The sequence below is a fragment of the Pinus tabuliformis genome, chromosome 3_2 (genome assembly GCF_031772625.1).
Source record: "Pinus tabuliformis cultivar Carrire ecotype Pingquan chromosome 3_2, CPIR1, whole genome shotgun sequence".
Taxonomy (NCBI): Eukaryota; Viridiplantae; Streptophyta; class Pinopsida; order Pinales; family Pinaceae; genus Pinus; species Pinus tabuliformis.
The window spans coordinates 843,278,362-843,350,450 of NC_142302.1; the positions used below are offsets into that span (position 1 = coordinate 843,278,362).

General features: G+C 37.9%; 2 pseudogenes; both read right to left on the bottom strand.

Moving 5' to 3' along the window:
• Nucleotides 1-11,780: 11,780 nt before the first annotated feature.
• Nucleotides 11,781-12,359, bottom strand: LOC149183299 (adenosylhomocysteinase 2 pseudogene; annotated as a pseudogene).
• A 13,475-nt stretch (nt 12,360-25,834) lies between these two features.
• Nucleotides 25,835-26,698, bottom strand: LOC149183300 (adenosylhomocysteinase 2 pseudogene; annotated as a pseudogene).
• Between the last annotated feature and the right edge of the window lie 45,391 nt (nt 26,699-72,089).

Here is a 72,089-nt window from a genome sequence, read left to right on the forward strand (position 1 = left end):
TTTTTGAACCTCCCAATCTTTAATTCTTTTCTCAGAAATATGATTGTGGCTAGCTTATCGTTCAATCCCACATATGGTTAGCCTCAACCTAGGTGCCCCCACACTTCGTCGCCCAAATTATATTTAATTCACTATTATTATACAAGGTCTTATATAACTAGAGATTACAGAGAAGTGCAATTATTAGATATATTATGATTTCTTTTCTCCAGTCATGGTTTCATGTTTTTCCTCTCGTGTACCTTAGTCTTATCAACATTGATTATTTCCAATTCCTCAATCTCAACGTTGCGTATTTGGAAACAACTAGCTTCATGAGCACTGTGTGATCTCTTCCTCAAGATTTGACAGTCTTGGCTAAAAGTGGCAGTTGTGTAACTACTCTTCCTACCTCGAAATCGCAAAGGGTTTCATTCTTCTAATGGTTTTTTCTCTCTAGTTGCTCTTCAACTCTCATGGTGGACTCAGGAATTCAACTTACATGAAGGGCATTCCTTTTGGTATTTAACCAATAGTTAGCTACTTAAGCTCTTACATTCAACGTAATAGATTAAAGATGGACTAACTTTATCAAGGTTGCCTCTTGTTGATACATGTGACCTCCAACACTGTGGAGAATATGACCATTCATCAAGTTTGGAAGGTGTTGAGCCTCAATAAGCATCTCTTCTCATACTCACAAGATGATAAATCTGAGAGATGTTATAACTTGAACTTGGTTTTTGTGACAAGGTTATCGGATGTCCCATCTTTATTTGCAGGCTTCTTGTCCATGCTTTCTCGGCAGTGTTTTTCTGTTGGTACACTATGAGGGTAAGAATGAGGGTTGTATTATAATTCTTCTCTCTTACCACCTTATTGTTTCATACAAGTATGATCGTCTTTTGTGATGTTTCTTACAGGTTTTCTTCATTTGGTTCGAACCGAAATTGTTCCTACAAATCTCATGTAATCATTCAAACTTTAATCCTCTTTTGGTTGAATAGTTTTCTTGAGGTATGCCACTGTTAATTTTTTAGTCACTTATTACTTCCATCATGGGAAATTATCCACTACTTGTTATGATTATGCTAAATTAATAATCATGCAATCCTTAATTATCTAGATACACAATTATATCCTTTGATTTCATAATTGAATCTGGTGCTCATCACTTCATCAAAATCTTTTGCTGATTTGTACTACATTTTCTTTCAAAATATAGTTTCGGTGCTCTAATATGATTTTACCAATCTTTGCTATGCTACCAATGTTAGCCCCTTTTCACCAAATTATCTTAAACCTCCTTTTCGTTGTTACCTTTTTAAGACTACCTTTCATGTTCTTCACTGTTTATAGCATTTTCATATGATGATAGGTTTAACCTGATGAACCCCTAGCACAAATCTGGAGGATGACCCATTGCTTCATTTGAGTCATTCAATCAATCATTCTCTTTGCCATGAAAAAATCTCATTCCATTAAGTCTTAGCATCATATGCTTGAGGGGTCAAGACAAAGGACTTGTCACTTCTCAATTTATCACACCTTCCTTTACAAATAAAATTACTTCATGGTGCTACTTTGTTGTTAACATACAATGTTGGAACAATTCTCGTTCCCCACCTCCATCTCGCGGGATCTCAACTACACTGCACCCTTTCACAATAGCTAGTGGTTCAAACTTCTATTCTATCATTGGTGTCATGAAAATTATTTACCTCATAGCTCCTATGGACAAAGGGACCACACTAGCCAAACACTTTCTCCAAACATTGTTTCTCGGGTTTGATGAATTAGCACTATTGCATATGCCCCTGCATGTTGGCTCCAATATTTGTGCAAGGGTGTCTGTCCAAGTTATAATTTTTCTTTATGTATGTTTAAATAAAAAAAATTAAAAAAAAAATTTAAAAAATAAAATAAAATACCTATACAGAACGTTTAAATAATGTGGTTTCATAAAAGCCCAAGTGGATGTGTAAGGGTGTCTGTCCAAGTTGAAACTTTACTCATGTCTCTCCAAGTAAAATTTTTAAAAAATTCTAAAAAATAGTAAATAAGTATACAAAACATTTAAATAATATTGGATGATAAAGAAAATTGCATGTGTAGAAATTGGATCTCTAGGATCATGCTACATCTCTATTTAAAATGAATCTATGTTGGTAAATAACTTAATCGAATGTTCATTTTAGAAAGTGATCTTGCATAATTTGGGATGCCATGCTAAATCTCCATTTAAATTTATATCTAATACACATTGTAATTCATTTCGACTATTTGTTCATCGGATTTTTCAACAATTTGTAGGCATCAACAGTGTGATATATTACAGACCCAAAATAGTGCAATTGGATGGATTTTCATGGTACTCAACTTCTCATTTATTTTCCATGATAACTTATGGATTCAACTTGCTCCAATTATCATGGAAAATAAGATAGAAGTTGAGTTTCATGCAAATCCAATCAATTGCACTATTATGGGAATATAATACATGACCATGCTCAATGCCTGCATATTGTTGACATATCTGCTCAAGAAATAGCCAAATGAATTATCATGTGTATGAGATACAAATTTATGCCATTATTGTATGAAAGGTCACTTTTTGAACCGAACATTGAATTAAGATATTTATGAGCACAAATCCATTTTAAAAAAGGATATTTGAGAGAGGTATCTAATTTCTAGCTTACAATAAATGCAAACCAAATTTCTTTCTTATTCCATAGATTCCAACTGCGATATCAGAAAAAATATATCACTTTAGGCCAACACGCTAACACTTCGCAAGCCCCAACTATATAGTATAAGAAAATTGTAGGTATCCCAAAGGCATGAAGAGGATCTAATGGAAAGAAGTGTCCATAGTCAGAAGCCTTGCAATCAATATATAAATATATAAATGTAGATTTATTATAATTTTTAATTAGGAATCTTCAGTTAAATAATAAAATTTAAGTACATCTTTCACATTCTAAATTTCTTATTAGCATAATTCACTACCATCATACGTTTTTCATTCTTTAACTAAGAATACCAAAGAAGATGAAAGGTGGTACAAACCATCATATTTTTCAAACAACTAATCCAATATCAATACCTTATAAATTTTTCATGAACATATCATATTTACAAACATTTGAAAAATGGTTTGCAAGATTAATAGGAAAATTTATATCCAACAATGGGAAATATGGGTAGCCACGATCTCCACTATGCGAGTGTGCTCCGGAAAAAGTGAGAAAAACCAATATTAATGGAGATATTGGTATTTTTTACTAAATTTTTTGAAGAACCATTCACCTCAAGATGTTTTTTACAATATAATTTACTAAGCCTATTTAATATTTTCATTATCATAAAGACCAACCTATATCCATATTAAGTCCACATCTACCAAGGTCTTAAATGGATCAAGTCTATTTATCACTCTCAACACTTGGTAGATCCACAGTTAAGATGGATATAAGCTAATATAATTTCACCCTTTAAATAGTCTATGCTCACATGAATACCATCGTATTACCATGGGTCAATACCATGAGTTATCATAACACTGGAGCTTAAAAACTACTAGTAGTAATTTATAAAAATTAATAAAATTAATAATTGATATAATTCATTTTTAACCGAGTTAAAAAGTTTATGTGACATTAATTTACAAGATCCATCTTTACTCTTGATCTACCAAGCACCCAAAGGGATCAAATATTTTTTAGTAGTAATTTATAAAAACTAATAAAAATAATAATTGATATATATATTTTTTTAACCGAGTTAAAATGTTTATGTGACATTAAATTACAAGATCCATCTTTGGTGCACAAAGGGATCAAATATTTTTTAGATAAATATATATATATATATATATATATATATATATATATATATATAATCGAGTTAAAATGTTTACCTAACATTAAATTACAAAATCCATCTTTACTCTTGATCTTCTAAGCGCCCAAAACTCTATGCTAGTTTCCATATCACGATATTTGATCTCTCTCCGGGCTAGGTACATCCAGAGTAAAAATGGATCTATTCTCGTTTAATTCCCCCCTTTAAATAGGCTACATTCCACGTGAATACCATGGGTCAATACCATGTTCCATGTTTATTTTTATGAATACTAATATTAGAGTTAATAATGTTTTTTTGCATGGTATTAATAATAATTTGGCCCATGGTATTTGGGCCATACGCTTCACCTAAATAAAACATTTTTTTGAGTGTACTTAAATATAAGGTGACTTATGGAGTAAATATAAAAAATATTTTATTTTATTTACCCTAACTCTCATTTATTGATATTTTTATTAATTTATCATACCTCTTTTATAAATATGGTATTTGGCCCATCGGCTTCACCTAAATAAATGTCTTTTTTGAGCCTTCCTAAATAGAAAGAGGTTTCTCTACTAAATATAAAAAGGAATTTTATTTATTTACCATACCTCTACTTTATTTTTATTTTTATTTTTTTACCATACTTCTAGTTTATTCATATTTCTATATATTTACCATACCTTTGGAGGACATATAAATTTTTATTTATTTATTTACCATACATCCACTTTATTTATATTTTTATTTATTTAGCATACATATTTTTTGGGTGTTCGTAAACCTCTTTATATTTTAAATTTATATTATGTTTATACATATTAATAATTATTTACGTTTATGTTCACATTTATGTTTAGGTTTACATTTACATGTAGACATTTCTATGTGAGATCTAACCCCATATACAACATCTCTACCATATTTTTGTGTACAGCACATCTAGTGGCAAACCCATCAGCCACTAAACCATCAATGTTGATCTAAATTATCATCAAAAAATAGTGTCTCCATATAAATTAAACAGTTGGTTAGATAGACATGTATCCATGATAATCATCAAAATACTCACCCCATGATATATCTCACATTCTTGCCATGAAGATTCTTAACTTCTAAATTTTTTTTGTTATAATATCACAGGCCAATACCATGGCTTATGAAAACCACATGCCCAATATGACATGTGATATGACTTATCCTTAAATTAATTAATTCGAGATAAACTAATGAAATCACCATAACTAAATTGGTGATAAAATTCAACCCTTGAGTTGTGAATACTATTCAATAGTTCGTGGAACCAACAATGTTGACCATAATACAATGATTAATTTACCTATTCAAAGTTAATGTAACTTTATCATATTTAAACGTGATTTGGAGTAGCTTTATAATATTTAAATGTAATTTGGAGTAAATATTAGTCTGTCTTACTCAAAATTTTAGTCATTAACTTATTATTATTATTAAATAAAAATTAATTAATATATTAGTTCAATAGATATACATTTAAAAAACCATGTAATAAAATCCTTAACCATGGATATGTTTGAAACTTGAATCAAAATTAATATTAAATTCGCAGTTATTGCCAAATTTATAATTTAATTTTACTTGAAAACCATTTATGTAAACAACCAACAACATGTTATCTAAGAAACAATGCAAATCAACACATATTGTATAGGAAATCATTCCACAAGAAAAGGAAAAAAAATGGCTGGATGATCATGTACATATAATGTAGCTACTCTAGTTGCATCATGTTACATCAATTTTCGTTAATACGCACTCACAAGAAGCACCAACTCCTTACATTGTTTTTCTAGCACCAATAAGAAAGAAGCACCAACTCCCTTATGTGTTTTGCTAGAACTCACTAGTAAGAAACATCAACTCCCTTTGTGAAGGCACCTAAACAACTAATTATAAGAAGCACCAACTCAACATCAACTCCCTTTCTGAAAACACCTAAACAAATTATAAGAATTACCAACTCCTTGAGCAAGCACCCAATTACCTGAGGCACCCACTTCCAAATTTTACATCATACACTCACTATGATGGAATCAATGACTACCTATTATGCAAGAACTAACTTATTGTCCATAAGGAACTTGTTGTGTTTTGTTATGGATGTCACTCATCGCGATGCACAACTCGAATAAGCTCAAATTATTTTTCGTCTAAACAACCTTTCCTCTACATAGCCCATGCAACTCTTCTACTTTCAACCTTCTTCAAGAATCTTACAGAAATAAGCTTGGTGTGCTCTTATAACCTATAGATTAGCAACATGTAACGTTTACTAACCATAAAAAAAATTATTTCATACACAAGCCTAATTAATTTATTGCAATGAATACTTTATCATTATAACATAGATTTCTTCTTTAGATTACCTATGCTAATATTCATATTGTTTGACATTATTTCAAAACTATTACACTTTTTGAACCTCCCAATCTTTACTTGTTTTCTTGGAAATATGATTGTGGCTAGGTTATCGTTCGATCCCACGTATGGTTAGCCTCACCCTAGGTGCCCCCACACTTCGTCATCCAAATTATATTTAATTCACTCTTATTATACAGGGTCTTTTATAACAAAAGATTACAGAGAAGTGTAATTATTGGATATATTACGATTTATTTTCTCCACCCATGGTTTCGTATTTGTCTTCTCCTGTACCTTAGTCTTATCAACATTGATTATTTCCCATTCCTGAATCTCAACACTGCGTATCTAGAAACAACTGGCTTCATGAGCACCATGCGATATCTTACCCAATATCAGACAGTCTTGGCTGAAAGTAGCAGTTGTGTAACTATTCCTCCTACCTCGAAATCGCAAAGGGTTTCATTTTTTCGATGGTATTTTCTCTCTGGTTGCTTTGCAACTCTCATGGTGGACTCAGGAATTTAACTTACATGAAGGGCGTTCCTTTAGATATTTAACTGATAATTACCTAATTAAGCTCTTACATTCACCGTAATAGGATAAAGATGGACTAACTTTATTAAGGTTTCCTCTTGCTAATATAGGTGACCTCCAAAACTGTGGAGAATGAATCGATTCATCAAGTTTGGATGGTGTTGAGCCTCGATAAACCTCTCTTCTCATACTCACGATACGATAAATATGAGAGAGGTTATAACTTGAACTTGGTTTTTGCGAGAAGGGTATTGGATGTCCCATCTTTATTTTCAGGCTTCTTGTCCATGCTTTCTTGGCAACGTTTTTCTGTTGGTACACTGCTAGGTTAAGAATGAGGGTTGTATTATAATTCTTCTCTCTTACCGCGTTACTGTTTCATACAAGTATGACTATTAATTGTGTAGTCACTTATTACTTCAATCATGGGAAATTATCCATTTCTTTTTATGATTAGGCTAAATTAATAATCATGCAAGCCTCAACTCTCAAGCTACATAATTATATCCTTTTATTTCATAATTGAATTTGGAGCTCATCACTTCATCAAAATATTTTGTTGATTTGTCCTACATTTTCTTTCAACTATAGTTTCGTGCTCTAATATGATTTTACCAATCTTGGCTATGCTTCAATTTTTAGTCCCTTTTCACACAAATTACATTAAGCCTCCTTTTTGTTAATACCTTTATAAGCCTACCTTTCATGTGCTTCACTCTTTATAGCATTTTCATATGCTAATAGGTTAACCTAATGCACCCCTAGCACAAACCTGGAGGATGACCCATCGGTTCATTTGAGTCATTCAATCAATCATTCTCTTTCCCATACCAAGCTCTCATTCCCTTAAGTCTTAGAATCATATGCCCGAGGGGCCAAGATGAAGGACTTGCCACGTCCCAATTTATCACACCTTCCTTTACAAATAAAATTACTTCAAGGTGCTACTTTGTTGTTAACATACAATGTTGCAACAATTCTCGTTCCCCACCTCAATCTCGCAGGACCTCAACTACATTGCACCCTTTCACAACATCTCAGGGTTCAAACTTCTAGTCTATCATTAGTGTCATGAAATTTCTTTACCTCATAGCTCCTATCGACAAAGGAACCACACTAGCCAAACACTTTCTCCAAACATTGTTTCTCGGGTTTGATGTATTAGCACTATTGCATATGCCCAATACCCGTATTAATATAAGATTCGTTGGCATTTCGACACAGCCGCATGGAAGGGACTCTGACGTAACCTCCTTTACCGAGCTCACAACACCTTTATAAAATGGTAATCGGAAACTTCTAAATTATTTTTAGGGGAACCAAAAAAAATTATAACATTTGAAACCCTACATGTCATTCCACACCGATAGGAACTACTGAACAAAGTATAACCTTGGGAATAAGGGAGTAGAATTATAACGTAACTATATAATCTAAGTTAATTTATTTACAGTAAATATATACAACCATATGTGAAATAAGAAAGTAATTTGATTTGTTCTTATTGCAATTGTTGGGTTATGTTCATTTTATAGCCTAGTATGATGTGCAAGGGTGTGTGTCCAAATCTTAATTTTCTTTATGAATGTTTAAATAAAAAATTTGAAAAAAATAATAACTATACAAAACGTTTAAATAATGTGGTTTTATAAAAACTCAAGTGGATGTGTAAGGGTGTTTGTCCAAGTTGAAATTGTTCTCATGTCTCTCCATGTAAATTTTTTAGAAAATCTATAAAAAAAAAAGTAAGTATACAAAACATTTAAATAATATTGGATCATAAGAAAAATTGTAAGTGTAGAAATTGGATCTCTCGGATCATGCTAAATCTCTATCTAAAATGAATCAATGCTGGTAAATAACTTAATCCAATGTTCATTTCAAAAAGTGATCTTGCATAATTTGGGATGCCATAAATTTATATCTAATGAACATTGTAATTCATTCCAAATCTCTGTTTAAAATGAATCTATGCTGGTAAATAACTTAATCCAATGTTCATTTCAAAAAGTGATCCTGCATAATTTGGGATGCCATAAATTTATACCTAATGAACATTGTAATTCATTCCGACTATTTCTTCATGCTATTTTCCATGATAACTTATGGATTCAACTTGCTCCAATTATCATGGAAAATAAGACAAAAGTTGAGTTCCATTCAAATCCAACCAATTGCACTATTGTGAGAATGTAATACATGACATGCTCAATTCCTACAGATTGTTTACATATCTGCTCAAGAAATAGCTATAATGAATTATCATGTGTATGAGATACAAATTTAGGTATTATTGTATGCAAGATCACTTTTTCAAAGGAACATTGAATTAAAATATTTACCAGCATAGATCCATTTTAAATAATAATATGCCAGAGAGGTATCTAATTTCTGGCTTACAATAAATGCAAATCAAATTGATTTCTTATTCCATAGAGTGCAACTGCGAGATCAGAAAAAATACATCACTTTACGAAATACATCACTTTACCCCAATACACTAACACTTAGCAAGCCCCAACTATATAATATAAGAAAGTAGTACGTATTGAAAGGCGTGAAGGGGATCTAATGAAAAGGAGTTCCCATAGTCACAAAGCTTCCAATAAATATATAAATGTAGATTTATTATAATTTTTAATTGGAAATCTTCAATTAAATAATATAATTTAAGTACATCTCTCCCAATCTAAATTGGTTGTTAGCATAATTCACTACCATCATATGTTTTGCATTCTTTAATTAATAATATGAGAGAAGATGAAAGGTGGTACAAACTAACATATTTTTCAAACAACTAATCCAACATCAGTACCTTATAACTTTTTCATGAACATATCATATTTAGAAACATTTGAAAAATGGTTTGCAAGATTAATAGGAAAATCTATATCCAACAATGTTATGTTTGAATTTCTTGTGTTAAATAAAAAAAAACAATATGAATGGAGATATTGGTAATTTTTACTAAATTTTGTGAAGTGAGTAAAAGTAGCTTTAGCAATTCACCTCAAGATGTTTTTTACAACATAATTTCCTAAGTCTATTTAATATCTTCATTATCATAAACACCAACCAATATCCATCTTAAATCCACATCTACCAAACTCTTAAAGGGACCAAGTCTATTTATCACTCTGAGCACTTGGTAGATCCACACTTAAGATGGATCTAAGCTAATAGAATGACCCCCTTTAAATAGTCTATGCTCACATGAATACCATGGCTTAAAAACTACTAGTAGTAATTTATAAAAAAATAATAAAATTAATAATTGATTTTTTTAAACCGAGTTAAAATGTTTACGTGACATTAAATTACAAGATCCATCTTTACTCTTGATCTACCAAGGGCCCAAAGGGATCAAATATTTTTCACTCTATGATATTTGATCCCTCCCGGGGCTAAGTAGATTCATACTAAGGATAGACCTATTCTCGTTTAATTCTCCCATTTAAATAGGCTACATTCCACATAAATACCATGGGTCATACAATTGTTTCTCAATACCACAGTTCAATACCATGTTCCATCTTTATTTTTATTAATACTAATATTAGAGTTAATTATGTTTTTTTGCATGGTATTAATAATAATTTGACCCATGGTATTTGGGCCATATGCTTCACCTAAATAAAACCTCTTTTTTTAGTGTACTTAAATATAAGGTGACTTATGGAGTAAATGTTATAAAATGTTTTATTTATTTACCATACCTCTCATTTGTTTATATTTTTATTAATTTATCATACCTCTTTTATAATTATGGTATTTAATCCATAAACTTCATCTAAATAAATCTTTTTTTTGAGTCTTCCTAAATAGAAAGAGGTTTATGGACTAAATATAAAAAAATATTTTATTTGTTTACTATACCTCTAGTTTATTTATATTTTTATTTATTTACCATACCTTTGGAGTACATATAAAAAGAGGTTTTATTTATTTGCCATACATCCACTTTATTTATATTTTTATTTATTTAGCATACATATTTTTTTGGGTGTTCCTAAACCTCTTTATATTTTAAATTTATATTATGTTTATATATATACTAATAATTAGATTGATTTTTAGAAAGAGCGGACATGCAAGATAAGTATACCAAAAGCATAATGATGTGATCTCAATGACACTGAAGAGTCAAGGCAACTAACAAGAGCAATGCAACTCATAACATCAAGAATGAGACCAAAATGCCCCCAAGGCCATATCAAATCCAACATAGGAAGCTGGTATTGCATGATTAAGATTAGAATTAAGATTAAGATGCTTCCTAATGCTCTAAACAGATATAAGATAATACTGTCGAAAATGATAAATAGTGGTCTGAAATTTACCATATTATGCTATAAATTTGTATAATAGTTTGATGTTGAGATCCTAACTACTTTAAAACAACCACAAAACTCATTGCTAGAATAAAAAACACAACAACTAATCAAGATTCCACATCTCAAACACCCTGTAACATCTAAACAACAACAAACACACCAGAAAAGTTTAAGTTGAAAAGAAATGAGAACAAATTTCAAATCTAAACCACAACACCTAGACAAGATCCTACTTCAAAGCACCCTGACCAGATCTCAAAAATCACACATCTACCTAAAAAAATCTATTAAAAAACAACAAGTGACAAAGAAATGAGGCAAGAATCCAAATCCAAATCACAACATATAAGAAATATCCCATTTCAAAAACTCTAGACGAGATCTCAACATCCCCACCACGCCCACTTGAAAACATCTATTAAAAAACATCATAATGTTTATGAAAAAGCACAGAGAGCATGGTTATGACACTAAATGGTGAAATTGGACACTCCTATGACATGCATGACCCACTCCACCATATGTTGCATGAGGTTTAATGTAACGGGGCTAGGTACCAGGAATGGGGATTTCTGGAAAATAGAAATGGATCATACAAAACAATATAATCAAGGGATTAGTATGCCTGAGAAATCTAGTATGTACAAGAAATGGTTATAGGGCATTATAAATATTTACCTAGTTTGTAAAGAAGCAAGACATGACAAAACTTGGGTGGCCAGTTGCACAACCCAAGTTCATAACACGTCCCGTTGCAAAAACAATGATGCCATTATTGGTTTCAGGGAACACCCACCTATCAATCTAAGGCTTGATGGTAATCTTCTTAACACCAAAGAAAGTTTCAAGGCCTTGCATATCAATCTCATTGTCAAAGTGACCGATGTTACAAATAATGGCATTGTTCTTCATTTTCTTCATGTGATCTACCATGATGATGTCCTTGTTGCCAGTGGTTGTCACAAAGATATCAACAGTGCTAACTACATCCTCAAGGGTGAGAACATGAAGGCCTTCCATAAGCACTTGCAGGGCATAGATAGGATCAATCTCTGTAACAATGACCCTAGCTCCAACAACTTTGAAGGCTGCAACACAACCCTTTCCAACATCTCCAAACCCACAAACAACAACAACCATACCAGCAATCATGACATCTGTGGCTCTCATAAGACCATCTGGGAGAGAGTACCTACATCCATACAAGTTTTCAAAATGAAAAAGAAGAAAGAGAATCAAAATCAACACAAACTGCATCTCAAATAGAAAATTTTTGAAGAAGTAAAAGATCTGAGAAATCTGGCCCTGGATCTATAATTCACAATAATTCAAAACATCGATACAAGTCCAATTAGCTTTCAAAACCTTAGCTAATATTAACCCATAATAACCAGATAATTGAATATATGTAAAGGTCCTTGATTTTAAATATGAAGATGCTTCTACACCGACCAAGAACTCACATTGATTCAGCACCCAAAAAATTGATTATTTTTAATGTAGTGGAAACTAGTGAATCCTAAAATGTAATGCAATGCAAGCTAACTATACCAAAATCATCATGATGTGATCTCAATGACACAAAAGAATCAAGGAAACTAACAAGAACAATGCAATTCATAACATCATGAAGTAAACCAAAATTCCCCCAAGGCCATATCAGATCCAAAATCGGGAAGCTTGTATCACATGATTAATATTATCAATGAGATCCTAACTGCTTTAAAACAACCACAAAACTCATTGCTAGAACCAAAAACACAACAGCTAAAAATATTCCACATGTAACAACCCCAAAATTAAAACATGCAACTAATTAGATTAATCATGCGATTTATAATCAACGCGCAATTTATCAACTATTTAACATTGAATTTCTAAAATATGAGCAGTGACAACTTACCTATGGCGATGATATTCCTCACTTGTGATTTCAAAGTTGAATGCTATTTGAATCATGCTAACCGCAACAAAGTTTTGGGGATGACTCTCCACCCAACCATAGGCTCAGTTGCACAAAATATTTCTACAACTGGCCACCCTCGAGCCCTCAATCAATGTACTACTGCCATGGAATCCTTTGTCTCACAACACTTTTCTCCCAAGAGAATGGATGATGGAATCATGGAATGATCTCTCATCTTCCTCATTGTCTATTAAATAGAGCAAACATTGGAAGGGGAACCGCATGCACACATTCCATATGTCAACATGCAGCTTTTATTTCTTTATTTTAAGTTTAAATTAATTTAGTAATTCTCTTAATATAGTTCTTTCTTATTTTATTCGTTTTTACTTTTTGATAACTTTACTTATTTTTACTACTTTTATAGTTCTCTTAATTTAACTCTTTCTTGTTTTATTTTACTTTTTGTTAACTTTACTATTTTCATAGTTTATTTTTATTTATATCTATTTAGAACTGTAGTATTGTTATTTACTATTTTATTTATTGATTATATTTTCTTCATTATTTATTATTTATATATTATTATTGTATTTTCTTTATTGTTTATCAATTGTTTTCTTATATTTTAATATTATATTATTTATTTATTATTTTTATTATTATTAGGGGACATTACATACTCCCCCTCTTTATGGAACTTCGTCCCAAAGTTAAGTTGAAATATTTAGCATTTTATTTATTTAGTTATTTATTACTTCATGTTTACCCTACACCCTCTGCTGAACTAGTATAATTAACATGCATTGAAAGTTTTCACAATACCCTGGAAAATCTCAAGTAATCTATGTCCTTTATCCCCCTTCCAAAACCAGAAATAAGCCTCCTTGGCCTGTATCCTAGTCCAAGGCTAGCCCCAAGGCTCGTGCCCGACTCAGACCTCATCTTCCCCAAGGCAGGCATCTGGTACGGTACTCAATGACTTCGGGCATCTCGCAAGGTTGGCCCACTCGCTCCACAACTACTAAGGCACACAACCCCATGCATTAAATTCCTTACACCCCCACCAGACTTCAGCATCGCAATCCAATACTAGGCACCTAGCCTACAATATCAGGCACTTGGCCTCCTCAAGATGGTCCCATAGCCCCTCAAGAGCTATCCATCAAGAGCTATACAAGACAAAGGAACCACTAGCATATGTAGTGTTGATTGAGTATATCCGCAACCCATATGGTGTTACATATTCTCCCTTGCAAGTATGGGCTCCCACGAGATCATCAAATAAACTGGCTCTCTCGGCCCATTTGTGGAGTTCCTGTCAATCACCACATCCAAACATGCAACCACTGCATTAGTTATAATCATAGTATCATAGAAAATAATCGACATGCCAACTCTTGCATGTCATCATGATAACATAATGTTGAAAAGTGTGCAACAAGAAATTCTTGTTGAGAGTGCAACAAGATGATGGAGCTTAGTGAAAAGAGTCGCCTTCACTAAGTGGGCCGGCAGGCAATTTTTGGCGCAAGTCTATTTTTAGACATATGGATCATGTCTATGGATTGCAGGTTGTTGTTTATGGATGATTGGTCAAGTTGGGAAAAATAGATGGACTTCTATTTTTGATCAAAGTGTGAGTGATCAAAGTCTATTTTTAGACTGGCTGTCAAAAATAGAAAAGTCAGATATTATTGTCTCAAAATAATATTTGGACTATAAACTTGATCTTATTCTCTTGGAGAACTTCAGTTTGAGCTACAGAGGTGGCACATGCAGCTGTCAGAAGGAAATACGCTTTTCTTATGAGTTAGTTGAGTTGTTGCATGCATGACTTCAGTTAGAACTCAAGTGAGTTGAGTTTAGTGGCTGGAGGTATAATTGATGGAGTTGTGTTCAGTTTAGCTTTGTTAAACTAGTTGTATTTAGTCTAACTGATCAATAGACTAGAGATGAGTTGGGTGAATTAGTTATTAATTTATTCACAAGTTATTAACTCATAATGCAACTATAGAATACATCACTTAACTCAGCTGCATGTCAGTGCATGTTCAGTTCAACAGGGACAGGTGGTAGAGAATCAGATTGCTATCAGTTGTGACTATAGTTGTGCACCAGATCTTGCACAATCAAGGGATTGAGTATGCCAATGAGTTTGCTCACGTATTTGCCCAGTATTGTAGCCTTTGCTCACGTCCAAAAAAGTGTGAGTGATTATTTTGAGGTGAAATACGAGTTTTGGAAGTCATTCTCATCAGTTCTTGAGCAGGTATTGAGCAGTGGAGGCAGGCAAGCAGTGGAATAGATTTGGAGATCAGATCTAAGCTGTATTGTGTGTAACAGGTGGAGCTGGTACTGGATTGCTTGTGATAAGCATTGTACTTTGTAATGTTACATGATTCAATCAATATAATATACAGATAGTTGGGGTTTTTAGCGAGATGCTTTCCCCGGGATACATACTATGTTGATATGTGTGATTGATGCTTCTATGTGCGCCTGTGAATGTTTCTGATTTTGTAAATTGATGATCAACGTAGAGGAGATTATGTATTATACATGTTCTGCTTATAATTGTATGATCAGGATAATCTCTGTGAATATGTGTTAAATTATTCAAAATTTCTACATGGTATCAGATCTGCTTGATTTGTAGAAGAGATTTTTACAGGATATCAAGCGAGGATTGATCATCGGATCTATTATTCAGAAAGTGTTTACATTTTATTTCTTCAGGCAGAGTTTGTAATCGGGCCAGGTAGCCTCTGGATTCATCCTTCTTTTGGAAGCGGTTGAGTTTTGAGCTGGTGGAATTCGTTTATTCCAAAGCAAGAGCAAAACTCAGAAACATTCAGTGTGAGAATGGAGACAGTATGCCCCAGTATCTCACGAAGTTCACCAATGCCGGGATGAGATGGGAAGTGTGGGGGTGACTGTTGGATGAGGATGGTGAGTCTAGCACTCCTTGACCTTCCTAAGAGTTGGCATAGCTACCAGGACTCTGTGAATGGAAGGGAGAAACTGCCAAATTGGGAAAGACCATAGTTGGATTTGATGCAGGAGGAGATTAGACAGTGCACCAGAGACAGTTCTTCATCTACGCATGATGAGGAGAACTGTGCCTTAGCGAGTAAGGCGAAGAAGGGAAAGAAGAAGGTTTCTCTTTCTGAATCTTGTTCTTCCAGTGATGGGAAGAAGGTTGACAAGTCGAAGGTGAGATGCTTTCGTTGTCATGAGATTGGTTCAAGGGTCAGGAACCTGTATGCTCTTGAGGTTCAAGATGCATGCAAAGCCTTGAGCAGCGAGGCAACTGATGGAGACTTGGTGGTTGAGAGGGAGCTTATATTACCTATCAACATGCAGAGCCAGAAGAAGTCTCAGACGATTATGGAGGAGCCACGATTGGTGCAGCAGCTTCAGGAGGTTGTGGAGGAGCCACAACAGGGGAAGCTGAGAGGAGATAGAGTAGAGACATCTACTCATCCAGAGACCTCCAATAGGGGGAAACTTCGAGCCAGATGGGCTGAAGGATCGCATGCAGGCATACCTCCAGGTAGGAGGTGGGGTGATGTGGATTGATTGTCCTAAGGAGAAGGGGCAGGATCCTTGAGGTACCCAACCTCTTGGATGAGACCTTGCTACGGGTGCCCCGATGTGTAGTAGCAGGAACTGACTGATTGGGTAGAGACAGATGCGGATGGAGCGGCAGAGAGAGCGACAGTGCAGGGAATCCCAGGACAACGCATAGCTAGCAGGCTGTAGCAATGTGAGAGGCACAAGTGTTTTGAATAGTGCTAGGTGGCATAGAGAGGTGTGCAATGGTGCGAGATGCATGGAGATGTTGCAGTAGTGCAGATGTCAGAGAGGGAGCACTTGTCAGTAGCAGGTAGAGCTTCAGCATCAGAGGATGTTTCTATCCCAATAGGGAGGTCAGTTGGGAGGTGCAGTGCGGATGCAATGCTGGGAGATAGAACCAGCAACAGCACGGATGCAGTCAGAGATTAAAGTGACAGAGGCTAGAGTAGTTAGATACTGAAGAGCACAGAGATGCAGAGTTTCAGTCGACAGAGGCAATAGCAGTCAGAGACTTTGATGACAGAGCAAGTGGACCGGCCAAATGTGTTGCATGGAGAACATTCCAGAGTTATAGGATCGGGTTTGAGAGGAAGCCTTTCTTGTTGAGAGGGAGTGTTGAAAAGTGTGCAACAAGAAATGCTTGTTGAGAGTGCAACAAGATGATGGAGCTTAGTGAAAAGAGTCGCCTTCACTAAGTGGGCCCGCAGGCTATTTTTGGCGCAAGTCTATTTTTAGACTATGTCTATTTTTAGACATATGGATCATGTCTATGGATTGCAGGTTGCTGTTTATGGATGATTGGTCAAGTTGGGAAAAATAGATGGACTTCTATTTTTGATCAAAGTGTGAGTGATCACACTGTGAGTGATCAAAGTCTATTTTTAGAGTGGCTGTCAAAAATAGAAAAGTCAAATATTATTGTCTCATAATAATATTTGGACTATAAACTTGATCTTATTCTCTTGGAGCACTTCAGTTTGAGCTACAGAGGTGGCACATGCAGCTGTCAGAAGGAAATACACTTTTCTTATGAGTCAGTTGAGTTGTTGCATGCATGACTTCAGTTAGAACTCAAGTGAGTTGAGTTCAGTGGCTGGAGGTATAGTTGATGGAGTTGTGTTCAGTTTAGCTTTGTTAAACTAGTTGTATTTAGTCTAACTGATCAATAGACTAGAGATGAGTTGGGTGAATTAGTTATTAATTAATTCACAAGTTATTAACTCATAATGCAACTATAGAATACATCAGTTAACTCAGTTGCATGTCAGTGCATGTTCAGTTCAACAGGGACAGGTGGTAGAGAATCAGATTGCTATCAGTTGTGACTATAGTTGTGCACCAAATCTTGCACAATCAAGGGATTGAGTATGCCAATGAGTTTGCTCACGTATTTTCCCAGTATTGTAGCCTTTGCTCACGTCCAACAAAGTGTGAGTGATTATTTTGAGGTGAAATACGAGTTTGGGAAGTCATTCTCATCAGTTCTTGAGCAAGTATTGAGCAGTGGAGGCAGGCAATCAGTGGAATAGATTTGGAGATCAGATTTGAGCTGTATTGTGTGTGACAGGTGGAGCTGGCACTAGATTGCTTGTGATAAGAATTGTACTTTGTAATGTTACATGATTCAATCAATATAATATACAGATAGTTGGGGTTTTTAGCGAGATGCTTTCCCCGGGATACATACTGTGTTGATATGTGTGATTGATGCTTCTATGTGCGCCTGTGAATGTTTCTGCTTCTTTAAATTGATGATCAACGTAGAGGAGATTATGTATTATACATGTTCCGCTTATAATTGTATGATCAGGATAATCTCTGTGAATATGTGTTAAATTATTCAAAATTTCTACACATAACACCATTGTTAACCACCACATTCTAAATAGTAAAAAAAAATTGCATACTCTTGTGTGTCATAAAATTTGCATGCAGTTACCACATGCTTCACCTTATGAAATACCATCATAAGTTATAACATCAACATGTATGTATCAAAGATATATCATGACATCACATAATATATGAACCAAATGTCAATATACATTTTATTGTAACATCATAATACCTATGCATATCATATATGTCATGAACATACAACATCATTATCATATCAAACTAAATGAATAAGAACCACACGTGCATCATTATCCTCATACCATCATATCCTGAAACATCATCAATATGAGAATCATCTCAATACTTATCAAATATATATCAATACACTATAAACATTCTTATCATGATTCATCAGAAAAACGAATTTCATTTGCTTGTATAAACATTGAATACCAACTATGAACCAAGATTATTCAACATCCATCTAGGGTCTATGTTATCTCATCATCACTATTAGTTTCATGTTTTCATCTAGATACCAATCACTTTTCAGTAATCGTTTCTTGTTCTTTCTATTAGTAAGTTAACCATTTACACCATAGGTATACTCATATAAGTACATCGTTAAATTCCAAATGAGCCTCATCATCTTGAGCCTTAACCTCTCGTCATATATTCTTCCTTCTCCAAAGAAATTTTAGTGAAATTCGTTGTTAAGATATTACCGTTTGTACAATCATTTAAATCATCAATATCAAGTTAAAATTCCATGAACACTATACATAGTTTTCTTATCCAAATAGCACACATACCCTTGGTCATCCTTATTTAATTCTTATGTCATTCTTAATCCACCTACCCAAGGGTTTGTTGTCCCCTGGTGATCTATCCATCACTCACATAATTGTCATTGTTCATCCTAAAAGATTTTCTTATCTCATCAAGTTCCCTCTTGATCTCTTTTATTGTAGATTCACTCATCTTCAAGTTGGACTAGGGATTTTTCCATTTTAATTATAACTTGTTAAATCTTTAGTTTAGAATTTTCTAAATCTTTAGTTTATAATTTGAAATGATTGGAACCACTACCACCATTAGCATCCATGAAAGATTTGGTATGCCTGCTGTATTTGGAAATAACTTCTTCCAATACTAATGTTACACTAATAAGTTATTTTATATGAAGTAATAAATAGATCATCATTCCACTTGGAGTGACATCTATTCAAGTACACCCTTTATTAGTTGATTCTCACTTCTTTTGTCAATTTATGTGTAATCCTTCTCAAATCCTCATTATAGGATTTCTAGCTATAATTCTTCCCGGGCTTCATGCTCAGTGTTTTCTCATTAGTCTACATACCGTATTTCTTTTTTTTTCAAAAGTTAAAAAATTGTTATCCTTGAAAAATTTTCCTATTTTATCACTTATCATTTGTTACCAAATAAAAGTGCTCACAACTTCATACCTCAATACTTCTAAATTATATAGCTCATCACTTTGATCGTTAGCAATCATGTTCATAAATCCACTCATCTGTATCCTTAAGATAACTTTCTTCTTGAAAGAGTCACTCCTTCACTTCCTCATGCCGAATATTCATAGATATATTTTTATTTTCTCCAATAATCTTAATTTCCTAATGCTCCATGTCTACTAGCTTCAAAGATGGAAATATCATTATGACACTTGGAAATGTTGTTACAACTCCTCTGCTCACATAATTTATCTTCCTCCAACTGATCAATTTTATTGTGGATTTACTTATTTAATCCAATGTTGTCATACATTTGAGGGCCCTTGTAAATTCAATTTCATTAGTTGATTGTCGATGTTTCTTCCTTATATGCATCATCCTTAAATCAAAATTATAGTGATTCTCATCATGTTCTTATATAGAAATAATTATATGATTCCACAACCATTTGCTACCAAGTTTTTTTCCTTTGAAGAATACATTTAGATTACCAAGTTATGACTTCCAAAATATTCCATTATGTTCTAAAAAGGGCTACCCATTCTTATTGATTTCTTACCCTTGTTGTGACACTTTCACTCAGCCACCTTAAGTATCTATCAATAACTATTTTTTTTTTCACCTCATTAGTCTAAGTTGGCCATTGTTATGGGGGTTAACATTCATTATCATTTATTTATTTTTTTGTAGATTCCTCCTTATTCTTCCCATAAACTTCATAGTGCATGCCCATAACATAAGTCAAGTCTGTTCTTGATTTATGAATACCAAAACATTATATAAAGTGCATCAAATGGTGATATCACCCCCCTTCCAGGCAAATTATAAGTTGCCCCTACCTCTTCCCCATCTTTATTTTTCAAGATTATATTGTGACTGTGAGTTTAATTTATCCTCCTCCTTCTGAGTTGGTTGTGGTTACAAGGATATCATTCATTATTCTCATTAGAAAATGTGCAAATTCCTCCTCTTTCCTTCCTCCATGCTGCTAATGTTGGAAATCAAACATAGAAACCTTCCTTTCTTTCTTAAGATTGTTGTCTATTTATATATATTTTTCCACCATATTATTGTAATAATAGGTTTACTATTCTCCCAAATCTAGTTTCTTGCTATCTTAGGTTTATACTCATTACTTCCATGAAATTGCACCCTTATTTCCTCACATATTCGCCAAATAGCTATTGTCTCTTTAATTCCCATATGATCAAAACTGGTTTTGCATGTTCATATCAAGATTTTAGTTTTACATTATTAAGAACATGATAGGCATGTCGATTTCTTCATGGATTCATCAATACATGTCTAGTACCATAATTTCATTATCACCTTTATGAAAATCGTTATGTTATAGGGAGCATATAAAAGGGTGCATTTTTTTCTTTTTCTTCTTTTGTTTTGGACATATCATTATATCCCTACGTTTTACAATAGGTGTGCACTAACCTCAACCACCTATCCAATTCAATAATGACCTAATGTTTAATATCATATTATCAAGTTAATATATATTGAACTATATCATTTAAATTTTTATAATTTTCCCATATAATAAAATCAAATTTATTTAGTATTTTTTCTTAAATATATACATTCATATCAAGCACATGAAAATATTTCTCATCAATTTTCCTAATACATAAACCACATGCATATACATATATATTATAAATCATAAATTTCATTTCTTTCCATATTTTTCCTACATATAAATCACACATATAAATTTAAATTTAAAATAACAAACATATAAAGTATTCTAATTATAATAATATATGCATGCATCCTATGAAATTTTAAATTAGTTAATATGACTCAAAATTCATATAAATTATGAATCCACCTCATAAAAGTAACTATTTATAGGATATTAATTCCAACTTAAAATTTGTTTCACCAACCCAACTCTTCACAATCAATGAATAACCACTACTGTTTATTTTATTGTTCTAAAATTAATATAACCTCTTCTTCTTTTTTATATTTCTAATTTAATAGTAAGGGAAGGATATATTTATGAGTAATTATATTTACCTGTATTAGAACATCTATCCATACTTGTAACTCTTAGATTGATAAGCCGATTTTCTATATAAAACATGTCGTAATATTTGCGCAATAATAATTTTATATCGAGAAAGTTTAACTATTCCTACTCATAAGCATAAGTAGATATATAATAGATTATTATTTTGTTAATCACTTAAAATAAAAACATATCACCATTACCTTGAATTGTGCTTTCAACTAAAAGAATTTCTAATGATCAAAACAACTTTATTTTTATCCAAATAATAGAATGCTTAATTTTTGTCGGTTTTAATGGTAGGATTTTAAAAAACAATTATAATATATTTAAAATATAGTTTATTTTTAATATAATTCTTATAAGACTAGATTCAAAATTATAATATATTTAAAATATAGTTTATTTTTAATATAATCCTTATAAGAATAGATTCAAAATGACACAGGTATATAATTACACATAAATAAGAAGTATCCAAAGTTTACAATAGTATATTTAACATTACTCATTTATACCATTACATGCAAACAAGAAGTGACCAAAGGTTTATATTTATTGATTTAAATAAAGAAAGTTTATCTATTGTATTAAAAGTAATCATATTTATTCAATAATTTATATATAATAATTATTGTAAAAAAATAGAAATGGTATTTATTTCTCAAACTTATAGTGATTAAATTTCTTTTTATTATTGCAATCAAATTATTGATGAATTGATTTTGAGGTAAATTGGGCGCGGAAGATGAACCCTACATGCAGAGCCGCCGCCTCCTCGCCTTCGGCCGCCGTGTGGCCTTTGGAAGGCTCTGTTGATGCAGGCGAAATGCGATCTTTTCATGGACGTCCGCTCCAGTGCACTGCTGATACGCCGGGTCTCCATTACATTCTGAAAGCAACCCTCCCTCTCCTCTGCTTCGCCTTCGGCCCTGAAGATGCCAGATCTGGAACTTTTACTGCCGCATCTCGTGCCAGCTGCCTCCTAAAGAATGCAGATGCGGCGGCTGAGAAAGAGGACGCAGATCTTTCTCTTGTTTCTCCTCAGACCTCTGTAGAATTCATGAACACTGTACATCCAATGGACGAGCCCGCGTACACAGAAGGCAGCCTGCCTAAAGAAGCCAATGCTGTTTCAGAAATTTCATATTCTGAAACCCTTCATAGTGCGAACCTGAAAACGAGATCTCTGTCAGAATCTCCGGCACGAAAGAATTCCTTTGCAGCGGATCTGGGCTGGAGTGAAAGCTACCATCGGCAGAAGCCTTTTTCTCCCCCTCTGCCTCCAGTGCGTCAAGAGATAGGAGACCCTACAGCCTCTGGCCCTGTGCTGCTTCAGAATGTTTCTGGAAAAAATTTCTCTGCCCCCTTTCAGGTTCAAATCACACAGATCTCAGGCAAAACCATTATGCAATGGGTACACCCTTCAAATCTGGTGCAGAACCTCAAAGCAAATCTGGAGTACAGACTTGGGATCCCCTCATCCCTACAGAGACTTATTTTCCAAGGTAAACAGCTCGACGATCCTCTTCCTCTCTCTTTTTACAGCATAAAAAACAACAGTTCTTTAGTGTTTTCCTTCCGCTTGAGAGGTGGAGCTGCAGGGCAATCCTCTTCTGCTCCTCCATTCTCCTACAAAGCTGCAGTCCGCTCTGAGATACCCGCAACCCTGGAACCTCCCAAACCCAAGCCTTTTTTGGTTGACAAACTGGAGGAGGTTCCGTCTGTTGAGATCTCCTACTCTGATCTTGCAAACGACACCCAAAAATTTGCTGAAAGGGCCATCATCTGCAGATTCAATGGGCTCTGGCCACGCTCAAAGGATCTTTATGACTGGATCAATGACAACTGGACTGACCGTTGCAAGGTTTATTTCTGTGCAAAGGGATATTTTATAGTGCTGTTCGATAACCCCGAGCATTACGAAAAGGCCTTAGAAGAAGGCCCTTGGTTCATAGGTTCAGCAGGCCTCTTCTTAACTCCATGGTTCCCAGACTTTGACCCAGCTTCTGCAGTCATCACTAAAGCCCCTGTATGGATCAGACTTCCGAATCTCCCAATACACCTGTGGCGCACAGAAGTATACAGGGAAATAGGCAACACCTTGGGCTGCTTTTTAATGGGAGATTACCAAAGGGAACAACTAGGTCTCTATACATATGCTAGAGTATGTGTGGAGCTAGATTTAAGCAAGGGATTGCCAGAGCAAATCAATCTCAAGATCAATGACTCTGTTTGGACCCAGTTTCTAGACTACGAAAACACTGCCTTCCGATGCTGCCATTGTCACCTAACAGGGGACCTGTAGAACTCCTGCCCATCGCTGACAGCAAGAACGAAAAAGGGCATCTTCGCAAAATCCAAACCCAAGCGTTGGGCTCCCTGTCCACCGCCGCGAGCTGGGAGCTCTAGCTCCCCAAGTACGGAGGATGAGGAAAGCGATTCAGAACCGGACCAGGCGCCTCAGCCGATGGTTCCGCCCACGGATACTGAGGGGTACACCCATGTCACAACAATCTCCCAGAAACGCGCCCATGAGACTTCCTCCTCTGAATCTGAAAAGGAGTTCCCGAAGATAGAGAATTCCAATCTTCAAGTTGTTCTAGCTCATTCTCCCCATGATGGCTGGACAAAAGTCAACAAAAAGAAAGGGAAAAAACACTGTGTTGTAGTTTCTGCCCCTGTGGGGTAAAAGTCAGTTAGTCAGTCTTTGCTCTCAAATTATTTGATGTAGCTGTGAGATTGAATCTTTCCTCCGGGACCGAGGTTGATGGATCCATCATTTCCGGTCTGCCGGTCTCTTGCTTCTCTTGATTGTACTATATTTTACTTAATAGAATTAGTCTTTATCGAGAAAAAAAAAATTATTGATGAATTTAAGTAAGCATTTTTCTCGAACTTTTATCTAGAGATCACAAAGTCAAAACCTGCTCTAATACCATATGTAACAACCACAAAATTAAAACATGCAACTAATTATATTAATCATGCGTTTATAATCAACACACAATTTATCAACTATTTAACGTCGAATTTCGGAAATATGAGCAGAGACAACTTACTTGTGGCGATGATATTCCTTACTTTTGATTTCGGAGTTGAACGCTATTTGAATCCTGCTAACCGCAACAAAGTTTTGGGGATGACTCTCCACCCAACCATAGGCTCAGTTGCACAAAATCTTTCTACAACTCGCCACCCCGAGCCCTCAATCAACGTACTACTACTAGGGAATCCTTTGTCTCACAACACTTTTCTCTCAAGAAAATGGATGATGGAATCATGGAATGATCTCTCATCTTCCTCACCGTCTATCAAATAGAGCAAACATTGGAAGGGGAACCGCATGCACAAATTCCATGTGTCAACATGCAACATTTATTTCTTTATTTTAAGTTTAACTTAATTTAGTAATTCTCTTAATATAATTCTCTCTTATTTTATTCTTTTTTACTTTTTGATAACTTTACTTATTTTACTACTTTTATAGTTCTCTTAATTTAACTCTTTCTTGTTTTATTTTACTTTTTGTTAACTTTACTTATTTTTACTATATTTATAGTTTATTTTTATTTATATTTATTTAGAACTCTAGTATTGTTATTTACTATTTTATTTATTTATTTATTATTATATTTTATTCCTTATTTATTATTTATTTATTATTATTATATTTTCTTTATTGTTTATCATTTATTTTCTTATATTTTAATATTATATTATATTATTTATTATTTTTATTATTATTAGGGGACATTACACCACATCTCAAATACCCTGACAAGGTCTAAACAACAACAAACCCACCAGAAAAGTGTGAGCTCAAAAGAAATGAGAACAAATTTTAAAATCACAACACCTAGACAAGATCCTACTTCAAAACACCATGACCATATCTCAAAAATCACGCATCTACCTAAAAACATCTATTAAAAAACAACAGAATGTTTATGAAAAAACATAGAGAACATGGCTATGACATTAATTGGTGAAATTGGACACTAATTTGACATACATGACCCACTCCACCATATGTTGCATGAGGTTTAATGTAACAGGGCTAGGTATAGGGAATGGGGATTATTGGGAAATGGAAATGGATCATATGCAACAATATAATCAAGGGATTGGTATGCCTGAAAAATCTAATATGTACGGGAAATGGTTGCAGGGCATTAGAAATATTTACCTGGTTTGTAAAGGAGCAAGACATGACAAAACTTGGGTGGCCAGTTGCACAACCCAAGTTCATCAGATGTCCCTCTGCGAGAACAATGATGCCACTGTTGGTATTAGGCAACACCCACCTATCAGTCTGAGGCTTGATGGTAATCTTCTTAAAACCGGGGAAAGTTTCAAGGCCTTGCATATCAATCACGTTGTCAAAGTGGTCGATGTTACAAACAATGGCATTATTCTTCATTTTCCTCATGTGATCTACCATGATGATTTCCTTGTTGCCAGTGGCTGTCACAAAGATATCAGCAGTGCTAACTACATCCTCAAGGGTGAGAACAAGAAGGCCTTCCATAAGCGCTTGCAGGGCACATATAGGATCAATCTATGTAACAATGACCCTAGCTCCAGCGACTTTCAAGGTTGCAGCACAACCCTTGCCAACATCACCAAACCCACAAGAAACAACAACCTTACCAGCAATCGTGACAACTTTGGCTCTCATAAGACCATCTGGGAGAGAGTGCCTACATCCATACAAGTTGTCAAACTGTAAAAGAAGAAAGATAATCACAATCAACACAAACTGCATCTCAAATAGAAAAATTTTGAAGGAAAAAAAGATCTGAGAAAAATGGCCCTCGATCTATAATTCACAATAATTCAAAACTTCGATACAAGTCCAATCAGCTTTCAAAACCTTAGCTAATATTAACCCATAATAACCAGATAATTGAATATATGTAAAGGTACTTGATTTTAATATGAATATGCTTATACACCCACCATGAACTCACATTGATTCAGCACCCTAAGAATTGATTTTTTTTAATGTAGTGGAAACTAGTGAATCCTAAAATGTAATGCAATGCAAGCTAACTATAACAAAAGCATCGTGGTGTGATCTCAATGACACTAAAGAATCAAGGCAACTAACTAGAGAAGTGCAGTTCATAACATCATGAATGAGACCAAAATTCCCCCAAGTCCATATCAGATCCAACATCAGGAAGCTGGTATCGCATGATTAAGATTAGAATTAAGATTAAGATACTTCCTAATGTTCTAAACTGACATAAGATAATACTGTTGAAACTAATAAGTAAAGGTCTGAAATTTATCATATTATACTATAAATCTATATAACAATTTGATGATGAGATCCTAACTGCTTTAAAACAACCAAAAAACTCATTGCTAGAACCAAAAACACAATAGCGAATCAAGATTCCACATCTCAAACACCCTGACAAGATCTAAACAACAACAAACACACCAGAAAAGTGTGAGTTCAAAGGAAATGAGAACAAATTTTAAATCTAAACCACAAAACCTGGACAAGATCCTACTTTAAAGCACCCTAACCAGATCTCAAAAATCACGCATCTACCTGAAAACATATATTAAAAAACAGTAGACGACAAATAAATGAGGCAAGAATCCAAATCCAAATCACAACATATAAGCGAGATCCCATTTCAAAAACTCTAGATAAGATCCCAACATCCCCACCACACCCACCTCAAAACATCTATTAAAAAAACATAACGTTTATGAAAAAGCATAGAGAGCATGGCTATGACATTAATTAGTGAAATTGGACACTGCTATGACATGCATGACCCACTCCACAATATTTTGCATGAGTTTTAATGTAACAGGGCTAGGTACAGGGAATGGGTATTTTTGACAAATAGTAATGGATCATACACAACAAAATAATCAAGGGATTGGTATGCCTAAGAAATCTAGTATGTACAATCAATGGTTGCAGGGCATTAGAAATATTTACCTGGTTTGTAAAGGAGCAAGACATCACAAAACTTGGGTGGCCAGTTGCACAACCCAAGTTCATCAGACGTTCCTCTGCAAGAATAAGGATACCACTATTAGTGTTAGGGAACACCCACCTATTAGTTTGAGGCTTGATGGCAATCTTCTTAACACCAAGGAAATTTTCAAGGCCTAGCATTTGTAAATAAAGGGGTACTTGCAAGAGTTTATGTCGAGATAGGAGGGTTTCTACTAATGACCATACAAGAAAACAAGTTAGAAAGCTTTTAATCTATATTTGAAAAGTAGAAAGCAATTCTGCCAGATATTAGAGAATATATAAAACCATAAATGCACGCTTTGCAAACTTATTTTTCCTGTGAGATATTATAGAAACTTCAAATGTAAAAATAAAATGTCCAAATAACTATTCTAATTTGACATTCATAATGCAAAATTCAGGGTATCTTATAGTGCACTCAGGCTCACCAAACCTCTTTGGTAGTGAAACGGTAGCATGTTTGACCTAAAAAATCAAGAGCATATAAATTCTATTAATGTCTAAAATGGAGCCCCAAAAAATCTTTGTTCATTATAAGGGAGGTTATTATTTAATGCAATTCATACATTGCACAAGTAGAAAGATAGCACAATACAGAAGCGATGAAGAAAAAACATGAATCCTAACTAACAAGTGCATTATGATGTTATGGCAGGAAGAGGTTGCATGGAAAATTCACTCAACTAAAAGCTCGGAACAAAGAAAGACATGGGCTGGTTTGGATGTATAATCTCTAAATAAAATTCTAGCTAAACTGGATATGTCCACCACTTCCCATATATGTTTAGTTTCCATCTTCATACAACATCAATTTCAGTAACAACGGGCATGACCTCTAGTAAGTGTGCTTCAATTTATGTAGGTTGGGTTGTGGTCTAGCAGAAGCTTGATGTGAGTCTACCCCAACTAACCCAGGTTTGATTCCTAGTGTATGCATGGGCGGGCATCCCCAAAGTGACACATGCTAAGAATTTTGCACCCACTCAGGACAAAATTTGCATAGTTCTTTCACAAAAATAAAAGAGGAGGGAATGCTTCAGTATGTATTCAGGTTGTGTTAATTTTAGGTATTTTCTATGCTTAGAGAAATTTATTTCATTTTTCACAGTTAGCTCAATATCTTTTCCAGATTAGCAACCACATCAACATTAAACAAAATTGCAGATAGAACATAAACATAAATCGCAGAAGACAAGCCAAGACAAGAGGACACAAGATGTGGCACTGGCCAGAGACAAACCCCAATGTGGGGAACCCTTGATCAATTCTTCTTTTATGTTCTTCAATAGTTCAACAGAGAAATAGAGAGAGATAGTACATTTACAACAGAATTCAACATTTTGACTTATCTAGATAAGAGCATAGATCATCTCTAAGAAGATGATACATGAGATCAGTTGAAGACATGCTGCTTCAATTGATTCTCCAAGGTGACTCCTTCACCTATAATTTTGTTGCATCGCATCATCATGTTGTATGTCACCGCGATGCACCATGTTGCATCCATCATCAAAATGTTGGACCTCAGGACCATGTTGTACACATCATACTACTACACCTTATCTTGCACTTTTGTCCCATGTGTCATAACCATGTTGTCATACAACATGTATCATGTGCTTGCAGCACCATGCTTGCCACTGCTATCAATGTTGTCCATACTTTCCATGCTGCACCATGCACCTTTGCTGCCATGTAATAGTTGTCCCATGTATCTATACAGTACTATGTACCTTGTTATCCCATGCATCTATACAACACTATGTACCTTGTTGTTCCATGCATCTATACAACACTATGTACCTTGATGTCCCATGCATCTATACAACACTATTTACCTAGATATCTTATGCATATATAAAACACTGTGTACCTTGTTGTCCCATGCATCTATACAACATTATGTACCTTGTTGTCCCATGCATCTATACAACACTATGTACCTTGTTGTTCTATTTAGTTTTCTGCACTAGTTAGCAACTATCCCACTTGTTCCACTGGTGCACAAATGTCATAGTTGTCCTATGTCATTAGGCTATCCCATTAAAGTTGTTGTCCCAACATGTTGCTGTCCCATTGTCATATTTGTTAGTGACATTACAGCCCCTATGTGGCAGTATCCAACATCTCTGTATTGTTGTTCATGGAAAAAATTCGATCACTGGTTAGGGAACCCTCCTGTAACCTACAATAGTCCAACGATCAGCCTATAACTAACCTTGAATTATGTGGCCTCCCTTTCTTTACAAGGTAGGTGGCCTCGCTGGTTGAGGAGACACCCACAACTCCATGTATAGGGTTGTTTTGACTGTCAAAAGAATACTTACAGGTCTGCGGATTTCACACGAACCTTGTTGCCTCTTCAAGTGGTCACATTGGTGACCTTAAAGTCCCTTCTCCTTCATTGAAGTAGACCTTGGATTGCTTCCTTCTAGCCCATCTCCTAGGCCCTCCTAACAGTAGCTCAGTCCTCCAAAATACTCATGACTTTTTTGCAGCTAGGACCTATTAGGGAAGTGTATATCCTTATCTTGACTATGGCTAGGTTAACGTTGAGATAGCGTAGGTTAGGGATGCCTTAGGATAGTGTTAGGGATGCTTTCCATCTACATCTGTGTTTCCGAGAAAACTAGTGTCTTTTCGATCTGCTAGTCCCACTAAGATGGGTAGCTATCTTAGAAACAAATAATTCAAAGCACTTCGAGATTTCCTTTATGTATGATAGATAAGAGAGAAGCAAAGAGGACCAACCTGTATCTTCCGCTTGGCTCCTTGCTTGTTTCCTCTCTCCCTTGATAAAGCTTGCCACTCCACTCCTACTTGTCTCGCTTTAGAGAATACCTGTAGAGGCAAAGCAACAAAACACTATCAAAGCATCTCGATCTATGATATCATAAACAATGCAGAATCAGAAATACATTAACCATACAATTGCATCCACAAATACATGATTATATGGAGGAAAACTCAAAGAAATTTATTGATAGTAGAAATAGAAGAGAGGATTACAACCCAACTGTCTGATCTAGCATCATCCTCCCAGCATCAAAGCCCTCTTCACCTCATGAAAAGCAAGATCACCCAACAATACAATGTCTATTCTCAAAGAGAAACCAACAACACTTCCTTACAAATTACAAAATTCAAGCATTTAGATCTCTCAGATGAGGGATCCATTTATAGATATTTGTAGAGGGGTGAGTCAGCTCTGGGTTTCTGATTAGTGTCATTCCACCGATAGTTCTTGGTTCCACTTGGATATTTCATTGATCTCTTACTCATCTCTGGGCGAATTCAGAGAGGCAAGTGTCATATGGGAAGTTTCTAGAAGATTCTCTGGGTTTCCACTTAGCAAACTGTCTCTGCCATTTGTCTACTCTTGCTCATCACACCCCACAGAAGGCTCTTTCAGTATGCATCTCACCTGGCTAGTGTAGTAGCCAGTATGCATCACACCTTGACCATGGAGCAGTCTGTATGGTCCAATTTTGGCCAGTTCTGAGTGGTTTTTCAAGTGGAACTTCTCGAAAATGATGTAATTAGTTGACCATGATTCTTTACGGTATGAAACAACACTTTTAGGTGGTTGACCATGATTGTGATTGCAGTGCCCAAATATGTCTATAACAGTTGCCCCCTAAAGCATGAGGTCGTAAATCTTCTGATGTTGGGTGAAATGCTTTATCATGAGGATCCGAGGTATTCGAACTGGAATGTGACCTGTATAAAATACAATACAATACATCAACTTCATATTATTTTCATGATCTAGCTGAGGCGGGCATTCCCATGCTCAGCTTTATAAATTCATTTTCATGTACATAGGACAGATAATCGTCTGTTGTTGCAGATTGGTGATTCTTGTAGAGTCATCACCCCTTAGCTTGGATGATCATCTGTGCAGCTTCTGTGTACATCTGATGTCTTTATTTTCCTGAATACAACGCAGCCTGGATGGATGAAATTAGATCCAGGTTATTCAAACTCGTTCAATCTTCGCCCGGTGTACAAGTCGATCCATGTGAAAAGATGTTTTGAAGTCGATCATGGAAAGACATCGCCTGATTACCAACCAATGATGTAAGTTGTTAACAAGCGCGAGAGGAATCACCGATAATGATAATGACCCTCAAGGTGCTACAGTACAATTCACGTGGTGTGAATATATGATCTAATGTCAAATACCACACAACATCTTTCGATTGAAGGCCATTAATGTAAACCTGTCACCGGAAGTGAGAAACTTTCCATTGAGGCATGCAAGCTTCAAAGTACTGAAAGGGTTGTTCCTAAGTCAACTTCTTGGATAATGAGCTGATGTCGACAAGAAATGACCCGTCGTAGGAGGGCCTTAATGAATCCCACTTGGAGGCTCACTTTTCTCTCCCCCTTTGTAGTAGGGGAACCTAGACACAATTGCACTGCACACTCACCGGGCACACCTCCCTCGCTTTTCGAAGACACCATTGTATCACTCTCCTCTACTGATAGTTAGAGCTAAGGAAAATATTTAAGGATTTGGTAACCCGAGCTTTATACTGGATGGGAATCCTACACCAAAAGGTGTGAGGTTTGATTAGGAATTCATATTGGGTAGATCCCCTTGGTTCATGGATTTCCAGTACCATTAACAAAATGGCCCTAGAAGGAGGGCCCGATGACATGTTGTGCCTGTTAAGTCTCATTTGAATCTCTTATGTAAAATGGATCGTCCCCAAATCATAATCTTGGGATGTCTTTCTAAAGAGCTTAATGGTATCATCCCTGCAGAAGTTATTCATAACCCATCTGAATTTAAGTTTGACAGTGAAGGTGAATCAACTTTTCATGAGCATCTATTTCAATTTTTCCATCTTTGACTTTATCACAAAGTATGTTCCAAAGATGTCATGGATAGTTTACTCACCCTCACATTTAAAGGTTGTGTTAATCAATGGTGTCACACATTACCCAATGCTTTTATCCATTCATTCGAGCAGCTTGCCAAGAAGCTTCATAAATCCTTCGATAAGTATAACTACCGAGATGTTTGAGGAAGAATCAATATTTTAGGAATGAAGCATAATGAATCAATTGATGTTTTTCGTGATCGATTCCTTTACCTCTGTCATGAAATTCCTAAAAAACATCCCAACTGGGATTTTTTCAAACAAGAGTTTGAGCGCTCGGTTCTTGTCTCTTCATACAGTGAAACTGAACCTCCTATTTTTTTTTTCTTCCCCAACTCTTGTGAATCATGAGGCACCTCAAATTTCATAGGAGGATCTTACTACGTGCTTTTTTCTTTGTCCTCCTCCCTTTCTAGTCCCGATGCCATTACCTCCTTCTGATGGTTGTAAAATTGGGAAATCCATGAATCAAATCTCCATTCCATCTTCTCATTCCTCTTCCATTTTGCATGATTCATATTCAATGGAGAAAAGTCTAGAATGGCTCATGAAGCCTACGACGATGACTCACTCCTTCATTTCGCAAGATGTTGCCACTGTTCACAACTCTAGTCACAAAGCTAATCCAAATTTATGTTATCCTCTATCATATACATATCCTAACTTTTTGTATAATGACTCACCTGATCAATCTACTCCAATAGTTGGTTCTTCACATTCTTGTAATTCTCAAGGGGTTGGATCAAATTGCGATTAGGTACAAAGAAGTCACATTATGCAGGTAGAGGAGCTGAAAGATGAAGATTCCTTCAATATTTCCTCTATTTTCCAAAATTTTCCATGTCAAGATATTGTGTTTCCATTCTTGAATGATTCTTAATCTACTAGTCTCAGTAGAGAATCCAATGCAATCAATTATTTTGCTAAACCCCTAGCCTTGGGCAACGATTGTTCCAATGATGATACCTCTATATCCATATGTCACAACGAACGCCCAAGCACATCTTATGATCTTTCAGTTTCTCATGAAGATTTTAATTTAGATCTAGAATCTTCTTTGCTCAAAGAATATGATCATATTAAAACTTCCTCTTCACCTCACTATCTCATGTGTCCTACCATTGGAAATAAGTCCACTTGTGATGAATATACCTCATGCTCTTCAGTTTTTGCATCCGATGAGTCATCCCCTCGATTGACACAAGGTAGTGAGGTTGTCGATGATGAAACTGAAAATAATCAAATCATAGAGATCCCTTCCCACCCCTCATCATCTCTTCTCTTCCACGAGGAAAAATCTTCAAATCGTATTTATCATGATATCTCACCGACTAATTTATCATTGAATTTGTGATCAGAAGAGTCTTCCGACTTGAGTAATCTAGTTGTTGAAGTTGAAAAATCCAGTTAAATCTGTGACAAAGATGGCTGCTATCCGATAAGCAATGGTCTTGCTGAAACAAGGAATATCAGCTATCCTCAAACCATCCATGATCTGGTTCAAGCTTCAAAATGTGATTCTATAATATTGAGAAGTTTCACGACCCACCAGGGAGTCGAGGCACTTCAACTTTCATTGATGGTTATGTGAGGACCTCGCAATTATAACACGCCCCCTGAACTAAGTTAGATTTGGTTTCTCTTTCATAATACATCTCTTTGAATGGTTTCACTCGATGTATATTTCCTTGTGAAAAATGTTTGCTATTCTGAGTGTGACCTTTCAAATTTTCAATATTTTACTTTTGACTTAATTCAAGAGTCTTTTATAGTTCATTCATCTTCATGAAAATCCCTTGCATCAAACTCAAGTTGGGAATGTGCATCTCTAATAGAGTCACGAAATTATTAAGTTGTTCATTCAAAGGATTATCTTTTCCTAAAATAATCATAATTTTCAAGTTTATACCTTAATGATCTACTCCTCGGTCTTCTTCTGAATTTGATGTTCCAAATCTGTCCTCTCATCACACCAGAAATCTGCTTGAGTTATATTGAATATAGAAGTCATCACACAAATCAAGTTCTCCTCCATTTACCATGTCCCAACTCATCTCATGTATTTTTGTTGTTGGCTTCCTTTTTAAACTATGTTCATGACCATGATGCTTGTACAATTTGGCACCAGTCGTAGGAAAATGGTCTGTCACATTTGGCTTGTAAGGAACTTGGTTTGATTATTCACAACATTCAAAAGATTGTTCAAATTAATTTTTCCTCATTTATTGCCAATTGGGAATCAGATGCTTTAATCATATCATATGATAATTTTTATATCTTTGGCGACTGTCATTCATCTTATCATTTTCCCGTTAGCACATCCAATGATAGTTTTTTCAAACCCCTTGATCTTCATTTTCCAACATATCTCTGTTCATATTTTTGTAAAGTAGGCAAGGTACTTCAGCCTTCGGTAAGGGCTTTGGCAGGTGCTCACCATCTTGGCATGATTGTTGAGTATGTTCATATTTATTTTTCCTCATAACATTCCCATTGTGATTACACTCCTCTGACTAAAAATTCATATTTTTCAAGATTGCAAGGTTTTCAAGAGGGCCATCATGAATTTTATGATCCAATGAGACAATGGCTAGAACAATCTTACCTAGCAAGCTTTGTAGCAAATGGGAAGTTTTAATCCTTCCTCGCACTTGCTAAGGGGCTCGGTGTATATGAAGGCGCATATGTAAGAAGCTTCTGAGATTTGCTGAAATATTGTATTCATCGAAAAGGTAAGCATGTGAATTGGAAAACGTAGTGTGTGTGGCACACCCTTCTGCGCATAAGCAATACCTTCATTTTCTTGTTAAAAAATTTCAATTTTATTTCTTTTGTTGCACATCACCTTTTATTTGTTGTAATTGTTCATATCTTTGTGGATGCGGGTCTGGAATGACTATGGTGGCTTCACTAGAAATTTCATTATACGTGACCCTAACCTTCTAGCTATCAGGTTAGGAGAAGGAGTAGCTCCATCCTAGTTCTCCCTTTCTTGCACTCCTTTTGCACTCATTCCCTGTAGTCTCTTCTCATTTTCTCATGTTTTCTTTAGCCATTTTTATTTTCTTGTCTTCTAGTTTTATTTCTTGGTTTTGTGTTTTCTTTCTTTCCGTCTTGTTTTCTTTCTTGTTGAGTTTCTCCTTTTGTGTTCATCATGCCAATAAGTGTTATGCCCTGACTTGTTTTGGATTCTTAGTATGTGTGGGGCCAAACTATAAAGAGTCTTGTGACACTTCATCATTTGGATAGCCATCTCTCTATCTGCCTTGTATTGGTTACATGTTTTAGCCAATGATGTCCCAATGGAAAATATGATCTGTCTGTAAAGAGGGTTTTGGTTTGACTATGAACCCACATCTAGTCTGGAAACCTCATGCTTATACTCAGTTTTTCTGATTTTGTGTTCTCAAGCTTATCCAATTGGTAGAAGTGGAGAAGGGGAAAAATCTAAACGAGAAAACATAAATTAGAGGTTGATATATTCTTCTATGAAGGAACAACCTCTTCTTTTATGAATAAGTTGGGATACCTCTTCTGCCAAAAAAATAAATAAGTTCCAATTCAGAACTCTCTTTAAATAAATAAATAAAGGCAAAAGAAGAGAAAGGCTTCTTGCATAGAGAGGTGAAGCAAGCAACTCCACAAGGGTACTCTCTAGGATCATTGGCAGTGGAGCAATGTTTGTGTTCCTGGGTGACTCTGCCAAGGTACTATCTAGGCCTGTTGGCACTGGAGCAACACCAGACATGAAAAAATATATTCTGAAAATAATAAGCTTGTGAGTTACACTACTCTTCCCAACTTGAAACATTGAGATTATGCTAAATCTTATGTTGTGTTCGACCGAGAAGGTACATAGGGAACCATGTATACTCGTGGGGTAAGTGAAAAATGGCAAGATAATCTGCATGATTAATCAATACTCCATGAAGAACCAAAGGCTTGCACCGAAGGAGTTAACCAAAAGAGAGAAGTTCGATTCTAGCAATGTGTCACCAAGTGTGGTAGCGACTACAACACCATCCAAAATTTTGGCCTACACTCGAATTTTGGAGCCTATTGTGGATCCTGTGATTGATAATTCCTTAATCACTTATTTTTCAATTGATGATTTCAAGCCCCCTTCTTGGATATCAAGTGTCATTCACACATTTATATTTATATAGAAAGTGTTGTTTTCAGGCATGCGAGTTATCACTTCTCAGGGAAATGGGAGTTTTGGTTTGTATCAAGTGGAAATATTTGTGAAAATGAGTTTTTCTCATCATATAGATATATTTCACACTCACACACCATTTTAAAAGTGTCGTGATTGTCCTCACAAACTCCATCGATGGGGCCGCACTTGTTGTAAGTTTCCACAAAGGTTGTTGCACTAAGAGAAGTATGCTTTCATATGTCCAAGATAACCTACATTGTATTGCCAGGTATCTAAGTGTGTGGTCACAGTCAATTTTTATCACTATTCACATCGATTCCACTGATCCCACACTTAGCCAAATTCTAGAGGATTCCTCGCAACCTAGCCTCATCCAACCTTCCTAAACTATGCACTTTGCATCTGCAACCCCCAAGCTTTTTCCTTTCTTGTTGGAACTGCGCAATCTACAAAAATGTCAACCTCCCATGGCCTTTAAAAATACACATATACTTCCTCCATTGTCCTTACCTTAGTCAGAGCTCACTAACTTTAGAAACTACACAATTTTGTTTCTCAAGCCACTCAACTGGCCAGTCCCACTTGCCTCCTCAAACTCCATAGTTTTTCCTCCTAGGGACCCATCCCACAACACCCACGGCATTCTTTAATTGCACAATTTTTTCACTCAGTGGGCACTGCACAATTTTTTTCCTCAGTGGGTATTGCGCAGTTTTTTCCCTTAGTGACAACTGTGCACAAATTTCCCTTAGTCTGGCCTAAGTTGCGGACTACGCATTCTCAATCATCAGTATTGTCCCTTGGCATCTTGAACTTCATAATTACATAGTCATTGGGCTTTCTCCTCTATTGTGTCCCTATAATACTAGTGATTACCCCATTACTATTGTAGTTGCATCCCTTATTAATATTTTTGTGCCCCTATTATCCCCATATTGTTATTACTGTGCCCCATAGAATCCCTCTATTGTTATTTTTGTGGCTTTATATTATTATTGTTAGGTCGGCTGGGTTATATTCTGACTCCTTAGACTCCTACAATATAGAAATGAGGTTTTGTCATTTGAATCATCCAAGAATTGTTCATTTATGTAATGTAAAGGAAGTTACCCCCTCGAAGAGGCTAAATTCTAAGGCGTTGATCTATCATTTCTACCTTTTCTTGAGCTGGTTTCATAACATTTGCTATCAGAGATTTGGATTCTAGGGTTTCACTGCTCCAAATAGGTCATCATGGCATTTGCGCTATAAATTTTTTCTGCGACGTTTCAGAAGCTAAAAAAAAACCCATTTGAGAAGAAATCGCGTTGAACCTCGAGTTCGAATTTCAAAGCTTTTCACGCTATATTTGCGAAGATATGATCTGAGGAATTTGGTCTTTTTGCAGACTCCTGAATTACATTCCAAACAGGTGACCTGGGGAAAATTGTCATAACTTTCTCTCTGAGCATCGGATTGAAATTTCGTAAGAAGGTGCAGAAAGAGGACAGACTGTAGTTTCTTTTATATATTTTTCAGAGACAAATGTCGAAACAGTGACTCGTGGTATGTCGTACAAGTTCGCTCTACTGAACTAGTCTATAATTAAGTCATTGTGGGAGATTTCGTATAACTTTTCCTTGGAGAATCCAATTTGGATCAAACTGGTGGCATTGGAAAGAGGACACAGAGGGCTACTGCAGGTCACAATTTTAGAACTGGATGATCTGAAAGTACAGAGATACATCAGAGGCAATATCAAGCTCCTACAAAGTGAAAAAAGGTGTGTAGATTCTTTTAAATTTTTGCTTAAGATTGGTTTGAAAATTTATTTTGAAGGAATTCAAAGGGCATAGTAGAGAATGATTATCGACAACTGATGTCCCGAGGAAAGAAAATGAAAACACCTAGTAAGCAACCTAAAAGCTCTAGCATGACTCATCAAGAAGAGGAAGAAATGCTACATGATATATCAAAATTACAAGAACAAGTGCAACAAATGTCAATCTCACAAAAGCTAACAGAAGCTAAGATAAATGGTGTGGAATCTAAGATAAAGGGCATGGAAGCTAATATGGATGATTTGAAGATAGATTTGAAGAGAGACATGGCAGATTTGAAGACAGACGTGGCAGATTTGAAGATAGATTTGACAAATTTTCTACAAGAAATACTTACTAATGGTGAAAAGGTAGTAAAGGAAACTCATGATGCGAACAAAAGAAATGTTAATCATGATTTCATAGACTCTAATGTGGGATTGAAGACCCACCATATTCCAAAAATCGATATGAAGAAGTTTTATGGCAAGGATCCCACAACATGGATATTAAAGATGGAGCAATTTTTCGATCTCAATAATGTGCAAAACACACAAAAGGTACGTATTGCAACTTTATATTTGGAACCAAATCAGTTTGTATGGTATCAATGGCTTTTCTCTCATAAAAAAATTATCACTTGGGCAATTTGTACGGAAGAATTGACAGCACATTATGAGGATACAAAAAGCAACACTTTTTTTAGCCAATTGATAAGTCTCAAACAAAAGGGTTCAATAATGGAGCACATTGAGGAGTTCCAAAAATTGAACATAAGGGTAAAAAATATTCCAGAGGAGCATAGGATTGATTTTTTCATAGGTACTTTAAAGGATAATATCTGACATGATGTTCGCCTTTGGGAACTTGATTCATTAGAGAAGGCATTTAGGCTAGCAAGAAAAATGGAAAGCAAAATTATGGCAACCAGGAAGCATACCACTCATAACTATAAATATGGAAGTGTTGTTTCCCCTAGTCTTCCACAACCTATAAGGTTGACACCACAACAATTGGAAGAAAAAGGAGGAAAAGGGATTTGTTACATTTGTGATAGCAAATACACTAAAGGTCATAAGTGTGCTGAGAATAAATTATTCTACATAGATTGCGAAGAGGAAGAAGAAAAGGAGCAAGAAAGGTCAAAAGAAGAGGATATACTCCAGGAACAAAGCCTAGATAAAGAAGAAATGAATCCGACCATATCTTGTAATGCATTGGTGGGAATTACCACTCCTCAAACCATCAAGATAGAAGGACAAATCAAGAAGAAAAAGGTAATAGTGTTGATTGATTTAGGAAGTACCCACAATTTTGTTCATTGTAAGGTAGCAAAAGAATTGAATTGCTTCTTATATCTAGCTCCAGAGTGTCAAGTGATGGTTACAAATGGAGGAACAATAAATTTCTCTAGAAAGTGCCATAATATCAAGCTATCGATGGGAGAATATGTATTAAGTAGCCCAATGCTTTCCATTCCAATGGGAGGTGCTGATGTTGTACTAGGAGTCCAATGGCTACAATCCTAGGGTACAATAGCTTTTAATTTTCAAGAACTTTTCACGAAATTTTCTGTGGAAGGAAAGGAAGTTGAATCAAGGGGTATTGCAGGGAAACCGGGAAAGATAATCAGCTCTAACGATATGATAAAGCTTCTAAAAAAGGAACAAAGGGGTGTAATTGCACAATTATGTTCACTAGATGTTTCCACATTAGAATCATCTATTTCTCCAGATCTCCAAAAAGTCTTGGACAATCATTCCAAGGTATTTGATTCTCCCAAAGGTCTCCCACCTATTCATGATCATGATCATGCTATTCATCTGATTCCAGGAAGTGTTCCTCCAAACATCAGGCCGTACAGATATCCCTATGCCCAAAAGAGTGAAATTGAACGTATGGTTGCAGAAATCCTAGAGGCTGGTATAATTCAACCGAGTCAAAGTTATTTCTCTGCTCCAGTAGTATTAGTGCACAAGAAGGATGGATCATGGCGCATGTGTCCGGATTATAGGTGTTGTTGGGAAAAGTATCCAATACGGAATGACCCTATCCCACTCTAAGGGTGATAGTACCTCATCAACAACTGAATGCAAAGCTATTCGAGATTACTTCTTTATGAGATGTAAGAGAGAGGAGAAAGAGATCCACTAACCGTTATCTTCCGCTAATGATTGATCCAATCTTCCCTCTTTGCTGCTTTCTCCCAGCTCCTTGCTCTTTCACTGGCCCAGCTACACAAAGATCCTGCAAAAGCACAAGAAAGGGAAACTACAAGAAGCATACATCCATAACTGATTCAAGGATTAGAATAAATCAAATATACAAGTATCAATACACCATTGAGACACATGCATATAGAAGAACCTCAAATGCTTTATTAATGGAAGAAGTAAAGTTCTGAGAGTGTTACAACCATAAAAGGCCCAATCCAGCAACACCTCCCAGTAGAAAGAAATCTCCTCTTCACCTCCTTCAAGCAAATCACCCAATAGTTCTATGCACAAACCAACAGCACTTCCTTACATTCACAAGATTCCCCCCTCCTTAGACCTCATGAGAGAGCTCTATATATAGGAGTTTTGGAGAAAGGATGAGTCAGCTTGAGCTTGGCATGGAGCTGACTAGTGTCCTCTCCCACTTCAGTTATTCTTCAGTTCTTGAGTCCACTTGGAGGTTCTTGCTTCCACTTGGAGATCTAGACCCTCTTACTCATCACAAGGCGAATTCCCTGATCCAAGTGTCATTTTGGAAGCTTCCTGGGCAATTGACACATTGAGGAATGACTGTGCCACTTGGCCAAACTCGCCCAGCGCAGGTAGCCTTCATTGCTGTTGACATTCAGCGCAGGTACAGAGTGGAGCAATTGACATTCAGCGCAGATGCTCAGTGGAGCAGTTGACATGATCCAGAATTAGCTTGTTTTTGAGTGTTTTCAGGTGGAGAACTGATATTTAGTGTTGTGGTTTGCTGACCTTGTTCCTCTAGGGGTAGGAACAACATGTTTAGGGACTTTGGATCCCTCAGATTATTGACATTTCATGCTTCATTCTGTAAGGCACAAAAATGTCTATAACAGTTGCCCCCTAAAGTATGAGGTCGTTTATCGGGTGAAATGCTTTATCAGGAGGATCCGAAGTTCATTCAATCGCTGAGAGGCGCCCTGTAACAAAATACAATACAATACATTATTTTTCATTCTGCTTTCGTGATCTAGCTAAGGCGGGCATTCCCATGCTCAGCTTTATAAATTCATTTTGGTACATAGAACAGACGATCGTCTGATGATAGACTGATAATTCTCTGCTGAAATTATCATCCTTTGAGTAGGATGATCATCTGCTGTAATAATGTACATATCAAATGTCTTTATATTTCCTGAATATATATCGCAGCCCGGATGGATGAAACTAGATCCGGGGTCTTCAAACTCGTTCGATCTTCACTCTAAGTACAAGTCGATCCATGTGAGAATTGCATTGAAGTCGAACATGGAAAGACATCGCTTGATTACCGGTCAATAATGTAAACCGTTAACAAGCGCGAGAGGAATCACCGATAATGATAATGACCCTCAAGGTACTGCAGTACAATTCACGTGGTGTGAATAAAGGACTTGGCGTCAAACACCACGCAAAATCTTCTGGTCGAAGGTCATTGATGTATACCTGTCGCCGGAAGTGAGAAACTTACCATTGAGGCATGCAAGCTTCAAAGTACTGAGGGGGGTGTTCCTAGATCAACTTCTTGAATAATGAGCTGAAGTCGACAAGAAGTGATCCGTCAAAGGAGGGCCTTAATGAATCCCACATCAGTGACACGGAACAGAGCTAATGATTTTAGTGGAGGTGAAAACAATCTGTGAAATATGATTCAGGGTGGCGATCATGGGTGGATGAAGGATAATGTATGGCAGTGGATGGGACACGGTTGACTCTTTTTGAACAACATCTCTTGAACATATAACGACACCGATGCGATGGATCGGTAGCATTACCCCAAATGTGGATGGTTTGGCGAAGACCATGGTGACGAGACCGGTGAATGAAACAACCCAACCCGATGTGATACGGAGGACAAAGTGTCATGTTCAAGAGTGACTTGCTACCATTAAAGCTTTGAGGTTCTCCCAATTTTTCCCCAGTCATTTCTGACCAATACCTCTTTATTTTTGTCAAGCTTGAGGAGGATAACATATGCTTGTTCTATAACCTGCCCTTCAGGCAAGCCCATCGCTATGTTTTAACGAGCCTAGCGATAGGGAAACTCGTTCTCGTCTAAAGACAAGTTTGTCGCTATTTAATCATTTTAACGAGTCTAACGACAAGGAAAACTCGGTCCTTTTCATTTTTAGAGAGTCTGAAAAGGTACAAAAAGTTAACTCCAAAATTCCTTTTTCGTCATCTAATCCCTTAAGTCCGAAAAAGTATAAAACAATACAGAAGGGATGAGTTTTCGATAACTTTAACGAGCCGAATAAAACAAGCGCTCGACCTTTTTGTGTAATAATCCCTCAGGTCCAAAAAGATTAAAATCTAGAGGAGGGATAGCTCTTCCGGTTACTTTAACGAGCTGGAAGGCCAAAACTCGGCAAACTTTTCATATTTTACGAGTCAGGATAAAAGAGCTCAAAGAAGACTCGTCTTTTGAGGAACGAGTGATAAACAGGGATAGCAGCAGATTCCAGGTACAGGTTGGAATTTTCCAATCACGGCAGTGTCACAAGGATGGCTAAGTGAAATCACTCTTCGCAGCTGTTCCTCAAAATGGGTAAACAATCATATGGGGGTGAACGATCGGCCAAATGGAATGGAGGTGGCAGGTGCAAACACGACCAAGGCTTTTTATGGCTAATAAATTTACGATCACAATGGTTATTTACCGGAATAGGTTCATTTTTTAATGAGCTTAAACTCTGGAGGAAACTCTTGCTCACGCTTTTCTATTTTTTAACGAGCATAAATTCCACGGTAAAACTGCTCGATCTTATGTTTATTTTTTAACGAGCATGAACTATGTGTTAAAACTGCTCGGTTATATGGTCAAATTTTGATTTTTTACCATTACTAGCTTTTCTCTTTTCAAATATAGTACTGCATTTTCAATTGCTGCAACAAACTTTGTTAGAAATGAATAATATTTGCATGAAAATGAGATTATAACCCTAATATTTCACTTTGAACTACGTAAAAAGCCATTAAAAGGTGTTTTTACCTCTCATTTACCATTTCATTTGCATTTGGTTTGTTGGAGCTCTGGAGGTGCCTCTTCTTCCTTGATTTTCACCAACTGATTCTGGGAGATTCTGCGGACGATTTTCGGTGCCGTCTGGACCAGGTAGGAGCTAAACCCTAGCTCTTTCTTTTCATGGTTTCATTTTCCTGTTTCATGCCTGTTTTCCAGTATTTCTGAGCCCCAGGGGTTTTGCAAAATCGCCCTAGTTCCAACGCAGGTTCCCTTTTCGAAATCTGCGCTGAAGGTCAAGCTGCCTTAAGGCAGCCTGACCCTCAGCGCAGGTGGGAGACTCTCTGCCTACGCTGGGCTCAAAAAACTGAGTTTTTTAGGTCATTTTTGATGATTTTTTCGCCAGTTTTTCACCAAAATCAGGAACTTACTCCTTCTCTTGTTTGCTTTGTAGGGAACCTTGAACAAAATGTCCCTTACATGGCGAGAACGAGAACATGAAGAGGAGGACATGATTGCCCTCCATGATCCGATCACGGTGAACGCGTTGCAGAACTGTGGCCTGCTGAAGTTCTTCCGTATCTCTAGTATGAGAGCACAGATTTCTTTGCTGCAGTACATGCTTGATGCTTGGGATCCTGTTAACCAAGTGTTCCAGATTAGGGGAAATGCCATCCCCTTGACCATAGAGGGCATGTACTTCTTGACTGGACTATCAAGACAAGGTGCCCCCATTTCCTTGTCAGGTACAGCCCGGGGGACTGATTCCACCAAGATTATGTCCGCCAGTATTGCAGGGAAGGTTCTCAGCCGAGCAGAGACGGCAAGATTGTTATCCGTGAGATTACTGATCGGGCTCTCAGGTCCATTCTGTTCACTATTGGTAGGATGGCCGGCAGCGCAGCTCTACATGTTGCCAACAGGTCTTATATGCAGCACGCCTTGGAGTGTCTCCAACCGAAAGTATTCAACTGGTGTGATGCAGTACTTGTTCAGATGAAAAGTCAATTGACCAAGGTAAAGGACGGGAAGCTAAAGAACTTTGGATTTGGTTCTATTCTGACTGTCTTCGCCTTGGAGAAAATCCCACTGATGCAGCTTCAGTACATCATACTCGACTTGCCTTCTCCGACCGAGCCACGCATGCAGAGGTGGGTCGACCACATGTCTAGGCATGCTGGTCAACCTCAGATTACTTTTACTGAGGCCTTCTTTAGGTGGTTCGAGCGCCAGGAGATGGCGTTTTCCGAGTATCCATATGTGGGTATGGATTTCCGAGGTGATCCGGATTTGGTGCTACTGGATGGCGAACAGTGGGGAGCCATTGGTAAAGTCCTTGACCATATTACTGTTTATTGTTCTTATTCATAATGTTGTTGTGCTTTATTCTATCAAGACTTTTAATTGTACTCTTGGGTGCATGCAGATATTGGTCCTGTTCGTCCAGCAGTTCGCCCGAGATCGCCAGCTGCTGCCCCGGCAGTGGAGCCTGCTAGGAGAGTTGTTATTCGCGATCTTGACGATACTGAGACCCTTACAGCTGTGCAGGAGCAGGTTGAGAGCCTTACTCGTGGTCTTCCGAATGTACAGATTGACGAGTTATCTTTACAGCTGCAGCGGCATACTATTGGTGTGCCTAGACGATGGACTCGTCTCTTGCGCATGATTGCACAGGCCGTGACGTACTATCATGAGCACCACTAGGCTAGGGTGCCCCCTAGCATCTTTTTGAGTTTTAGGTCATATGACCAATTTTTTCTTGGTTACAGAACATTATGTATGAACTTATATAAACAGCTTATATATATTTTGATTTTCGAGTTTTATTCTGGTTGATTTATATGATCCATATGTACAGTCTTTAATGATGTGTCCTTTTTATAAATGTTGCAAATGTCTATCTAACACATAGTTTGCTAATGAGTCAGTTAATGTGTTTAAGTTTCTTGAAATATGTTGATATTGAATTGAATCAAATTGTCTTTCCAAGATCCTAACCCTTAGGAACATGCGATAAATAGCTGGATTGCGAACATAATATATACTATTGAGTTGTAGTATTACGAGCTGTGAGTCTAGCCTGACAATTAGTCGGCGTATGCCATGTGTGATGGCATCAGAGAGTAGTTCTATCAACGCGCTATACTCAGCGATGTTATTCGTTGATTGCCCAATACATACACCTCTAAAACTTACTAACTCGCCGCTTGGATCAAAAATGGCCCAGGCTGCGGAGGCTAGGTTCCGCGAACTACGACTCGCTCCGTCGGCATATCCAACACATGTCTCTAGAAGGTTCGACATCTGCAACGAATGAAAAAGGTGGATCACTCGACCAGAACAAACACTTTAGCGAAAACAAAATACAACAAAAGCATGCAGGTTACTATTTAAGCATAGTAACGCTTGAGGTACAACCCGTTGCGGGGCTGCGCCAGTGGAATTCCATCGTAATCCATTAACTCGTAGGCTCCTTTTGCTAACACCCTTTTAACAATATAGGGGCCCATCCATAAGGACTTGAATTTCCCTGCTCCCAATTTATCGGATTCTTGGTCATAAAGCAAGACCAAATCACGGGGTTTGACATTTTTGTCAAACTGAGCCTTGACTCGTTTCTTATGGGCCTCGTTAGCCAAAGCGGCATCACGACGGGTTTCATCCAACTGGATTAATTCCAAGAAACGAGCCTCTTCTTCTGAAGTTCCGGGGAGAAGATCGATTGCGAGTTTAAGCGACGAAATTTCGCACTGGATTGGCAAGACTGCTTCCAGGCCATACACCAGTTGAAAAGGTGTGAACCCGGCTACGTTCTTTACCGACGTTCGGTAAGCCCACAAGGCTGAGTACAGGATTAGGTGCCATCTTCTTTTATGAACCCCAATCATCCTTTGCAAAATACACTTTAGGACTTTGTTGATTGCCTCAACTTGTCCGTTGGCTTGCGGATAATAGGGGGTAGAGCTGTCGTGAGATAGCCCTAGCTTGGCAGCTAATTCGACCATCATGTGATTGCGAAAATGCGACCCATGATCTGTAACTATAGCCTGTGGTACGCCGAACCTGGCGACTACATGATTGAAAAAGAAAAGGGCAGTTGTTTCACCAGTGTTATCCAATGTAGGCATCGCCTCGGCCCATTTGGTAAAATAGTCAACAGCGACTATAATATACCCATGGCCCCCGGTCGAGGTGGGGTTACATTGCATGAAATCGATGCCCCACTTGGCGAAGGGCCCTACAGCAACTATCGGCTGCAAAGGTGCAGGTGGTCGTCTGGTTTTGCTATCAAAAATTTGACAAGCATGGCAACTTCTGACTGCGGTTATGCAATCTTTGAACATGGTTGGCCAGAAGTATCCTACTCGTAAGATTCTTTGTGTTGTTGCATATCTAGACTGATGCCCCCCACACGCGCCTGAATGACAATCATTCAGGGCTTTTTCGGCCTCCTCATGGGTAAGGCACCTCCTCAGAACTGTATCGACACCCCGACGGTAAAGTGTATCACCGATGATCATGTAGTCTTTTGCTTGGTATCGTATACGTTTTTTTTCGGAGCGAGAGGTGTTATGCCTGAACTTTTGGGTTTGGAGATAGACTATGATATCTCCATACCACTCATCACTTACATATATCAGAAACAAACTTTCGTCCACGATTGACTCTTCCGATGTTTCATCGTTGGACGACGATGGGAGATCACACAATAATTCTGCGAAAACTAGAGCTTTCTTTGATTTGGATTTCACAAATTCCAGATCAAACTCTTGAAGGATCGCTATCCATTTTGAATATTTGCCCCCCAGCAACTGTCGCGACAGTATATAAGTCATGGGGTTGCAATCTGACAAGATGGTAGTTTTCCGAAAGAGGACATAATGTCGAAACCTTTGAATCGCTTGAACAGCTGCAAGCGCTAGTTTTTCAACATAAGAATATTTACTTTCTGTATCGTTTAAGTTTTTACTTAAATAATAGATAGGATGTTCAATTCCATCGACTTCTTGAACTAAAACCATCGCAATGGTCGTATCCGCTGTAGCCAGATACAGGTTACAATCTCTTTGATAGTCCGGGGCGTACATTAATGATGCTTTTGCTAGACAATCTTTCAGAGCATCAAAGGAAGCTTGCGCCACCTGGTCCCAGACAAAAGGTACATCCTTTTTCAAAAGACGAGTATAACCCTTAGCAAGTTCTGCGTAATTTGGAATGAACCTCCTCAGAAAGTTTGCTTTCCCTTGGAGTTTCTGAATCTGAAGCAAATTTGAAGGTGGAGGCAAATTAATGATTGCCTGAACCTTGCAGGGGTCAAGACAAATCCCATCCTTAGAGACTACAAAGCCAAGTAAACGACCAGAACTGACGCAAAACACACACTTGTGTGGATTGAGTCTTATCTTGTAGTGTCGGCAACGTAGAAATATCGCTCTTAAATGCTGCGGATGATCAGTCCGCTTTCGCGAATGAGCCGGAAGATCGTCGAGATAAGGTTGAACAATGTTCTTGATGTCATGGAAGGCATAATTCATCGCCCTCTGAAACGTCGCCCCTGCGTTCTTTAAACCAAAGGGTAATTTTCGATAAGCGAATGTGCCCCACGGACAAATAAATGCAGTCTTTGACTGGTCCTGTGGGCGGATATTTATTTGATTATACCCGGAAAATCCATCCATAAATGAAAAGATTTCACATCCGGCGCATTCATCAATTATCTGGTCGATGAAGGGTGTAGGGTAGTTGTCCTTTGGACAAGCTTGGTTTACATCCCTATAATCAACACACACTCTAATCGTCCCTTGTTTTTTCATAACAGGGACAATATTCGATACCCAATCTGTTAGAGGAACCGGGTAGATGAATCTAGCATGGAGGAGTTTTTCAACTTCCGCCTTAATGGCAGCGGCTTTCTTCGGGTGCACTTGCCGAAGTCGTTGTCTTACTGGTTTGACATCAGGATACATTTTAATTTCATGTTCAACTATCCTCGAGTCAATGCCTGGCATTTCATCATATGACCAAGCAAAGACATCTCTAAATTCGCGAAAAATAGCGTTATATATTTCCAGTTCTGAAGGGGAACAACCTTTGCCGACATAAATATTCTCTACAACATCTGTTTTAGTCGACATATTTATGGCTATAGTCTCTTCAATATTGGATAGGTTTCACTCGGAATCCACCGTGTTTACAGTATTTGTTAGGAATTCAAAAACTGAAGGGTGATAAAGGTCACTTTGAGTATCTTCTTCATATTCCGAAGAAGGGAACGATGGTGGTGATCATTCCATGGTGCCCCCTCAATCATCATTGATTGTAAGATTCCTTCGTCAGTCCCATGTACTTTCGACCAAGGATCTAATGGGGTTCCATATTCTCTAGACCTATCTACCCAAACGCTTGACGAGCGTTGATTTGGGCTCGCCTCCCATGCTTGAAACATTGATTGCTACAATATTTCTAAAGGGCTTGGGGGCAAAACCATTGAATGATCAATGTTGACCTTTGTGGAAGATATCATGTTGCAGGTCGCTACAAATGGTACATTTCCTATATAAATAGGAGGTGGTAGCGCGAAATTTCCCATCAATGTGGGGTCTTTCAATAATCCTACTCCGATATCTTGAATTGAATGGTTGCTCTCATGGATCATGGGAATGCTTCCTGTAACTTGTGAACCATTAGGGAGGAAATTCTGTTGGTCGACGATCGTAATCCATCCTTCAAATGGGAATACGATCTTCCTAAAATAAGTCGACACGACAGCTGCCATGGCATAAATCCATGGTCTACCCAGTAGGATGTTATAGTCAAGATTTCCATCGATGACCTCAACATCAATTTCTACTGTCTTTCCTCCTAGTTCAACTTTCAAGTTATTAAGGATACCGTATGGGGTATAAGTCCTTCCGTCGAAAGCTTTTAATGTCGTCGAAGATTGCAACAAGGTTGGAGATCCTAATGTTTTCCAGCAACTCATCGACATAATACATGTCGATGCTCCCTCATCAATAATTGTTCTGTGAACAATTTTGTTGAGGGCTTTCACTTGAATAAGGAAAGCTAGTTGAGCTGGTAACTGAGGATCATATCCTTTGTGATCAAAGGATACAAGATTGGAATCCTTAGGATCAACCCCACCAATAGCTGATAACAAGGCCTGCCTTTGGGTTGGACAATTTTGTAGTACTTCAAGAGTCGACATAGCGGATGGCGATTGTGCCAAATCTTCCACTATGTTATAATGCTGCGCCGCCCTGGCGCGAGGATTAAATGTCGACTTGTGTACTACACCCTTTGGCGGTTTTATTGTTAATTCAGGGATGATGGGTGGTACAACTTCTGCCGAAGTTGTTGTCGAACTACTTGGTTGATCTTTACCTTTTTCGTTCGACAGCTGAGGATTCCCATAATCTTTGTTCCTTGTCGAAATCAACGCATCATTCTGCTGTTTCAAAACCGACAACATAAGTACTTGCGACGGGGAAGCATTTCCACTATCAACCAGATTTTGACCTGGGTTGGGAAATGGATCAGTTAACACAGCTGAGGTTTGGGAACTTTTAAAGAACCTCTTTAACTCAGCTTTGAATGGGCAATTCTTCGTGTAATGATCCTCATCATCACATATTTGACATGGATAATTTTGTTTCCCTTTTCCAGGAGGGTTTGAAGAATTTTTTTGAGGAGATGATTCACCTTGTTTCTTCTTCTTCCCTTTGTTTTGTTTCTTCTTGCTTCCTGGTTGATTGGTTTCTTTGCCTTTATCTTCTGATACGGCATTTACTTCCGAAGCAAGAATTTCCTCTTTTTCATTTTGATCTGAATTCTTACGGGCTTTCTTTGATGAAGCCTTTATCGATTTCGCGTTTGCCGTGCCAATCACGCCGTCACCGGCATGAGAATCACTATTTGATTTAGGAGGGGGAGGAATTGAAAATTCCGGTCTAGGGGCGTCAGGTATTTTGTCATAGAGCGTGCCGGACTGGGTATAAACTAAGTCCAAATACTGTGCACGAGCAATTACTTGCTCCTCTGTTACGACTCCCCCCTTTACCACATCTTCCGTAATAGCCGGAAGTAACGACTTTATAAACCATTCAGCTAATAGCTGATCGGGAACATATGTTTTCACCATCCTACGACGACGACGCCACTCATGTATATGATCAGATATATGGGTAGCAGTTGTCTGTTTGAAGTTGGTTAATATTTCTGTTCCCGTTTCGTACCTTATCGGTAATTGAAAATGGGTTAGGAAAGTCGTGGCTAGGGAACTAAAATTGTCGAAAGAGGCTCTTGGCAATTTAATATACCATTTAGCCGCTGGACCTGTCAATGTCCTCTGAAAAAGGCGAAGCCTTATCGAATCGTCGTTAAGGGTGTTCGACGAACACCACAGATGAAAAGTCATCACGTGATTCGACGGGTCTTCACCTGGATTTCCATTGAATTTAGGAATGTCAGATGGAAGTTTATGAGGAATCGCTGGCCACCAAGGGGCATAAGCAATCGGATCGTTGGTTAACCGGTGTAGATCGGGTAACTCTAAAGTTGCCACGAATGGTAACTGTTGATTCAGGTTAGGCGAAGCGTAACCAGGGTACGATGGAATCGCTTGAGCAGTGGGTCTTTGCATACCAGCATAATGTAATTGATGTTGGTATGACTGATACGGTTGGTGGACCTGACCACTGTAAAGTGGTTGGTTTTGACCGTTTTGGATATACGGTTGTCCACTGTTCGCAAAGATCTGCTGCTCAGAACCTTGGTACACTTGCTGGAATTGCGGTTGTTGGTATTGCACAAGCCACGGTTGTGACGCCATGTTTTGTTGTGCTATGCTAACTGCTGGACTAAGGTGTGGGGTAATTGTACCCGTTTGGACCTGTGTCGCCCCACCAGTTGGCGATTGTGGTTGTGATCCGTGTTCAAGAGGCTGTTGCATTACAACCTAATAAATCTGAGGTTGACATGCAACAAGTATCGCTTGAACTTGTGACACTGTTACAATAGCCGGTGTGGTTGGGATGTTCGTCATAGGTACACACTGTTGCATAGAATATACAACCCTTGGTTATTGTGGTAGTATAGGTACCCAACTACTTGATGCAATTCCAGTATAACCTGAACAGTGTTGTGAACTCACGTATGGGTACCCTCCCGGAGGGGGTAATGAAAGGGCATATTTCCCCCCATACGGTAGCAATCCGGAACTAAAAGGGATTGATGGCCCAGATTGACCTCCAAATGGATCAATTTGGCGAGTTTCAACATAAGAGTTACCGGGTATTACTCCGGATGAATAAACTGGAACAGACCATACTGTCGAAATAGTCCCTTAGTGGACTCCTTCTAGCGGTTGAGAGCTAGTTGGGACAGCTGGTATGCCGGCAAACATCGTCGGAGTGACGGCAGGGACTTCTGCTGTCGCTGTGTCATTTGACACAGTCCTAGATGATGACGGTTGTTCAGACATCTTAAGTCTATCCAATAGATTGCCTAGCGATTCTACAGGGACTTCCACTTGTGGTGGATTAACTTCTGATGAAGGAAATAGAGTGACCCCGACTCCAAAATGAGTTGGAGTACTTGCTTGCGGATCCTCTGCAATTTCCTCTATCGCAATCAAACCCGGTGGAAGAGGAAGACCATCAGGTCCGTAAAATATTTCTGGTGCTGAAGAAGTGGTTGCTTCGACAGCTACAGTTGTTTGAGGAACAAAACTCTCTGGACCGGTCACAGATGGAATTGGTTCAGTTATACTAGTATTTGCCCCCAGACTAGGATCAGTATTACCGTCCTTCTGTGGCTGTTGAACTTCTTCTATAGAGGCAGGGTTTCCAGAAATGTTAGGAGTAACCGGAACCTCAGATGCAGTTAGAACACTTGTTCTAACTTTTAAAGGAGATTTTGAACCGGTTAAATGAGTTCGCTTTGTCCGTACTGTTTTCGATTCCGGAGACAAAGACGGTTGACTCGTAAGCCTCCGCGAACGACGGGGTTTCAATTGACTTTCTTCCACGATTGCGGATTACTCGATCAACTAAAATATTAAAAGGGGAAATTTGTGTTTCCGAATTGAATGAATTTTATTAGACGCTTTTAGACACAACTTGCTTTTTCACTTTTTAAGAGTCGAGAAAAAGCTAAAGATGACTCTAGTCTCCTTCGATGTATTAACGAGCCCGAAGTGACAAATGCTCGGTTGGACTTTTTCGGTTATAGAGTTTGAAAAAGGCCAAAAGAAACTGCTCTGGAGATCTAGGCAGAGGGTGTGCCAAACCTTTCGCAAAACCACAGAATACGTTTTACGGTACGGGTGGTCGATCTTCGTGAATGCTGTGTTCACTGCATTGCGATCAGTAGGGCGGCCGACACGGCTTCCTATGGATAAAAGATATATGCCTATAGGGGTCTCCCAATATATACGCGACGGTACGTGGGAGCACCAGTCCGTATTAGTGCCACCGACTCTCAGGAGGAATCACCCACCTTCGTCGAGATCGACAGTCACTACGTTTAACGACGCCTGAACACGTCTCTAGCTTAGACCTCTATGTGTTTGCGTTATGTTTCAAAGCGTTGTTAGGTTCATTCAATATATTTTAAGTTGATCTTTTTAAAGTTTGCCTTTCAAGTTTCACCACGAGATGTTTTGATACAAATTCCTAAATGCAGTCTAAGATGAGAAGCAAGCTTTTTCAATCTTTTCGACTTATGAAAATCTTAACTACTGAGGGAAAAGAGAGATAAAATCTTTTCACATAGATCAAAGAGCATACACTAATGCACTTTTTCCCTAAATAAACATACAAACTTATATGCAAAATGCAAAATGCAAGTATTTCTTTTCTCTTTCTTAATGTTTGTGCGACACAAAAAATAAAGATGTTGTATAATTTCAAATTCAATTTCAAGTGAAAGCAAACAAGTTTGTCCAAAATCAAAAGACACCTTAAGATTTACTTGTTTCGACACTAGAAATATATAAACTCAAACCATATGACGAAAGCAAAAGCTCAATCAGCTATGAACAGCAAATAAACTAACTCTTAAGATCAAAACGACACTTTATCACGGGTCTAGATCTAAGAGGCCACAACCAGACTAGTTCACTTTCGTTATGGGAAACTGTAAATGATACAAGAAATACACAAAGAACAAATACAGTTTCTTTATACAACCGAGGCGGAATAGTGGCAAGGAAAGTTGGTTTCAGATAGGTACATTGACTGGTAACAGGCAGCAAAAACAAGGGTGAAAACAGGGCAAGAAACAGCAGGAAACCCCAGTAGCACAAGGCAAGACTGGTCCAGCGCAGGTAGTACACAGGCAGTTTGACCTTCAGCGCAGGTAGCCCCTTCGGGAACTGTGCTGAAATGCAGACAGCCTTCACACAGCCTGCACTGAAGAACGAAACTTTCGTTTCTCTTGGTTTCCGGGTCACAGATCGCTAAAAAATTCACAGTTTTTGGCCAAATCAGAAGCTATCAGTCAAGTACACACTAAGGGATGAAAAGGAGGATGAAAAGCTATCACTAAGAGCTTATTAGAGTCCTTTTGGATCAGCTCTTCAAATCATAAACTTTCCCAGAAACTGAGCTAGAGTAGCTGCCCTCTACTTTGCATTTGAAAGATCCAAATGCAGTTCGATTCGGTACTCCCTGTGTTTATGAAATGAATAGCAAAAACACAAACAACCAACAAGATACGATCCCCAGTGGAGTCGCCAATTTGTTGTTGGGAAAAGTATCCAATACGGAATGACCCTATCCCACTCTAAGGGTGATAGTACCTCAGCAACAACCGAATGCAAAGCTATTCGAGATTACTTCTTTATGAGATGTAAGAGAGAGGAGAAAGAGATCCACTAACCGTTATCTTCCGCTAATGATTGATCCAATCTTCCCTCTTTGCTGCTTGCTCCCAGCTCCTTGCTCTTTCACTGGCCCAGCTACACAAAGATCCTGCAAAAGCACAAGAAAGGGAAACTACAAGAAGCATACATCCATAACTGATTCAAGGATTAAAATAAATCAAATATACAAGTATCAATACACCATTGAGACACATGCATATAGAAGAACCTCAAATGCTTTATTAATGGCAGAAGTAAAGTTCTGAGAGTGTTACAACCATAAAAGGCCCAATCCAGCAACACCTCCCAATAGAAAGAAATCTCCTCTTCACCTCCTTCAAGCAAATCACCCAATAGTTCTATGCACAAACCAACAACACTTCCTTACATTCACAAGATTCCCCCCTCCTTAGACCTCATGAGAGAGCTCTATATATAGGAGTTTTGGAGAAAGGATGAGTCAGCTTGAGCTTGGCATGGAGCTGACTAGTGTCCTCTCCCACTTCAGTTATTCTTCAGTTCTTGAGTCCACTTGGAGGTTCTTGCTTCCACTTGGAGATCTAGACCCTCTTACTCATCACAAGGCGAATTCCCTGATCCAAGTGTCATTTTGGAAGCTTCCTGGGCATTTGACACATTGAGGAATGATTGTGCCACTTGGCCAAACTCGCCCAGCGCAGGTAGCCTTCATTACTGTTGACATTCAGCGCAGATGCTCAGTGGAGCAGTTGACATGATCCAGAATTAGCTTGTTTTTGAGTGTTTTCAGGTGGAGAACTGATATTTAGTGTTGTGGTTTGCTGACCTTGTTCCTCTAGGGGTAGGAACAACATGTTTAGGGACTTTGGATCCCTCAGATTATTGACATTTCATGCTTCATGCTGTAAGGCACAAAAATGTCTATAACAATAGGGAGCTCAACAAGCTCACTATTAAATATAAGTTTCCCATTCCTGTCATTGATGAATTACTAGATGAATTACATGGATCAATTTACTTCACCAAGTTGGATCTTCATTCAGGATATCATCAAATTAGAATGAACATTGAAGACATTCTGAAAACAACATTTAGAACTCATGAGGGTCATTATGAATTTTTGGTCATGCCTTTTGGCCTTACCAATGCACCTTCAACATTTCAAGGTTTGATGAATTCCATTTTCAAACCATTCCTTAGAAAATTTGTGTTAGTATTTTTTGATGATATACTAATCTACAGCAAGTCTTGGAAGGATCATGTTGAACATGTTGACGGGGTGCTACAACTATTGGAGGAGAAACAATTATATGCAAAAAGATCCAAATGTTTCTTTGGAGTACAAGAGGTGGAATATCTGGGTCATATTGTATCTCATGAAGGAGTTAAGGTAGACCCTAGCAAAATTAAAGCCATTAAGGAATGGAAAATCCCCACATCCATAAAGCATCTGCGAGGATTTCTCGGGTTGACAGGGTATTATCGCAAGTTTTTTAAGAATTATGGGAGAATAGCAGCACCTGTAACAACATTATTGAAGAAAGATACATTTTCATGAACTCCAGAAGCAACAAAGGCCTTCAAACATCTTAAAGAGGCAATGTGCCAAGCACCAGTCTTAGCTACACCAGACTTCAAAAAAACCTTTATTGTGGAATGTGATGCTTCAGGAAATGGAATTGGTGTTGTTTTAATGCAAGATGAAAGACCCATTTCTTTTGAAAGTTGTCCAATCAAGGGAAAGTTTTTACACAAAGCTATTTATGAGAAGGAAATGTTGGAAATACTCCATGCACTTAAGAAATGGCGACCCTACCTAATGGGAAGACACTTCAAGGTAAAAACAGATCATGATAGCCTTAAATACTTTTTAGAACAAAGATTATCCTCTGAAGAACAACAAAAGTGGGTCACAAAGATGTTGGGTTATGACTTTGAAATCATCTACAAAAAAGGGAAGCAAAATGTGGTGGCAGATGCACTGTCAAGAAAGGATGAGGATGTGGAAGCATTATTGTGTGCCATTTCTATTATCCAACCAGATTGGATAAACAAAGCAAGGGAGGAATGGAAGAATGACGAAGAAGTGTGGGCACTTATTCGAAAGTTACAACAAGATTCCAGTACGTCTGATACATTTAGTTGGCAAAATGATTCTTTATGGTACAAAGATCGCTTACACCTCTGCAAGAATTCCCAACTAAAACAAAAGATTCTTATGGAATTGCACACTTCTCCCTTAGGAGGGCACTCAGGATTTTTAAAAACTTACCACAGGGTTAAGAAGGAATTTTTTTGGGATGGCCTTAAATCGGATATTCAAAAAGTTGTGGCAGAATGTTTGGTTTGCCAACAAAATAAAGTTGAAACAATTAAGACACCGGGTCTATTACAACCTTTATTCATTCCAAGCCAACGTTGGGAGGAGGTTTCAATGGATTTTATCACAGGTTTACCCAAGTCTGAGGGAAATACTGTCATCATGGTGGTAGTTGACAGACTTACCAAGTATGCACACTTTTGTGCATTATCACATCCATTTAAAGCCAGTATAGTTTCTACTGCATTTGTGGAAACAATTCAAAAGCTACATGGAAACCCAAAGATTATTGTAAGTGACAGAGATCCCATTTTCACTGGAAATTTTTGGACAGAATTATTTTCTTGTCTTGGTACTCAGTTAGCTCATAGCTCATCTTATCATCCTCAATCTAATGGGAAAACTGAGATAGTAAACAAATGTTTGGAAGGATATCTTCATTGCTTTGTATATGATAAATAGACACAATGGGTCAAATGGTTCCCTCTGGCTGAATGGTGGTATAACACTTCCTTCCATATAGCAACAAAAATGACCCCATTTATGGCACTTTATGGATATCAGCCACCATCCATCACATCATATTTAAGAGAAAATTCTAAGGTTCAAGCAGTGGAACATCACATTGAACATCAACAACAAGTCCTCCAACTCTTAAAGGATAACCTCGTGTTGGCACAGAATAGAATGAAACAACAGGCTGATCAACATCGCAGCGAAAGAAGTTTTGATGTAGGTGATGGGGTATTCCTATGGCTACAACCATATAAGAAAATGTCCTTCAAGCAAGCTAAGAAGGATAATAAATTATCACCAAAGTATTATGGTTCGTACAAGGTGTTGCAAAAGATTGGTACTATGGCATACAAATTGGAGCTTCCTGCAGCTTCTCGATTGCACCCGGTTTTCCATGTTTCATGTTTAAAGAAGGTTATAGGCGACAAGCTCCCAGTTCAAACAATATTTCCAGAACTTGACGAGGAAGGAAAAATTATATTGGAACCGGAAGCAGTCACGAAAACAAGAACTTGACAGCTACGAAATTGATCAATTTCGGAGTATCTTATCAACTGGAAGAACTTATCCACTGAAGATTCCACATGGGAGGATAAGAATTTTATATAGAAGCATCCATAACTACTCAAGCGTTGAGGACAACACTTTTTTGAAGGAGAGGGGCATGTTGTGTCCCTATAATACTAGTGATTACCCCATTACTATTGTATTTGCATCCCTTATTAATATTGTTGTGCCCCTATTATCCCCATATTGTTATTACTGTGCTCCATAGAATCCCTCTATTGTTATTTTTGTGGCTTTAGATTATTATTGTTGGGTTATATTGTGACTCCTTAGACTCCTATATATAGAAAGGAGGTTTTGTCATTTGAATCATCCAAGAATTGTTCATTTATGTAATGTAAAGGAGGTTGCCCCCTCGAAGAGGCTGAATTCTAAGGAATTGATCTATTTTTTCTATCTTTTCTTGAGTGGATTCTAGATACAGTAATTATTCGATGCTATGGAAAGATGATGAAGAAGGATTACATGCTAGATGAGGGTTAAAGGGATGAGGAGAAAATATAATCATCAGATCAGAAGACCAACGAACCTTGAGGTATGATAGGAGGTCAATGATCACGACTACATGAAGACTCCATTTGATTCACAACCCTTCAGAGAGTAGGTATCAACAACAAAGCATATCTTTCAATAAGTTTAAATTCACCTCTTTGTGTAGTATGAAAGAAATTTTATCATTGTCATATCATTATGTCTTCAATGACATGTATGCTCACAAACACTAAAATTTATTCCATATGTTTCTGCTATGTGCTTCGCTCTCTTTCACAAGATATAAAAGCTGTCGTATTTGCATGTTGGATATCACGCTTTATGCATAAGCTCATGCTGGTGGTTCCAAGGTTTCTTAACCAGGTGAACATATATCATACTCATTCACAAAGTTTTGAGAAATGTGGTGCAAGTGTCGTCACAGTTGTCATAAAGTCTATCTTAGGTGTCACACTTGTTGTAGTTGTTTATGATGTGGTCACACACAAGAGAAGGAATTGATTCATCAATTACTCTAAGTGTTAGGACACATTCTATGCTGTGTCACTTCACGTGTTAGTTTCGCTGGTCCAACACTTATCCTTTTTCGAAGAGGCTTGCCAACCCTTCAACTTTGTTTCACCCAACCTACTTGGACTGTGCATTTCATAGGTGCAGTTAGTAGGTTGTGACCTTTATCCTTGTATATGGGAAATGTGTAGTTCACGTCCCCCATGACCGCTACACTATGTAATTCTTGAGCCCAAGACCCGTCTTCCCTTCAAGAACTGCACAATCTAATCAATCAGTGTTCCCTTCCAAAATTATGCAGAAACTACCCTAACCAGCCCTCCCCTCATCTTTACCCACTATCTCACAGAATTGCACAAAAGTTAGTCAGCCTTCCGCTATGGAACTATGCAAAAATATTCCACATTGGCCCCTCCTTCAGCTAGAATCACTATCTCTCAAAACTATGTAGAGATTGTCCCTTAGCCCAGCCTGAAATGTGCACTGTGTAGTTCCATGCCTCAAGCCTCAACACTGACTATTGGGGCTACATAATCGATATTAATTGAGCCTCTCTCTTTGACCTACAATTCAATTCTGATATAAAATTTGAAGTTGAATGCACCAAGTTATGATAGGAGGTTTTTAGGCTACTTTCATTTCATCATAAGTGAATTGTAGATACAGGAACTCTACATGATGATGACGAATGAAATGAAGTTCAAAAACATACGAAGGAAATTCTTGTATTTGAGCATGCAATATGATCCATCAAGGCAAAGAAAAGAGACACCAACTGGCAATCACAACCTAAGATGTGAGATCATTGAAGATTCTTGTCACCAAGCCATGAGGAGAAGAAGAGAAAGCACATCCAAGAGCACATCTAGCACTCAATAGCAACAATGACTTGACATTTCCACATCATCAATATTTTCAATGTCAAGATTGTCATATTAAGTCATGTAATGAGTTTTCATATTCGACATCACCAGTGTGGACCATATATACTGTAATCAAATGTATTGTAAAGTGGAAGTCCAAAGGACACACATTTATATGAAGAGTCATGTAAGTTGAAAATTTATAGGGTGTTGAATATTAATGAGGGTATTCAAAGAGTCACAAGGCAAAAGAATCACCCCTTGGTTATATATATCCCCTCATTGTATGAGCAAATGAATTTTCACCTTGGGTCCTCCCACAAGGCATTAGATAGATCAGGTAGTTCTTTGAGGAGCAAGGAGCGGCTCCAATGTCCCACTACTGGGGCTAGTGATGTACAATGTAAATATGTGTCTTGGAATTTTTTCTTAATAATAGAAGCCTTTTCAAGCTACCATGTTCTTCGTGCATGAATGTAAGACTATTCTGTGGATGTTTGTATATCATGTTTGCTTTCACATGTGTTAAACACACATGGACAACAAACAATGTGAAAGATAAATCATGTGAGTTCATATTTTTATTAACATAAGATACACATTTATAGTACAATAGGTGACTCTTGGGATTCAGATCCCAAGGTCTCTTGGACTGCTTAGTCTTTTCGGCTTCCACACTAACCCTTTAGGATTAGGTGTCCAACATTCCCCCCCTTAATCCGAAGGGTTATGTATGAGTCCAAGAAGAGAGCTGTAATAAAAAATGTGCAAAAAATGCATGGCAGCACTAGGCTGAATGTGCTCTATGAAATGTTGGTAAAAAAGGGCGATGGTTTAAGGATGACCACCAACACTGGAACGCTTAGTGCAGTTCCCGGAACTCTTCCAATACTGGCAAGAAACTGAAGTTTTCTACTAGAGGAAGTGTTCTCAATCTGTGATGGTTTAAGGATGACCAACAACTCTGGAATGCTTAATGCAATTCCTGGAACTCTTCCAATACAGGCAAGAAGCTGGTGTCTTCTGCTAGAGGAAGTGTTCTCAATCTGTGATGGTTTAAGGATGACCAACAACTCTGTAATTCCTGGAACTCTTCCAAAACTGGCAAGAAGCTGGAGTCTTCTGCTAGAGGAAGTGTCCCAGATTGCCAACTGAAGGCATGTTCAGGCATCTTTGTCTCTGGCTGCAACTCTGAAACTGGTGTGGCAGGTTGTGGCTCAGGCTCGCTTGATGTGACTTTGAAGCTTGTAGATGACCATCATTTCCCCCCCTGTCAGGTACAAGGTGAGAAGATGGAGAAAACTCAACTGCAAGACTGTTCAATACTCTGGAACAAGTTCTGACATGTGTTTGGAATATCTTCTTGGCTGTTGATGCCCATTGCTAAGAAGCGATCCATCCAAGATGAATCTTTGTTCTTGCAGGACGTTTGTTTCTGAAGCATCTGTGTGAAGAATGGCTAGTTTTATGACAGTGCTCACATGGATGAAGATCAAAGCAGTGATCTTTCAGATGGCCAACTCGATCACAATGTTGGCATTTCACGATCTATTGTTTTTGTTGTTGTTGTTGCTGTGGAAGAGGGGCAGAATCTGGAACAGCTGAAACTGAACTGTCATAAGGAGCAGGTGAACTGTCATGAATGAATCCAACACTCTGAAACTGAATGGGCTTTGCATAGTCTGGAATATGAAAGGACAAGTCCTTGTCATATCCAAGACCAGTTTTGTGCTTGTTGTGGACAAGTTGTTCCCAAGGTCTGATGATGGGCTTGGGAAGTGCAGACTGAACCTCTGCATCTGCATGTAACTTTGCTGCTTTATTGGAATGAACAGTAACATTAATGAATTGCTGCTGATGGGTGGTTGTATCAATGTTCTGAACAAAAACAGGTTCAGAATGGTGTCTATTTTGATGTAGCTCTTCTTGCTGTAGCTGTGATTCAATCTGTAAAAAATCAATCTTTTCCTGTGCATTATATAAGCATGTCTGAATTTCTGAGAGAGATCTTTTGCTGATTTGTAATGTGTCATCAACAGTAGATTGTATAAGAGTTTTAAGGAACTGTAATACATCACTGGTTTTGGCCATTTATGCATTAAAAACTGATCAAAACTACTACTTAATGCAGAAAAGTAGTACCCACTCACAGTGCACAACAATATCCTTTATAAATGTCAGCAAATGATCAGTGAGCAACAAGAAGCAACAGGTAGAATTCGAAGATGCTGGAACCGGAATACCATAAAGCAACTATAATTCTTTCTTTCTCAAAATTTGCAAGGAGTCAACAAACTAGATAATGCAGATTTGTTCTTATTGAAAACTTTTATATCTCAACACTTGATATAGCTTATCAACACTGTCTCTTGAATATAAGTTTTATAGAGTATCAAAAAAAAAAAAACTGCAGCAATGTCTCTCAACTCCTCAAGCCAAAATGGATGGATCCGACAATGCTCCAGCAGCCCCCATTGATTTGACACAAGAAGGCCAGACAAATGTCTCTCTGTTTGGGAAGCCCAAAAAATATTGCACTAAAAACTTTCCACTATGAGATAAAGAGAATAGACTCGATTGTTGATCTTTGGACTCTCACGGATGAAACGACCTCGGAATAATCACATCCCTGCATACTTCTAGCAGACCATACAACAACTCTTTGATTAATCACATCAACTACATGCGTTATTCTCGAATATGTGCCTGCAACCCAACTACCACTTCAACTCAAGTGAAAATAGCAAATGAGAACATGTATTCTTTAGCCTGTCTTTGCAAGAGAGAAACAACATGTCAAACACATAAATACAAGAACAAAATAGCTGCTCTGCTACCAAGGATGGAAATTCATGGGCAAATTGTTCTTCACAGAGTGGTTTGTCTGACTTTCAAGATTGCGGCGAATGCCTTTGAAAATTACACAGCCATTAAAATAAAATAGTATGAGATCTCTTAAAACTGGTTGCCCTCTTCAATATTATCTGAATGAGCAGAAATTACAGCATAGACGAAAACTCCGACCTCGTCTTAGACTCTGGACCGTACGTGGACGTTCTAGTGAATATGGTTATAATTTGCGTTTCCCGTTTGGAAAACCTTGGATATAGTAAAAGACATAATTCGAATGGTGAAACTTGATCTTTCAGGTTTCAAATTAATGGAACCATCTCACTTCCGATTCGGTCTTAACATTGCAAGGGCACTTTTTAAACAAGGTGGTTTCAATGTGATCAGTAAAAAAGACGTTGAAATTTTCAGAAAGTTTCTTAAAAGCAATGATGTGAAGAAATATGGTAACCAGGTTAAGATACTGCTTCAAGGCTTTATAGGGGATGCAGATGCCCTGTATCTTAAGAAGAGACTACGTGCATCCACAGATTCCGGAAATAGAAGTTGTGCAGTCACAAATAGAAGCCGGGCAGTCAGATTCACCGCACCACAGGTTTCGAATTCAACTCGCATGATGGAGCCTTCATAAAAATAAATATCGATTCAATGCAGGTTTAGGGAGAAACGCAAGGAGCGACAAAATTCTTCAATAATCTCAAAGGTTTCCCATTTACGCGACCTGCATACATGGTCTTGCAATGCGGACTGGTTAAACAACCTGTTCAGTAACCGATCTTACGCAACACCATAAACATATATATGCTACCATATATATATATACTCATGGCCTCCCATTTACGCAACTCAGTCAAATGTCACCGCACGCTTTGTAATCAATCACATAAACAGATAAACCACAATTACGCAGAACGCCGCTGGTTAGAATTCTTCTATTGGTCAACAGAATGAAGATAGATATATATTACCAGATTTATATCCACGATATCCTCGTTGCGCAACCAGAACTATATATATATGACCGTCATGTTAATAAGTTGCACAAAGGCGGCTCTGCAATCTCAAGATCCATATGCGAGTCTGCAATCACAATCCCCACGCAGCCGAGAGCGGAGGCGGAGCAACGGCACCGCCTGTTGAAGAAATGGAGACCTTATTAGAATCCGGCGGACACGGGCACGGATTAGGACCGTCGTCGGATGAAGAATTGGTCGTCGTCCTAGTTGCAACAGGTTCAGTATTATTCACTGTAACTCTCGCACTTTCTTCAGCCAAAGCATCACAGAAGGCCCTGTGTGTTATAAAACTATCTCTCCTGAAAAAGAGAGTACTGCAATCGCAGCGATATTCTCTGGTGCCACAGGTCTTGGAATGGGCCTTCCAGTCGGACTGAACCGCATAACGCTTAGAACACTTGTCGCACTTCCATTTCTTCTCGCCGTGCTTCCGACAGAAGTGTTTCTTGATGCCCGTAAGGTCGCCCAACGCCCATCATTTCTAAAAGGTAACGGGCAACCTCATAATTCTCAGGACAATCCTCATGCTCCACATGGAATTGTAGCAGACCACAGGTAATGGCAGGCACTCAACGCATTCAAACAGGTGGTCAGACAGCGCAACAGAAGAGCAGGAGAATAATGTCGGACCAGCGTTCAAATGTCAGGTTTGTATGGAGCATAGCGCAGGGAATATAAATAGAATATGGCAGAAAACGGTTATAGAGAGTGCACAGAGCGTAGGAAAGAATATGGTGCAGAATGAGGAATACAAAGCTCAATAAGGTGGCAATTCTGATCAAATCTCATTAGTAGAAAGACATAATTGACATGTAGGTAGAGACCACAAAACAAGTGGCTCAAATATGAGCAGGGCCAGAATTCGCCCGCTCTGATACCATGTTAAACAAACATGGACAGCAAACAATGTGAAAGAAAAATCATGTGAGTTCATATTTTTATTAACATAAGATACACATTTATAGTACAATAGGTGACTCTTGGGATTCAGATCCCAAGGTCTCTTGGACTGCTTAGTCTTTTCGGCTTCCACACTAACCCTTTAGGATTAGGTGTCCAACAACATGTACTAAAATAGTTGAACTATTTTGGTTATTTTAGTGCTTATCTTGTTGATAATGCGTTGTAATGGTTATTATTTTTGTCTTTTCCTTGTGGAATATTATGTGGGGTACAACTGATGATCCTCATCATTGGGTAATTATATGGGCCTTAATTCACCTCCTATCTTAGTCAAACCAATTATTCTCACAACTTATTGCATACTTTTGATTATATTTTGTTTATGAGATGAGTTAGAGTTGGATATTTTTCCTTCTGCTCTAATGTGCATCTAACGCATGATTAAAGGATAAAAGCAAGGAATTTAAGCAAAGACCTTGGTCAAAACTCGAATGGGAGAAGGGAAAAGAATTATAGGAGGTAAATACTTCTCATTTACTACCCCTCCATTCGAATATTCCTCCATCAGCTCGGAGTGAAAACAACCAAATCATGAGGACTAGAATGTAGTCGAGCAAGTGAAAGACAAAGAACCAGTTTATCTCTAGTTTGGGAGCCAAGGCTCCCTAATTTTGAGGAAGTCATTGGAGACTTTAGATGTATAAGTAGAGAGGCTCACGACCTTCACAGGATTGGGATTTTTATTGTAAAACTCCACTCTATTTTCAAGTTGTAAGACTTGTGATAGTTTTTTATGTAATCCATGGTTTTGATAATAAGAATGAGTTTTGTTTTGAGCCACCACTTAGTTAACTCATAGGGCTGAAGCTCTTGGATTAGGGCCCAACCCTATTAGTCAAGGCTCCTCTTTTGTACATGTATGCTAGCATAGATTCATAGTTTAGTTGTTCATTTTCTTAAGTAACTGCATTTCCATTACAACAATGTAGAGTAGGTTGGTTGTATTTTAGTTTTCTTCCATTTGTGCCTTCTTTTAATTAGCAGGTTAGCAATGAAAAAAGGTCACCACAAGGTTTCTATCAGGTGTCTTGGCCTCACCTCCTCCCCTTGGGACCATGACTTGAGGAAGAGACCCTTCAGCGACCCCAAAAACACATATTTCTAGTTCTTGCATGAGCTTTGGAGTTTGTTGTCTTGATTCAGCATTTGGTTCATTTCATTGTCATATTTTTCCCATTACTCTATTTTTTCAATAAGATCTCACTCATGTTCTCATTTCCTTCAGCACTTTCTTCATGCATAATATGGGCAATTGATTCATGCTTTTCTAGCTTATGAAAATGTATCTTGTTGCATAAGTCTTGGAAGACACACATGTTTTAAGCACCGCAGGTACTTCAAGAGGAGGTCTAGACTTCATCACCAGCATCCATCTTCCACCTCATCCACCTTAACCATCCCTTGTTCCACCATCACCCTCACTAGTTTCTTTTGTCATTTTTCATTGAAATTACCCTAGACACATTGAGCGAATCAAGCCATCTCTTCTCTTGGATATTGACTCCTGAGTGTTCATACACCTTCTAAAACCCTATCCCACTCATCATACACCTTTTCCAATCTTTCCAACACCTCCAACACCTCACAATTATCTCTCGGCTGCATCTTATAGGTTTCTTGTAATTCCTACAGGATCATGCTATAGGTTTCTAGTACATCTTGTAGGTTTTCCTGAAATGGCCTGTTTTGAGGCCGAATTGATGGGGAACCTCTAGGAAGTCACAAGAAGCCTCCTAGGACCCTTCGACACCATCCAAACACTCCATATACCTTCTAGCCATCCTCAAACACCTTCCATCCACCTGTCACATCCAAAAGAACAATTAAATTGCATGCTTGATTTTACCAAAAAAACCAAAAAAGTGAAAACAGATTTATATTAGCTTCCTTGCTTACACATTAGTATGGTTTGATGCTCTTTACTTCTATAACTTAGATAGTTGCATTAGGTTAGTGTTGATTTAGCAATTCTGCTTACCATAGTTGTTTAACTAGTTAATTAGGATATGGTGTGATTTAGCATTACATGTTGTTTTATTCATTACTACAGTAGAGTAGCTCTCTTAGAGTAGATTTTCTCTCCTTCCATCAAAGGATCAAGCTTCTTCTGACTCTCTATAAGTCTGGCTTGGAACCCCTGGGGTCTCTTACCAGATGAATAGTGACAACACGTAGGACCTTCACTTTTACTTGTGCATATAGCACTGTCACCTCTAAGTTTGTACAAACCCCAAGTTGATAAGTAAAGTTGGTAGCCCAGGAGTTGCAACATCCTTGCTGCAATACTGGTGCTCATCACTTTTTGACACCATTGCCAGGGAGGTGTCTAAGTATAATGTGGTTACTGCATTCTTTTCTTCTATTTCTAATCTCCAATTTTCTACCATTAGTTTATTTCTGCAAAAGTAATCTAGTAGCTTCCTTTCTTTCATTTGTCATTATCTTCTTTCCTTTCCATTCTGGAAGTAGAATTTCAATTCACCAAATAACTTTTTTTCCTGTCAGTAGTTTTCATTCAATCAGCAATTTCTTTTCTGCAAAGTACTTTCCAGCTTAAAAAAAATCTTACAAAAACCAAGCCAAATTTTTTTTTTTTCATGCCTTGTAGGAATAGGGACAATTTAGGGAAATTGTTGCCAAATACCCCCACTGCATCCAACAGCCAAACTTCTCTCTTCTTCGGTGGCTGTGAACTGGAGGAACCTTTAGGTGAGAAACCTAACATATTTGAAGAACCTACAGGGGAATAAGAAGAAGAGGAACCCATTCCTACTGAACCAATGGCTGAAAACTGAAATGGCAGAGGGAATAGAGAGAGAGTTGAGGTTACCTTCCCCATCAGGGAAACCAACAGGGACACTAATATGAAGAATATAAGCCCCTCTGCCCTACCTCATTTCCATGGCCTGACCACGAAGGACCCTGACACTTTCCTATTTGCGTTTGTTGTTATATGCCGAACCTACGACTATACAGATGACGAGGAAAAGTTAAAAGTGTTTCCATCTACCCTCAAGGATGTAGCATTACGCTGGTTCATGGGTTTACCCGGAGATAACATCACAACTTGGGCTCAAATGCAGCAGGATTTTAACAACAAATATCAGGACTACTGTAGGTCAAAGGATACTAAAGAAGAAATTTTCAGGATGACCATGGGCGAGGATTAATCCTTAGAAGACTACGAAGAAAGATTCCAGCTCAGTTACAAAAGGGCCAAGTGCACACTTGACCTCAAGTCACTAAAGATGGTCGTGCTCAGAGGAGTATGGGAAGATCTTCTGGATACCTTACATTTGTTAGCAGGAGGAGATATCTACCAATTACCCTATGAGGATATCAAAACTGTCTTTAGAAACAATTCTAGGGCAGCCAGGAAAAAAGGTAGGAGTAGTCAACCTGTGGCCAATACATCATCTTCCAACTCATCCATCAAGGGTGAAATTGGAAATATGCTGGAAGATTTCAAAAGTGAGATGCTGCAAACCCTTGCCTTGCAATTGGACACCATGAACATCAAAAGGAAGCAAGAGGAAGAAGAGAGATCCTTGACCATCTTTTGTCCTAGATGCACCAGGAGGCATCCTAGGAACAAATGTCCATTAAACTATATTGAAATTTGCTTGGTCTATGAAGAAAACCACTCCACAGACAAGTGCCCTTCTTTACCCAGACTCAAAGTTGTATATCAAGGAGCTGAAGGGGTCATTGAGAAGCTTTGCTACATTAACCAAAGGAGACCTCTTGGGCCTAGACCATACCAGTAGGGTATGCAAGGGTCAGCCCATGCATATTACAACACCAACCAAACAACAACTATACCTTATTGGGGACCCCCTGGTCATCCTTCCTAGTCTACACCCCCTCCTTGGTCTTATGTATCTCAGTATCATTCCTAGATATCCAACTAGTCATTCCAACCTTACACTCTACCACAACCTCAGTGGAATACACCACTTGAGAGTGGAGCCCCTAATACAACAATGCTCCAGCTCTATTGCCTCCACCACCTACCCAACCACAAATCCTACACTCTTCTCCACCGAAGAAACCCCAGATGCCTACCCAGCCAAATCCAAACCCGAACAATAGGCTGGCTCAACAAGTATACAGTGGAGACACATCATACCCAACTTATGTTGTAGAAATCTAGGAGATCAATCTAAGATCTGGGAGAATTCTCCTGGATAACCAACCTCCCCCTCCACATAGGGAGGTTGAGGAAGAAAGAGAGGAAAGAAACCTTAAATAAAATCTACCCTTTCTTACGAGATTAGCCCAACCACTCCAGCCTACCCTAGAAGAAACTAAACTTATAGGAGAATTGAAAAATCTATGTGTAAAGATCCCCCTTCTCAAGGAAATAAAAGATGTTCCCATTTACAATAATTTGATTAAGGAGAAATGGTTCAAGCATCCAGGAAGAAGAAAAATGGATGCCCCTACCATTAATTTCATTGGGCAGCTGTCCTACCTAATGTTGGGGCAGGTAATATGTCTGAAATGTTTGGACCCTGGAAGCCCTGTAGTAGATGTGCACATCAATGGCACCATCGTCCCAGACACTCTGATCGATCTTGGGGCTGCCATTAATGTGATGACCAAGGACAACATGCTTAAGCTCAACCTCCAAGAGTCATTGAGGAAGACCACAACAGTTCTGCAACTTGCAGACTATTCCACAGTTACCCGTGAGGGAATTGTGGAGGATATGAGGGTCTCCATTGACTCCTGGGAATAGCTTGTAGATTTTCTAGTTCTCTAGCCTACGGCTAAACTTACTGGCTATCCTCTCATCCTTGGGAGGCCATGGTTGGCCACAGCCGATGCTTACATTAGCTGCAAAGCTGGGAATATGACCATCAAGAATCGGCATATGTCCAAAGAGTTAGTCTTATACCCTCCTACTCAAACTTCTCTAGAGCATGATTTACCTTTATGGTTGGAGGAGGAGGAAGAAGATGAGGTTTATTCCGCCCAACTTTATGCTTTGGAAGCAAAAATAGGAGGAGGACAGCAAGATGAGGATGACTTAATTGAACGCCTGCTCCAATGTCCAACTCCTAGTTTGTTACCATTAGAAGAAGAAGTAAGGGAAACCCAGAACAATCATCCAATTGACTTATTCTTGGCCGATTCCAACCCACTCCATGTCAAAACCATAGAATTTGGCCTAGAGAAAACTTTGAAAATTAATCCATCTCTTTCTGCTCTCGAAGAGGAAAAGCTATGAAACATGTTGAGAGAAAACCTAGAAACTTTCACTTGGAGTTACAAGGAAATGAAGGGAGTACACCCCTTAGTGTGTACTCACCACATATACATCAAATAAGGTTGCAAGCAGGTCTAGAAACCACAAAGGAGGATGAATCTATCTCTTAAAGTTATAGTCAAAGAAGAACTACAAAAACTGCTAGATGAAGGATTCATTTACCCTATCTCCGACAATGAGTGGGTCTCGCCTTTAGTGTTAGTTCCCAAGAAAAATGGTAAGTGGATAATTTTTGTCCATTACAAGGAGTTGAAAAAAGCCACAAAGAAGGATCATTTTCCCCTACCCTTCATCGACCAGGTGTTAGGCGGCCTCGCAGGGAAAAAAAAAATTCTTTCCTAGATGGATTCAGTGGATACAACCAAAACCAAATCTGCCTAGAACACTAGGATAAGACCACATTCACCTGTCCTTGGGGTACTTTTTCCTATAGGGTCCTTCCTTTTGGCCTATGCAATGCTCCTGCCACTTTCGAGAGAGCAGTCTTGAGCATTTTCAGTGAATTAGTACATGATGCGGTGGAAATTTATATGGATGATTTTGCACCTTATGGCTGTGATTATCAAGAAGCCCTCGCAAACCTAGGCAAAGTATTGCACAAATGCATTGAAATGAACTAGTCTCTCAGTCTGGAAAAATGTGAATTCTTGATGACTGAAGGAACTGTGCTAGGTCATTCAATATCTCAGCAAGGACTGCAGGTGGACCCAAAAAATAGCAATCATCCAAAGGATCCCACCTCCACAAAAGCAGAGAGATGTCAGGAGTTTGTTAGGGTTAGTTGGATACTAACAAAGGTTCATAAAGGACTTCAACAAGTTGGCCTCTCCTTTATTTGGGTTGTTGGCCAAAGATTCTGAGTTTATATGGTTAAAACGATGCCAAGAGGCCTTAGATATTCTAAAGGGTAAGTTAACCACTGCACCAATTCTCTGAGGCCCAAACTGGGCCCTCCCTTTTCACATTCATGTTGATGCCTCAGAAAAATCCATAGAAGCAGTGTTAGTTCACGTAGAGGAGGAACTACCCTATGCCATCTATTTTATCAATGAAAACTTGTCAAAGGCTGAGCTAAATTATACAGTGACCGAAAAGGAACTCCTCGTTGTTGTGCATTCATTAAACAAATTTAGGCATTACATTATAGGCTATCAAACATTTGTGCATACTGACCATGTTGCAATCAAATATTTAATGAACAAACCAGATGTGAATGCTTGAATTATAAGATGGTTTCTTTTATTAAAGTAGTTTGATCTAACCATAGTTGATAAGCCTAGTACGGACAATGTTGTTCTAGAATTTCTATCTAGGGTGAATCTACCTGCAAGTGAAGAAGGAATGGTCGATGACCAGTTACCAGACGAGCACTTTTGCTATTTCAGTTCTCTCTCCATGGTTTGCTGATATGCCAAACTATATGGTATCAGCACAATTCCCACCGAACTTGCCCTCCAAATAAAAGAGAAAGATAGTCAAGAAAAACGCCCCCTTCACCTGGATTGGGGGCAATCTTTTCAAACTTGGCCCAGATCAAATCTTGAGAAGGTGTGTAAGGGAGGAGGAGATTTTTGACATCCTTCTGACCTGTCATGATGGGCCTTGTGGAGGTCACTTTCCAGCAAAGAGGACAACATTAAAAGTGTTACAAGCAGGCTATTATTGGCCCACTCTTCATCAGGATGTGAAAAAGTACATTAGTCAGTATGATCGGTGCCATATGATGGGGAAGCCTACTCCAAGAGATGAAATGCCCCTACAGCCTCAAGTGACATTCGAGCCATTTGACAAGTGGGGCATGGACTTCATTGGCCCTATCAACACTCCTTCAAAGAAAAAACAATACATTATTGTGGGCACTGATTATTTGACTAAGTTGGCTAAAGCCATGGTAATTAAGGCAGCG